The 72089-nt window shown below is 40.8% G+C and overlaps 1 protein-coding gene across 1 annotated transcript; it reads left to right on the top strand.

The window, feature by feature from the left end:
• The first annotated feature begins 25907 nt into the window (after positions 1-25907).
• LOC139749491 (uncharacterized) lies at positions 25908-68717 on the top strand. Its single transcript, XM_071663412.1, has 7 exons — positions 25908-26020; positions 30282-30463; positions 38125-38308; positions 38540-40675; positions 48620-48700; positions 54000-54192; positions 67483-68717. Exons 2-7 carry the CDS (start codon positions 30353-30355, stop codon positions 67592-67594), a joined length of 2817 nt encoding a protein of 938 aa, XP_071519513.1. The 5' UTR covers positions 25908-26020; positions 30282-30352; the 3' UTR covers positions 67595-68717.
• Positions 68718-72089: the final 3372 nt, after the last annotated feature.

The raw sequence follows: 72089 nt of genomic DNA, 5'->3' as shown, positions 1-72089 counted from the left end.
CAATGTTATTTCATTGTACAAGCTTCATTGCATACATTACATAGTTTCATGTGGTAAGTTCTACTGAATAGATGCAAAAAGTGGATACAAACTTAAACTTTCAGGTATCTTATTAACAATGTATTGTGACATTTGTTGCAGGATTTGTTTAGAACTCTATACGTTCTATTTTTCATATTCTAAAATTTAGTGTCTCAGTTTGTGCCCAGATCTTTGGTCACATACTTTATACTTCACATGATTAGCATCTCCAGATAGGCCAAAGCGCCAGTTGTACCTACAGCCTTGTCTTAGGCTGGCGAATACAGCATCGTGTAATTTGTTGATCTTGTTTGCTCCACATTTCACTGTGACGGAAAATGTTTCTACTTGTGCTTATCTGAACTCGTCTACTTGCTTCAAAGGAGGTCTCTTCGTTCCTTTCTAATTGCAGTTTTGAGGCTTCTAAATGACAACCCAACGTTGTTTTCAACCTCACCTTTATTAAGTGCAAGTTTGGTTAACGCATCAGCTTTATCGTGCTCACGAAGGCCTGTATGAGAGGGAATCCATAACAGTTTGACTTGAATCCCTTGAGCAATAATGTTTGAAGATTTGTCTTTGGCTTGAAGGACCAACATGTTTTATTGTGATCTTATGGTATTAAAGGAAAGTAGTGAAGATACAGAAGCAGAGATTTTGCCCAGTTATTTGTTCTAACATTTTTCTTTAATCTGCTACCACTGTACTGGACCACTATGGCAACACTACCTGCCCTCCCAGTGGCACAATTCGTATAGCCGTCAGTACAGATGCACTGGGCTGTTACTTTTAATCTGGAGTTTCTATATATGTTCAAGAGCACTTGTGGCTAAGTGTTGAAGGTGAAGATTATGAGTGATTAGATTCTTAGGAGGATAAGTAGGTGTAGTAATGTCGGAGGTAGTTATCTGCCAGGAAGGCAGGAAATGCTGCTGCTTCATAATATTTGTTCAAATTATGGACTCCGAACATTGTCATGTATTTGGCTGTTATTTGGATCCATCTACATAGATACATTTGTGCCATGTCATATAGGGATTAACAGTTCTTTAGAGGCAACACTGTTTGGATCACCACGTAGCAAAATGCAATGTTCCTTCCTCCTCCTTGCAATAATGCCCAAAGCTTGAGATTTAACCCGACATGCGAAAGTGTATGACGTGTTCGAACTTGTTCCTTAAGAGCCCAAGTTTATTTATTGTCCCGTTTTCCTCAAGTTCGACTTTTCAGGTCAATGTCAGTTGGTGATGTTTGATGAAAATCGTCACATTCAGTATCTATATGGATTCAGATAATGAATTGTACCGGAAATAGTCCGTGAAACGCTGCTTTTAAGTCAGTTGTGATTGTTTATATGATTCGTTCAGGTATATCAAATATAATGTGTTAGATCGTTGTATCCATTTATAGAGAAGTTCATGTATATAAGATGCCTTAATTGTAAGTCATTTATCATCAAGTCTTCCAACAATCATCCTTTTACTCTCATTTGCGAATGAAATACATATGGAAGCACTTTATCCTTGAACTGTCTTTCATGTGACAACAATCATTATGTGTCACCCGTCATTACACATGATTAATTAGTATTGTTATCAAGTGCTTGCAGCTCTTCGTGTCCATGTCTCTCCTCCAGTTTCAACACACCTTCCCTCCTCGCTCAGGTGATAACGAAAGAAGTTCTCAATGTGAATGTTGGTCTAACTGTGCCGTACTAGTTGTGTGGTTTCCAGGTGACCCGTTACAGTAATCACATCCGGATGAAGGACTTCCTTTATTGTAAGACGTTTACTCCTTCAGTGTCCCTGTTTGATGCACTCTGGCAGTGTGTCAGCATCTGTGACATACCAATGCTTCCTCAAGTATGGTCAGTGGGAAAATGTTTATGAGGTTTACAAGATGACAATCCCATCACATGCCGGGGGTCGTTACTTGTAGATAGCTCTTGAAACTGACTTCAGTCAAGCATGTAAGTCTGTGTTCCGCTCGGCAGCCATTCATGCATTGGGTTGTGTCAACATCCTCAGTACAAATGATATACTTGAAAATGAAGAATGTCATTCATCGTTATATGCAGCGTGTGCCTAACGGACTGTTCTTCATTGTGTACGTAACAAAGTATTTCGCTGTGTTGCACCAAGAACCAAGCAACACAATCCTACTGATGGGCTAATTCCTGCCTCTGTTCCTACCAACTTTAGTTTGTGTAGCACATATTTCCTCCATGATCACTCCGACTGTAGCAGGAAGCGTATTGAGTCTGTCAAAGTCTACGTCACTCGTTTCATCGGAATCAGCGCGACAGTTACCTTGCTGCTTTGTGTAATACTTGATGCTTCTCATTCCATTAAAGTTATTATTATGATGAGGGCAATGTTTCTTGAGACGCTGTTACCGGTAGCGGGAAGTTTTTGTGTACCAGTCAGCACCACGAGGAAGGTACCACACTAACAATTACGAGCAGCAAAGTTTATGGCTTGATTGGTCATCCATCCTCTGATTCCTGACCTGTATGCAAAAGCAACAGGTTGGGAGCTCTGTAGTATAGACGACTTGTCCTTTCATACGCGCGTGACAAAGGTTATTGATACTGCTTTTGTATTGCATATCCTCAGCAACGACATCCTCACTTTCGCCCTGCTAAGTCCTCTCATGTTGCTTCTACCTTTGATGTTCACCACGTTCTATCAGAGGTTTGTCACCAGGGAAATGTCAAGACTCTGTGGTGTTTGCTTGTCTCTTGTACTCGTCAGATGACCCTGGAGGACCAGCCGGTGATATCTGTGGTGTCATGCATCATGGTGATACTCCTCGTTCTTGTTCTGTCTCCTTAATATCCATCGCCTCTGAACGAGACGAGGTATAGGACGAGTTACCGCCACACTGGTACACTTCCAGGTCGCCAGGCTGTGGCTGCACCAGCTCTCACTGTATTATACCACGGATTCCCAGACTTATGAGTTTGTCGACCTCATCGCAGACTGACTGAGCCTTCATCCACTCTAGTCACACATTCAGTAAAAATGATTTTATATATATATATATATATATATATATATATATATATATATATATATATATATATATATATATATATATATATATATATTCTTTTCTTTTAAACTATTCGCCATTTTCCGCGTTAGCGAGGTAGCGTTAAGAACAGAGGACTGACCTTTTTTGGAATATCCTCACCTGGCCCCCTCTGTTCCTTCTTTTGGAAAATTAAAAAAAAAACGAGAGGGGAGGATTTCCAACCCCCCGCTCCCTCCCCTTTTAGTCGCCTTCTACGACACGCAGGGAATACGTGGGAAGTATTCTTAATCCCCTATCCCCAGGGATATATATATATATATATATATATATATATATATATATATATATATATATATATATATATATATATATATATATATATATATATATAATATAATATAAATCAACAAAGCTGAACAAGTGCAGATCAAAACTTGCTAATGGGAAATACCTTTTAATCGAAGAAGTTTACATCCTTAATGAGATGGATGGACATAGTCTTGCATCTTACTGTATGAAGAACACAAACCTGCTCTGCCTTTCCTTTATTTCATAAACGATGAACTATTGAAACCTTTTAAGTTTTTGATTCCTAGAATTTTATCCACTTCTTGCACAATTCCCTCTACAACGACCTTTTTAGGAACCACTGTATTATATCGTACCTTACCACTGGTCATGATACAGTATTATATCGTACCTTACTACTGTTCATGATACAGTATGATATCGTCCCAGTAACTATGACCTGGTACATTTCAAAAGACAGGCTTTTCACTTTCCCAAAACCTATGTAATTACCTTCCCTTGTCTTTTCTTTTTCCGTTTCACAATCCTCTCTATGTCTTAATGAAGGCCCGGGTGTGATATGGACTTTTGTCCGTGACTGCAGCCGCTAATATCGGAAAATTTCCTTTTGTAAGATGAACAGATTCAGGTTGTTTAATCTGATCTCGTAGGACTTGATACTCAGTCCGGAAATCATCTTGGTTACCTGATGTGGAAACTTAACGAAAGGTTTTTGAAAGTCAAAATAGATAACATCAACTGCTTTGCTTTTGTCACACACGTTGATTGTAGCGTAAAAAATTATCAGTCGAGTTTGCCAGACGTGGACGATTCCGTGGACAACTATCCTGAGAATTGTCTATTAAGCCGTGGTCCTCTCAATGCTTTACTGTTATATCTCGAACGATGGTTTCCATATGTCTTTCCACGACCAGACGTTAAGCTAATGGGATGATAATTCCCGGACAGAGATTTATTACCTTTTTTTGAATATCGATGTTGCATTGGTACACTTTCGTTCATGTGGAACTTTATCCATAGTGAGTGACTTACTGAAAAGGGCAGTCAAGGACTTAACTATCTGATTTTTCGCCTCTTTCATTGTTCTTGGACACAATTTATCAGGGTTTGCCGTTCTTCTACTTTCATTCCGTTCATTGCGGAAAGTTCGTTCTCGATTTTTATGTCGGGTTGTTGAAGAACGTCCTTCGCTCTTAATGATATCATTGAGGCCGTATTCTGGACATAGGATGTGTCTTCGATCGTAAATACAGATGCAAAAAACCTCATTCAATATTTTTGCCATGGCTTCGTTGCCTTAACCGAGTCAGTGTTTCCCGTAATTAATGGACCTATTGACTCGATAATGACTTTCTTGCTTCTAACATAATTGTAAAACTCCTTACGATTTCATTTGCTATTTTCAACAATATACTCTTCACACTGATGTTTGCTTAGTTGTATAACTCTCTTACTTTCTCTACACAAATTCACATAACTTACTGTATCATGTTGTCTGTTGGAATCTTTAGGTGTCTTAGGTGAAACTTTCTTAAACAACAGGAACTTTTTTATTTCACCGTTCAACCACCTTGACTTCGTTTTAGAAATGGACCGTCTGCCACGTATTGGCACAAATGTTCTGCTACTGCTTTCAAGATTTTTCTGAAGTTTTTCCAAAATACGTTCATGTCATTGAATTTGCACGTTTAGAATCAGGTATTGTTTTCGAGTTTGTCATGTTGACCAACATTAACATGCATTGTTGAAAGCGACCTTAAAGATGTACTTGGCGGATCACTTGTAGCAAACTTATCTCCAACTTCATCATTATCTCGAACTTCATCATTATCTCCATCTTCATCATTATCAATAAGCTCCTCTGTTGTTAGAACTAAATCTGGCATATTCTCGTCGCGAGTAGGTTTCTCACCTCCATGGATCAGGGCACCGTCAAGCAAAGTTCAGGAATCATTTCAGTTGGTCTTTTCTTAACCCCTCTCAGCCACATCATGATGTTTCTTTGAGTGTCGTAACCAGACTGATATCCATCATCCTCATCAACCTGCACTTACTGAAGTGAATCTCATTATCTATGCATCAGATCAGCATTGTAGTTTGTTCAGGCTCCCCTCTGAGCTAATACTATCGTTGGGATTCTTAACTATATTTAAAACATTAGCTTCATCCGTAAATACGTTTAAGAATGAGTCTAGTCCGTCAAGCAAGCTACTGATAGACGTCGAGAATGTCGCAGGGCCTAAGACCGTGACATACGGAACGCCACCTCTTTTGGCTTCCCTACCTCACTTTGCCCCGTCATATCTATCTTTCCTTCCGACCGATCTATCTCTGAGGTTGTTGGTGGATCAGCCTCTCTATTCCTCTGTCAACAGCGGTGTCCCGCAAGGTTCTGTCCTGTTCCCTGCACTTTTTCTCCTTTTATCAAATATTTCCTTTTTTCCCAAAATAAGCAAATGCACTCGTACGCTGACGACTCAACACTGCATACCTCCGCATCCTTCAGTTGTGCTCCTGCTTCTCACACTCGATCTGCATCTCGTCTTAGCACAGCTTCCTCAATAAACACAGATTTGAACAGAATGTCTCAGTGGGGTAAACGAAGTCTGATTAAGTTTAATACCTCCAGGACCCAGTTTCTGCACATATTCGGAAATTCCGCACACTTTGCTCTCTCCTTCGACGGCTCTGTAAATCCACTTTTTTTTGTCTCCATCTCCATCTTGGGAACCCCACATTATGGAAATAGCTAAGTCTACCTCTAAGAGACTAGGAATCTTGTTTAGATATCGAAATTTCTTTTTTTCCGAACAGTTACTCTGTTTATACAAAGGATTGATCCGTGTGGAGTACTGCTCTCACATCTGGGATGGTTCTGTCTCTGCAACCTCACTTGACAGAGTTGAACCGAAAGTGGTCCGACATAGCAACTCTCCCAGGCTAACATCAAAACTTGACCCACTTGCCCTACGCCTCTTGTAGGTATTACTTTGGGTTTTGCTTCAGAAAACTGGCTGCTTATGTTCCCCCACAACTAGTTACACCATGCAATACCTGGCAAGCTGCTGCATCACATAATTACTGTGTGGCCATTGTCAACTCACTGATGGACCATTTTGATAACTGTCTCTTTCCCTACAACTCGAAGCTTTGGAACTCTTTACCCTCTCGTGTCTTTTCCAGTAACTATGTCCTGGCACTATGTAAAATACAGGTTTTTCACTCCCTCGAACATTCAGAAATCATTCCTTCGTCTCTTCTTTTTCCCTTTCATTGACCTCTCAGTATGTCAGTTAAGACCTAGCCTTGATGTGGGTTTTCTCCGTGACTGGAGCTCCAACAACAAGAAAAAAAGAAAAGAAAAAAAATTGATCCAGGTGCGAGTGCACGGAGATATAAGAATGTAATCACAATGTGATGTAAAAAAAAAAAAGAAAAAAAAACTTTCTTACAAATTAACATTCACCCAAATTGTAAAGGATATAAGGAAAAGCCTGGGTTAATGCTTCGTCTTGCAGTAGGACTGAATAGTACTGTCACATAATATTTTGTTTATAACGTTTTTCTATCAGCATATCTTGGAAATTGTAAGGTTTATATTGGTGCTCCCTGAATATTCTAGCATTCCTGAAGTTCACCTGTGTCCATTACCTGTTCGGTGGACAGTTTGTATACTTATGTCATTACGAATGAATATATTATGAATTTAAATACTGCGCCATGTTGTAAGATTTATTATACAAGGTGCTTCCAAAGTGACAATGGAGTACATATATAACGTCTACGATGCAAGAACATCAGTGTTTGAGAGAAAAGTGTTTTCTTGGCAGTACAACAATGACACCAAAGGTAACAGATCGGATTGTGACAAGTCTTGAACAGCTGCCAACAATTTATAGAAGTTGCTGAAAGTGCGACCCGTTTATATGAACGTGTGATCCATATATATGAAAGTGTCCCCGTTCATATGTAGGCCAGTTTGGACGTGCCTGCTCGAAGCATTCGCTGCACCTCCTCGTCCTGGACACTATGCATAACATGTGAAATGTTAGTGTTCTGCTCTCTTATTCTGACGGATGTTGTTAGCATAGACCGCGTGCTTCTCAGCTGTCAACAGAGGTAGAGATAATGAGGGGTTAAGTCAGGAGACCAGCCCACAATCTTGACATAAAGCAGGACTTCATTATGTGCTGTCACTCAGAAGATGGGCATCCCACTGATTTCATTATGTGTTGTCACTCAGAAGATGGGCATCCCACTGACTGAATCACAGTTTTGTAAGATTAACCAACACATGAAACATCAGTGTTTCGTGCCATACACTCTTATTCTGGAAGAGTCATTGAGTATGATGGGAAGCATTCCCCATCCACAGTACTCGTATGCAGCACATTGGACTGTGAACACCAACACACTGAAGGTATGGAGTGTGAAGTCGCCATGTTTTATATAAAGCCACTTGATATGTTTATTGTCAGTTATCTTGCTCAGAGCAGGAGATGATATCTTGCATTGCAGCACCCAGAGGCATCCCCTGGAGGTGCATCCCTTCACCATGATGTGAAAAAAAATTGTTGCCGAATGTGACGTGAGGCGGCTGACCTGCCTGCCACTCGAACATGGGGACGTGTTATTCACAAGTAGCGGCCGTAACCACTACACTACGAGAACGTTCGTGTTGTAGAAAAATATAGTCAGGTAAAATGAAAGGAACTGTAGACTTTGAGTGAAGATTATTGCCCCTACCTGCAAGCCTGATTGGAAAAATACTGTAGCTAACTTCTTTGGTCATTGTAAATAGTCCTTACTGATTTTGCCCCCAAACAAGATATACCAGACGTTTTCAGTGAACAGTAACATAAGTGTTGTCTTGTCTCGTGCTTAAGATTAACCAGTGAATGTAAAGGTAAAATAGTCGAGGACACACGGGAGAACTTTGTGTCTATGCAAAACATGCTTCGAACAATGAAGCCAGCCTCCATTTTTCAATAGTCCCCCATCATTTGTATGTTTTCTGTAACGTAGAGAAAATGTTGGTCGTGTCAGTTGCTTGGTCCACTGCATAGCTTAGAGGTTACCGAGAATTATACGTTAAATTTTATCGAATCTCGCTTTCCTTACACCTCCCTCTGTGTGACGAGTGGTTCCCTGAGGGACAAGCATGTATCATAAAACGTCTGCCGGTACATCTACCTCCCACCCTCACCAGTAAATGTAGCAGGTGTGTGTATTAAGAAAGTGCTGCTTCCGCATGTGAAGGCTTGTGAATGTGTACGACCAATGCTGTGTATCGCCGTCGCTAGATTATCACCACGTCTAACACCATAGCATTTTCAGCATAGTCAAAACGGACGGGTAAGTCATTCCTTGTCACTTTGTTAGCTCTGTTAAGTAATGTGATTTATTAGTCAGCTATTTATTACCATACGGAGTTATCCGATAACCTTACTATAATCATAAGCTATGCTGTGATCCTAGCATAGAGGTTGTGAAGCTTGTGAATGAGAGAAAGAGAAAGTGGATCGTGGGAGACGTGTTGATTGGTTCATTCAGTCACGTGACTACACCATGTGACGTCATCGTTTCATGCTTCGGATGTGAATTTCTCCTCGGCGTCAGCTGGAGAATCGGAAATGATGCCATGATGATGTCATGGGTGTGTTTGAAAGCTCGGGATTAGTTGCCATCTAGTCTCTTCAGTTGTCATCCAACTTTATTCCTTTTTATCCATATCTCCCAGTCTATCTTCCTATTTCTATCTATCGTTTCTTTTCCTGAATCTTATTACCTCTCCCTCATTTCTGGAAAGGCCACGGGACCACACGGTGTGCCAGCCAAGGCACTAAAGTGCTGTGCTGAACAACTGGCATCACCCATACTTCAGCAACTACTCTAGGACTCGCTAGATCAAGGAGTAGTCCTTGACTTATGGGAATTGTCATCCAGAGGACATAATGAGAAACTGTTAGTGTAATGGCGCAAATAATTTCGGAGTTCCACTGTAGTTTGCGTATTGTAAGAATAGGAGTGTGCAGGATGCAAGTTTGACTTTTATGAATGAGATTAGCAAATATTTAGACAGACAGCTCACAAGCAACACAGAGGCTACAGTGTACTAAGATAGATAACGCTAAGTCCAACGTAATTTTTACCGATACAGGTGTACCCCAGGGATGCGTTATGCACCCCACTTTGTTCAGTTTGTATGCTGATGACTGCGGAAGTGTTTTTAGCAACTGCATTATTTTAAAAGATGCTGATGATACAGTAATCATAGGAAAAGTTGTAAATGAGAATTGTAATTATAATGTTGTCCAAGTTAGTTAATTTGTTGAGTGGTGTGAAACAAATTATCTGCACTTGAATTTAAAGAAAACTAGAGATGATAATAGATTTTAGGAGAAAAGAAAAGTTCATGTACCAGACTTAATTACAACTGAAGAAAGAAATGTAGAGAGAGTGAGTCAGTACAAGTATCTAGGCTTTATCATAGATAACCAGTTAAAAGGTGTAGCAAATACTGATATGGTGTATAAGAAATGGAATCAAAGATTGCACTTTGTACGTATATTAAATAGTTTACTTATAGACAACGCAGTAATTAATCTTTTTAAAGGTTAACTATAGAATCAATTTTATGTTTTTCAGTTACCTCGTGGCTGGTATGACAAGCTAATCAGTAAAGATAGAAATAAACTTGAGAAAGTTGTTAAGAACTCTAGGAAATTGGGTGCAAACATGATAGCATTAGATATGTTGTATCAGGAAGAATGTTCAGGGAAGCAGGTAGAGATCATGCAAGACGCAGCCCGTCATCCTCTACCCCAATACTGTGTATTAAGGTCAGGAAGAAGACGGCCTCTGCATATACAGCGCAATGATAGAATCAGGAAATCATTTGTACCACAAAGCATTCTACTGTTGAACCATCTGAAGACGCTGTATGTAACTCCTCTGTGATGTAGCTTCTGAGTGCAATAGACGATTCTTTATGTGATATTTTACATCGTACTTTTATGTAATATATCGTAATTTTTATTATATAATTCCTATACTATTTTAACCTTGAATTGAGCTTCTAACCACAAAGAATTTGATTTTGTGCCATGTATACAGTTTGACAATGACGACATCTTATGTTCTATCATCTTATCTTATCTTATCTTATCTTTATGACTTAATCACGTGTGATGATTTCTCTTAGACTTCCTCTTGGCCTCTTGACTGAGGTTCATGTCCTGGTGTATCATTCCCCACTCCACACTAACCCCACCAACCTCTTGCCTCCTGTCTGAGATTTAGGCACTGGTGTATCATACCTCCTGTTCTGTGTCCTCGCTAATCTCACAATGTACATTAGTTCCTAGACTTCAGTCAAACACACGAGGTGTGTAAGTAACTCTCTAGAACCACCCCAACCTCTGCCACCTCATCATTCTACCGTCCTTTTGAGTATCTTATCAGTTGTCCCTCTTCCATTTTTTTTTGGTGATGCATGGATGACTCACATACCTTCCTTCTATTAGGTACATTTGGCCATACAGTTAGGAGTGTGGAGAGTATTTCATGGTTATTAGTTGACTTTAGTTTGCCAGAGTTTGTTGGTAGTAAACGTTTATCTGGTCGAATTTTGATTTTATGTAGAATATATAGAAAATTGTTTGATCAATACTGAATCGTTCACGTTTGTCATTGAAAGCCATTAGTTCCGGTGACATTATCTGTGTGAACGGCGAATATCATCCCAGTGTTGATATTGGAGAGTTACCTACGTGTTCCTCACGATTTCAGTGGTCTCCGCGGAGTATGCATTCATAATGGTCTTCGTAAAAGTCTTTTGTTTTTTATTCGGTCAGTATTTTCGCTGATTCCCTTGGTGGTAGTATCAGGTAGTATGAGGTCCAATGTTATATTTCAAGTTATATATGAGGCTTAGTAAATTGCCAAGTAGGGATATGGTTACTGGTGCCTTCCTAGAGAAGCGTTCTAACCTGTTTGTTTATCGCTGCCGCCAAAACTTGTTCTCGACCGTCACTGATCCCTACACCAGAATGTTGCAGTGTGTTCAGAAGTGCTCTTCAATGCATTTTGTACTCGGCCATGTTGTTCCCATCTCCGGGATACACTGTCTTAAGTTTGTCAGTGTTACGTATCGCTTGTATTTTCTCTCACATGAACCTTCAGTTGATCAAGCTTTCCTTTCATTTCTCTAAATATAGTATCTTTATGTATCATTATCCTCCTTGATCTCGTTTCTAATTTTCCAAAAGGAGGAACAGAAAAGGGGGCCAAGTGAGGATATACCCTCAAAACCTCAGTCCTCTATTCTTAACGCTACCTCACTGATGCGGGAAATGGCGAATAGTATAATATAAATATATATTGCGGCAGGGGTGTGTGATGTCTCCATGGTTGTTTAATTTGTTTATGGATGGGGTTGTTAGGGAGGTAAATGCAAGAGTTTTGGAAAGAGGGGCAAGTATGAAGTCTGTTGGGGATGAGAGAGCTTGGGAAGTGAGTCAGTTGTTGTTCGCTGATGATACAGCGCTGGTGGCTGATTCATGTGAGAAACTGCAGAAGCTGGTGACTGAGTTTGGAAAAGTGTGTGGAAGAAGAAAGTTAAGAGTAAATGTGAATAAGAGCAAGGTTATTAGGTACAGTAGGGTTGAGGGTCAAGTCAATCGGGAGGTGACTTTGAATGGAGAAAAACTGGAGGAAGTGAAGTGTTTTAGATATCTGGGAGTGGATCTGGCAGCGGATGGAACCATGGAAGCGGAGGTGGATCATAGGGTGGGGGAGGGGGCGAAAATCCTGGGGGCCTTGAAGAATGTGTGGAAGTCGAGAACATTATCTCGGAAAGCAAAAATGGGTATGTTTGAAGGAATAGTGGTTCCAACAATGTTGTATGGTTGCGAGGCGTGGGCTATGGATAGAGTTGTGCGCAGGAGGATGGATGTGCTGGAAATGAGATGTTTGAGGACAATGTGTGGTGTGAGGTGGTTTGATCGAGTGAGCAACGTAAGTGTAAGAGAGATGTGTGGAAATAAAAAGAGCGTGGTTGAGAGAGCAGAAGAGGGTGTTTTGAAGTGGTTTGGGCATATGGAGAGGATGAGTGAGGAAAGATTGACCAAGAGGATATATGTGTCGGAGGTGGAGGGAACGAGGAGAAGAGGGAGACCAAATTGGAGGTGGAAAGATGGAGTGAAAAAGATTTTCTGTGATCGGGGCCTGAACATGCAGGAGGGTGAAAGGAGGGCAAGGAATAGAGTGAATTGGAGCGATGTGGTATACCGGGGTTGACGTGCTGTCAGTGGATTGAATCAAGGCATGCGAAGCGTCTGGGGTAAACCATGGAAAGCTGTGTAGGTATGTATATTTGCGTGTGTGGGCGTATGTATATACATGTGTATGGGGGGGGGTTGGGCCATTTCTTTCGTCTGTTTCCTTGCGCTACCTCGCAAACGCGGGAGACAGCGACAAAGTATAATAAAAATAAATAAAATATATATATATATATATATATATATATATATATATATATATATGAATGAATGAATGAATGCAAAGGTGAGTAATGTGGCAGTTGAGGGAATGATTGGTGTACATGGGGTGTTCAGTGTTGTAAATGGAAATGGTGAAGAGCTTGTAGATTTGTGTGCTGAAAGAGGACTGGTGATTGGGAATATTTGGTTTAAAAAGAAAGATATACATAAGTATACGTATGTAAGTAGGAGAGATGGCCAGAGAGCGTTATTGGATTACGTGTTAATTGATAGGTGCGTGAAAGAGACTTTTGAATGTTAATGTGCCGAGTGGTGCAACTGGAGGGATGTGTGATCATTATCTTGTGAAGGCGAAGGTGAAGATTTGTAGAAGTTTTCAGAAAAGAAGAGAGACTGTTAGGGTGAAGAGAATGGTGAGAGTAAGTGAGCTTGGGCAGGAGACTTGTGTGAGGAAGTACCAGGAGAGACTGAGTGCAGAATGGAAAAAGGTGAGAGCAAAGGACGTAAGGGGAGTGGGAGAGGAATGGGACGTATTTAGGGAAGCAGTGATGGCTTGTGCAAAAGATGCCTGTGGCATGAGAAGTGTGGGAAGTGGGCAGATTAGAAAGGGTAGTGAATGGCGGGATGAAGAATTAAGATTATCAGTCAAAGAGAAGAGAGAGGCATTTGGACGATTTTGCAAGGAAATAGTGCAAATGAGTGGGAGATGTATAAGAAAGAGGCAGGAGGTCAAGAGAAAGGTGCAAGAGGTGAAAAAGAGGGCAAATGAGAGTTGGGGTGAGAGAGTATCATTAGATTTTAGGGAGAATAAAAAGATGTTTTGGAAGGAGGTAAATAAAGTGCGTAAGACAAGAGAACAAATGGGAACATCGGTGAATGAGGCTTATGGGGAGGAAATAACAAGTAGTGGTGATGTGAGAAGAAGATGGAGTGAATATTTTGAAGGTCTGTTGAATGTGTTAGATGATAGAGTGGCAAATATAGGGTGTTTTGGTCGAGGTGGTGTGCGAAGTGAGAGGGTCAAGGAGAATGATTTGATAAACAGAGAAGAGGTAGTGAAAGCTTTGCGGAAGATGAAAGCCGGAAAGGCGGTGGGTTTGGATGGCATTGCAGTGGAATTTATTAGAAATGGGGGTGACTGTGTTGTTGACTGGTTGGTGAGGATATTCATTGTATGTATGGCTCATGGTGAAGTGCCTTAGGATTGGCGGAATGCATGCATAGTGCCAGTGTACAAATGCAAAGGGAATAAGGGTGAGTGTTCAAATGACAGAGGTATAAGTTTGTTGAGTATTCATGGGAAATTATATGGGAGGGTATTGATTGAGAGGGTGAAGGCATATACAGAGCATCAGATTGGGGAAGAGCAGTGTGGTTTCAGAAGTGGTAGAGGATGTGTGGATCAGGTGTTTGCTTTGAAGAATGTATGTGAGAATTACTTAGAAAAAGAAATGGATTTGTATGTAGCATTTATGGATCTGGAGAAGGCATATGATAGAGTTGGTAGAGATACTCTGTGGAAGGAACTAAGAGTATATGGTGTGGGAGGCAAGTTGCTGGAAGCAGTAAAAAGTTTTTATGGAGGATGTAAGGCATGTGTACGAGTAGGAAGAGAGGAAAGTGATTGGTTCTCAGTGAATGTCGGTTTGCGGCAGGGGTGTGTGATGTCTCCATGGTTGTTTAATTTGTTTATGGATGGGGTTGTTAGGGAGGTGAATGCAAGAGTTTTGCAGAGAGGGGCAACTATGCAGTCTGTTGTGGATGAGAGGGCTTGGGAAGTGAGTCATTTGTTCGCTGATGATACAGCGCTGGTGGCTGATTCGGGTGAGAAACTGCCGAAGCTGGTGACTGTGTTTGATAAATTGTGTGAAAGAAGAAATCTGAGAGTAAATGTGAATAAAAACAAAATTATTAAGTACAGTAGGATTGAGGGAAAAGTCAATTGGGAGGTAAGTTTAAAAGGAGAAAAACTGGAGGAAGTGAAGTGTTATAGATATCTGGGAGTGGATTTGGCAGCGGATGGAACCATGAAAGCGGAAATGAGTCACACGGTGGGGGAGGGGGCGAAGGCTCTGGGAGCGTTGAGAAATGTGTGGAAGGCGAGATCATTATCTCGGAAAGAAAATATGGGTATATTTGAAGGAATAGTGGCTCCAACAATGTTATATGGTTGCGAGGCGTGGGCTATAGACAGTGTTGTGCGGTAGAGGGTGGATGTGTTGAAAATGAGATGTTTGAGGACAATATGTGGTGTGAGGTGGTTTGATCGAGTAAGTAATGAAAGAGTAAAAGAGATGTGAGGTAATAAAGAGAGTGGTTAAGAGAGCAGTAGAGGGTGTATTGAAATGGTTTGGTCACATGGAGAGAATGAGAGAGGAAAGATTGACCAAGAGGATATATGTGTCAGAGGTGGAGGGAACGAGGAGAAGTGGGAGACCAAATTGGTGGTGGAAAGATGGAGTGAAAAAGATTTTGAGTGATCGGGGCCTGAACATGCAGGAGGGTGAAAGGCGTGCAAGGAATAGAATGAATGGAAACGATGTGGTATACCGGGGTCGATGTGCTGTCAGTGGATTGAAGCAGGGCATGTGAAGCGTCTGGGGTAAACCATGGAAGGTTTTGTGGGGTCTCGGGTCTCGATGTGGAAAGGGTGCTGTGGTTTCGGTGCATTACACATGACAGCTAGAGACTGAGTGTGAACGAATGTGGCCTTTTTATCTTTTCCTAGCGCTACCTCGCGCGCGTGCGGGGGGAAGGGGGTTGTCATCTCATACGCGGCGGGGTGGCGACGGGAATGAATAAAGGCATCAGGTATGAATTATGTACATGTGTGTGTGTATATATATATATATATATATATATATATATATATATATATATATATATATATATATATATATATATATATCACTTGATCGCCGTTTCCGGCATTACCGAGGTTGCACCAAGAACAGACGAAGAAATGCCACATCGCCTCACATCCAGTCTCCAATTGTCATAAACAGTGCACAGAAACCTAAGCCCTTCATTTACAACGAGGCTCCTCAGATCCCTCCATGGTTTCCCCTAACCCCCTCACATGCCCTGGTTCAATCAATTAGCAGCACATCGACCCCTGTTTGCCACATCATTCCAGTTCACTCTATCCCGCGTCTTTCACCCTCCTGCTTGTTCAGGCTGAAAATCTTTCACTCCATCCTTCCATATCCAGTTTAGTCTCCCCCTTTTCGTTGTTCCCTCCACTTCTGACACGTACATTCCCTTTGTCACTAATTCTCACGGTATTTGTCATTTTAGCAGACCCTCTTTGCCTCTTTCTCAACCACGCACTCTTCATTACCATACATATCTCTTACTTTATTATTACTTACTCGATCGTACCATTATTGGCTGAAGAGATGAAGGTGTTACACTTCCTTTGGCTGCAGGAACACTTCGCCTGACGAATGGCGTGTAACGACTTTGCGTTGCTATGAAAGCTGGCTTACATGGAGGAGGAAAAGCCGGTACGCCAGATGCCGTACTGGAATGACCTCAGAATAGGAATGGTTGATGGCGGTGACCACGGCTTCTTGTTCCTCGCCGGCAACTCCTCTTTTTAAGGCACGTTGCTGCCTTCAGTTTAATGTGAATGTATTTCAAGAGGCCCAGTCCTGTTCCCCTTGTGACTTTCATGAGTGAAATGTGTCTGCAGTTTAGAAAAGTCCTTCGATGTATTGACACGAGGGATTCTGGTTGTATTACTAAGCTTTTGGATGCGAAGTGACGTACAGTGCACACATTGGTTACCAAGCATGTCTGTTCTAACCACAAGGCTGGGTACAGTGCTATATATGCACCTCTGAAGGTCTTATCACAAACAGTTATGTTGTTATTTAGGTTTCCCAGTACAGCCATGATATCTGTAGTCTTAAGTCCCGCCGGGACTCGTCTACCACTTGTGTCATTCACGTAGCGATGCCTCCCTTCACTCGGCGGCAACATCCACCTCCCCGACATCCCCCTGGGTGATGACTGACATGAGTCCATCCGTAGCTGATAGGGGTCACCGCCGGATGATGTAGACGCCAGGGCTAGTGAGTGTTGTTGTTGTCTATTAGGCTATGTTTTCCTCTTGAGTCTAGCTACTCTCGCCTCCAGCGCACACTGGTCGCGCTAGATGAATCCGGTAAGGAGCTTGACCAGACTGGTGCGCATGTGCGTTAGGATTCAGAACAAATCCACATGAAGAATCAGGCGGCAGCGATGTCCCACGAAACGTGAACGCGGAGATCGTGCGTGTTGCATCCTGAATACACAACGAAATGAAAAGGAAAAAGAAAAAAAAAAAAGAAGTGCGTGTCTTTCGGGGAGTAGCGAGAAGCATTAACAACGCTAGTGACATCTGACAATGTCAGTCAACCAACCAGGTTACCTCTGGCAGATCCAGTCAGCCAGTTAGGTGACGGCATTCATCGAGTTATCTATGTTGACTGTGCCAGCGTAGCGAACGGTTAGCAATAGACCCGTTCAGCTGCACTTGGGCTTTACCTGTATGGAAAAATCTACAGCTGGTACATGTGTTTCGGACGTGACCGGCCGTATGACTGTCTTCACGGCCTGAGGTTCATCATTTCGTCATGAGAGCTACAGGGGTTACCATGTGACCTTCGAGAAGAGCGTGGTTCCACCCCGGGTCATGTTGCTACCCTCATAACCTCACTACACCAAGTACCTCATGCCCGTCGTGACCACCTAACTGATCACTGGAATACAGTAGCGACTCATGATGCAGGAGGTTGGTTCCAGAAATGTCTCGCTGCACACAAGACGAGCAAACTACAGCAGGAGTCAACCACAGTACATTTTTCTCTTCCTGTGGTTTCGAAAGTCCCGCGCTGCCGACTGGTGCCTCGTCGTGTAGAACAGGAAATGGTCTCTCATGGTAGACTCTACCATTAACGGAAAGTCGTCAAAGGTTACATTCTTTGGCAGAGGCGTAACACCGGATGATGCTGAGTAAAGAAGGGGACAGCATGTGCAGGCCTACGAGAGAGAGAGAGAGAGAGAGAGAGAGAGAGAGAGAGAGAGAGAGAGAGAGAGAGAGAGAGAGAGAGAGAGAGAGAGAGAGAGAGAGAGAGAGAGAGAGAGAGAGAGAGATTTGATATGTGTGTGAGGGTACTGGCGTGAGGCTGGCCATATCAAGCCCTTGTGACAATCTCATCTCTACGCACACCTTATATCCCTGATGACAGACGATACTGAAGCAATCTCTCTAAGAGACGATGCTGAAATGATCCCCGGAATGACGATATTGGAATGATCTCCCTGAGAGACGAGACTGGAACGATCTCGGTGAGACGATACTGGAATGATCTCAGTGGGAGATGATACCGGGATGGTTAGAAGATACGAACATGAAATGTCCGCTGATACGTTCCTCCAGCAGGTAGTGTGCAGGAGGACAGTATCAGGACTGGGCCATGTATGTTTGGAGGACAGTCATACGCATTGATAGGCATACCTGTGACCGTGTGATGGCAATGTGACCTCGCTGGGTCGGGTACGTTTAACGGACTGTAACCTTAAATTGTAATCTTAAGTAGTTCACCATATCACAAAAACGAGAGAGCGAGAGAGAGAAAAAAAAAGATGAAGTCTGTGGAATATGCATTTGACTGGAGTGATGAGAGGAAGTTAGGATGGTTGTTTAGGTTAGTTGCAGCAGCAGTGGTCCCGTAACTGGATGGTAGTGTTAGGCGGGCGGGCAGCAGGGCCTGGCCTCTCGTGTGACGCTCGCCCAACTCTGCTCTCGTATTCCAAGGTCTTCATCATCTTGTGCTTTCAAACGAAATGTGATGTGCTAGTGCGTTCCTTACGGCAGGGTTAAGTTTGGTTGAACGTAAGTACGTCTCTGAGTGGGTTAACCTGTTGAGATAAAGTATTAGTTCAAAACACCAGTTCATTCTTGTGATCTCCGAAACTCATGATCATCTTCGCTCTATTATGTATTTTTGCTTTTATTGCCAACGTTATAATGCTATAATTAAAGAGGCTGATCTCTATATCTTCCAGCTTTGGAATGTGTGGCATCAGTTCATAAACAACCTTTATGAAAGCATTTGGCATCTTGTTGTAGTATCTCCAGGAATTTATTAGCAAGATGTTATTACGGTGTCCGTGTGTTAATACTGACTTTGTCTTTAACTTCGCCTAATATATTGTGGTCCTTAGTCACGGATTACAGGTTCTATATTCCCACGAAATGAGAACATATGAACTGATTCCCCCCAAATAAATAAATAGATAAATATATAAATACAAATAAGGAGACAGTTTTTGGTTACTGGTTCTGGATTCTCGCAGCTTTGAGACTCAAGATCCGGGTTACTGGTTCTGGATTCCCAAATTTCACGAGGTAATTCCCCTCTTACCTACCGTGATATTTCAGACCAGTAACAGGCCAGTAACACTTCTCATGTGTTCTGTAGAGAACATTTGGGTCCACCCTTGAGCGTTTAAAACTGATCGATGAGGTGAGCGGTGAATAGTTTTTCAAGAGATATAGGAATAGAATAACCAAAAAACATAGCATGAAATCAAGCGAGAAACGTGTAAAAAATACGTAAACAAATACTTTTATAGTCTAAGAGTGGTGCATGAATGAAAGAGAATGACTGAGGACATGGTTTACGCAGACACCATATATGGATTTAAGAAGCTGTATGACAATAAAAAATGATCAAGAAATGGGGCACTACGTATGTAAAGCTCCTACCCTGTACGCCACACATTAGTAATTAGTAATAGGTAAAAAATTACGGAGCGAGATGGATGTTTTGGAAATTATAAGTTTTAGAGCAATATGTTGTGCCGGTAGGGTTGATGAAACAAAAAAATGATGACAAGAGGAAGCATGTATGAGAGCGCGGAGGAAGGTGTGCTGAAATGTTTTAGACATATGGGGAGGATGAGTGAGGAGAGGTTGACTAAAATGGTATGCATGTCGGATATTTACTAGAGGAAACACAGAAAAGGGGGAAACTGAGGATGTAGAAGGTTCGAAGCCTAAACATACAGAGAGGTATGAGGCGTGCATAGGACAGAAAGAAATGCAGCGATGTAGTGCACTGGGGGCGATGTACTGTCAGTGTGCTGAAGTAGGACACATGAAGCAGTCGGGAGGGGGGGGGGGGGACCGTGGAAAGATTTCTGGGACCTGGTTGTAGATTGGGAGCTCTGGTTTCGGGGCATAGTACATCACAGCTCGAGAATGAATGTGAAAATATTAGGCTGTTTCTTAGTCCATTCCTGGCGCTACCTAGGATAGGAGAGGGAGCTAAAGTTCCGGGAGCGCTAAAGAATGTGTGAAAAGAGAGAACGTTTTCTGGGAGGGCAAAATTAGGTATGCTTGAAGGAATAGTAGTCCCAACAATAATATGTGGATGCGAGGCATGGGCTATGGATGTGGCTGTGCGAAGGAGGGTGGATGTGTTAGAAATGAAATGTATTAAGACAAAATGTGGTGTGAGGAGGTTTGATCGAGTAAGTAATGGAAAGAGGGCTTCCTGGATAACGCGGGAATATATGTGGGTATATATATATATATATATATATATATATATATATATATATATATATATATATTGGAAAGGATCACAATTTTGCGCGTGATCAAGTATATTCCTATGAGTCCACGGGGAAAATGAAACACGATAAGGCATATCGGGTTTGGAAAAACACTCCTTCCTCTGGCTCCCATTCTGCTTTTATCACTGCTCGTAATCGTTGCAAGCACGCTATCCGTGAGGAAAGACATTCCTGTATTAACCTTTCCTCGTCATCTACTGATAGGTCTTTCTGGTCTTTACGTAAAGGCATCTCTTTTCGCTCTAACTTTCCTACTCTTTTCCGTTCTGACAGTACTATAGCAGTCTCTACCGTGGACAAAGCAAGGCTTATTTCATTCTTGTTTCTCCTCTAACTTCACGTTGGATGACTAATATTCTTTCACCCGCTGATGCTCCTCTTACTAATCCTATGGCCCTTCCCGTAATTTCTTTTTGGACTGTCAGAAAAGCGTTTTTCTCTCTAGACAGAAGCAAGGATTATGGTCCTAATGATCCATCCCCGCGTACCGAACTTCACCTATGCTTGCTCGTCTATTCCGCTTTGCTACATCCCATCCCTAAGAAGGGTGACCGTTCTAAACCCTCCAACTATCGTCCTGTTGCTTTGACATATGCTGTTTTCAAAGTCTTTGAATCCCTCCTCAACTCCCATATCCTCAGGCATATTGAGCGGTGTTCATCAAGGTTCTGTCATGTCTCCTACACATTTTCTCCTTTTCGTCGACGATATCCTGTACAAATAACTGAATGCACTCATATGATGACGATTCAACCCCGCATTCCTTCACATCCATCAGTTTTTTCATTCTTTCACTCACTCTCTAGCTGTTATGTGTAATGCATGGAGACTACAGCTCCCTATCCACATCCAGACCCCACAGACATTTCCGTGGTTTACCCCAGACGTTTCAAATGCCCTAGATCTGTCCATTGACCACGTCGACCACAGTATACCACAACGTTCCAATTCATTCTATTCCGTGCACGCTTTTCATCCTCCTGCATGTTCTGGCCCCGATCGCTCATAATCTCTTTCATTTCATCCTTTCGCATCCAATTTGGTCTCCCGGTTCTCTTTGTCTCCTCCACTTCTAACACATATCCTTGGATGAACATCCTTGGTTTTATTGGCTTACGTTTCGATAGTTCCATAGACCGTCATCACAGACTATAAAAAAAGGATGATATGCATGTAATACATACAACATGAGCTTCTGTTAAAAGCGCAAAATCTAAAATGTTCCTTTTAAAATATATATCATAAAAACCCAACGTAAAATGAATAATTGATAATAAAGAAAGATGATAATGAAAAAAAGTCCTTTATGTAAAATACATTAAAACGTGATATATATATATATATATATATATATATATATATATATATATATATATATATATATATATATATATATATATATACTCTGAGCCTTCGAGGAGGATGAGCACTCCCCGCGTGACTCCTTCTTCTGTTTCCCATTTTAGAAAGTTAATACAAGGAGGGGAGGATTTCTGGCCCCCCGCTCCCGTCCCCTCTAGTCGCTTTCTACGACACGCGAGGAATACGTGGGAAGTATTCTTTCACCCCTATCCCCAGGGATAATATACATATATATATACATATACACATACACACACACACACACACACACATACGCACATATACACACACACACACATACATATATATACATATGAAAAATGTAAGAAACAATTTAGAAAACTGAAACTTTTAGCTTGAAATGAATGAAAAAATGAATGTCACATAATGGTTCAACCTCTGGCTATGGAAAAAGGAAATGTATAATTTATTTACACAAACGTCAATAGCAGTTCTCATCAATTTAACCACTGTATCAATAAGCTTCAATGTCTAAGCTACATTTTTCTCCAATTTCACTATTTTCTTGTCAAAACACCATGTATGAAAACTATCACTCCAGTAACACAACTATAAACATTTACTTCCCCTTTAAAAAAAGTTCTGGGGAAGTCTGTCTCGATACACTGCGGGAAACTCTACCACCTGGCGAGATGAAAAATATATAATGCATTTCTGACCTCATCTGACTCATCAGGTTCAGGGGCCATATATATATCTATATATATATATATATATATATATATATATATATATATATATATATATATATATATATATATATATATATTAAATACAGACAGTATTTCCTTTGAGAATTAAGATCCTACAATTCGTAATTGAATGTCTTAAAAGTTAGAATATATATATTTCAAAACAACTGAACTCTTCTCAAAGCTAGTAAAACATCCAAAAGCAGTAACTCTGTAGATGCCTCATTGTTGCTTAGAGTGGGTTTGTTCCTAAGGACGGGAGGGGCTTCAGTATTAACATCTAAGTGTCTGATGAGCTGCTGGCCAGCACAGACAAGCTCGCTGCAGACATTAGGTGGTCATTGTCGTGCGCGTGGTTTCGTAGTGCTGAGATGAAAGCCGTTCGTTTATTTGGCAGATCGTTCATACCGAGGTGTCACTTCGTCATGTCCGTACAACAGTACAACTGTTGCACAGACGCTGGTGTACAGCTGATGAGTAATGTTAACTTGTGGGTAACAGTATCGTAACAATGCAGTCGATAACCGCACTAACCAGTGAACAAGAATGGAAAATATATTACGCCCTTACGTACGTTGATGGATTAACTGATGGAATTGATAATTTGTTTAATGTTTTACCAACTTACACATTTATGACGTTTAAAGAAAACTATTGCTATGTAAAATATTTTTCAGTGTAGAATTTAAGATGATCAGGACACATGTAAAATACTCGTTTGGTTATGTACGGTTGCCATCAAGTTGTGTTTATATTCGATTGGGATGAAGTTTGCAGGTCTCGTGCAAAGAGCCACAAGTGTTGCTTCCCTATTTACTTATATCGTGAAGGAATTCCCATATTTGCTTAATGTGAGGAAAAGAGAAGGGAATCTTTATTTTTCACTCCCGATGTACATTCATTGTTGTTATGTTGCGAGTTCAAATAAGCGACAACTAAAATAATATCGCATGAAGACTTACATACCAAAGATGTATCATTATCATCATTTTACGTCTATTACGAGACAAGAAGTGTATCATCTACATATCGTGTATCATAAAAAGATGTATCATCATCAGCTTCATACGTCTGTTGTGAAACAATTATGTATCATCATCTACATATCGTCAATTATCAAACAAACATTTGTAATGTGATGGACACTTCCAGCCAACTAACTTCAGTGTGACATAAAAACGTGTTAGCTAACGTTGGACCCACCTACATCATCCGTTCGTCTTAACGTAACAACAATGAAAAAAAAAAAGACGGTCACTGGATGACAGATAATAATTCCTTATACCACAAGGCAGTTAACCCATGAACTATGTTTTTATGTGTCGCAGTAGGTTGTCAGTACAGATAATGATGGTTGTTTCCTAGTGTGTGGGACGTCTGTAAAAAGGAGTTTACGTCCGAGCTGGCCGGGAAGGCTGCCGCCGCTCCCAGAGAGCCATTCGATATATCATAACGTTCTCATCATGAGACACCCGATGAAGGTAATGGGGTTGTTCTGTTAAATAGAGATGATTGACCACAAAACATGTTAAGAATGCTGCAGTATAGGACTAAATTCAAAAAGACAGATTATGATACATATTCCCTAATGATGAAATATAATCTATGAGGAAAAGTGTCCCCACTTATATGTATCTGGCTCCTGACCAGGCGTTGTGAACGGTCTGCGATTGGCACTTGTACTTAAAGCCTAGCTAAGTTCCCACACCCGATGATTTTAACAGTAACTAATAATGAATTTAGACTAAAGGATTCTTTCTCATATATATATATATATATATATATATATAAAAAATGTAATTTGGATCTCAGTAGTTGCATTATGGCTAAGGTATCAAAAGATGTATCTGTCGGCCACAAGTCCCCCTCACTGCCCAGGCTTACAAGTGGTGATGCAGGCAGACTTAGCACATCAGGAATGATGATGGTTTCACATGCTCAGCGTCACTGCTGGCCTGCCGGGAGTCACTGCTCAACTTCTCTTAGGTCACTGCTAATAGGTTCGGGTTTGCTGTTGACATGTGGGTCGCTGGTGGTGGTGGTTGTGGTGTGTTAGGGGGTCACCACACTAATGATGACGTGCTTACGGTATGTGATCGTATGTTCAGGGTCAGTACTGGTGATATGTTGAGTGGTAACTAGTGACAATGAGGTCATTACTGTCACTAGTGGTAACACTACATGTGTAAGTGAGGACGAGTCAGCCATGGTTGTAGGGAGGCGCGGGTTAGTTAGTACTGGGAGCTTGCAGCAGCTGGTCAGGGTCTGGGTGTTTCATCGCCAGCGTGCGAAATAGGAGCGACACAGAGTCATCCTGGGCAGGTTAGGGGGTGTGGTAAGCATGAGAGAGAGAGAGAGAGAGAGAGAGAGAGAGAGAGAGAGAGAGAGAGAGAGAGAGAGAGAGAGAGAGAGAGAGAGCAGGAAACTTCATGCTGCTGGCCTTGTATAAAGTATGCTAGACGTAAATTATGTATCGCTTTGTCTCCTCCAAGTGATGGTAACTCAGACGTTCGGTCACATGTGACACACGTCCTTATGAAGCGTCAAATCACTTCCGTCTAACGCAAACTTTGATAATAATTACCCGGTCTACCTGCAGTATATATATTGATTACACCAGTTATCATTATATCACAAGACCATCTTTTTTTTTTTACTCGCAGTTTATCAAAGATGAAAATTATCATTTATATGTAACGAGCCGGAAAGTGAACATCCCCTTCCCTCCCTCACGGTCACGTTAAATGCCAGGCCATTGTACCCATGAGTCGGTCCGTCATGGTGAGAGGCCATTCCGTCGTGCCCAAGGTCGCAGCGTCGTGCGCAAAGGTGTATGTAATCCCCGTCTGCATGTTGCGTGTGACGGACGGAGAACACGGGCTGACACGCTCTCTCTCTCTCTCTCTCTCTCTCTCTCTCTCTCTCTCTCTCTCAGTGGTGGATCAGCCTGTGACGAGACACCGTTGGAATGGGGTGGATTGTGGAGCGTCCAGGTTAGGGAGAGGGGGTTTGCCTACGTTACGGTTGGTTGTACATTGTGAGGGACGTTTGCCGGCCGCGGGCTACCCCCCCGGCGTCGCCCTCCCCGGCCATCTATGGCACCTGACAGTGTCTATGTCATCATCCGTGGCAACCAGACTCGACACTGACTGCGTGGAATCCGCTCCCGTAGGAATGTAGGAAATGTGGGGATTCCTTCCAGTACGTGTGTGTGTGTACGTGTGTGTGTGTGTGTGTGTGTGTGTGGGTGGGTGGGGGGAGGGTGGGTGGGTGAGGGGGGGGGGAGTGGTGGGGCCGGTGTAAGGCTGGCCAACTAGTTCATTTCTAGGAAAATTTTGGTAGCGTTTTGTGTGGGACGCAGTGAAGAGGATAGGCAGTCACTTGCCTCAGTGTCGCGTCAGCAGCACCGCACCGTCCTCCTCTCTCCTCGCCCAGCATCACAGCAAGGTAACTCCTCTCTTAGTTTGCCCTTGTGTGTATACTAGCGAGAGGAAGGCGTGAGTCATCACCGTGTAACCCACGCGCCCCGCCACCACTACCACCAGCGGCACGTCTCATCTCCATTGTGGGTGGTGGTGGGGGTGACCAGATCGATCTATGGTCACCAGATAGTGTTAATGTGACACTTGGATAGTGCAGGATGGTGTTATGCGTGAACCTGGCACCACATAATCTCTCTACACGTGTGTGTGTGTGTGTGTGTGTGTGTGTGTGTGTGTGTGTGTGTGTGTGTGTGTGTGGTCTGTGCTTCTCCCGTATATGTACATAAATTTTCATGAATTTGACGTGCATGTGTGTGGTGTGTGGTGTGGGTGTATTTTATCTATTTGTACTTTACGGAAGGGGTTTTTTACATTTGTACGGCCCCATCTCTTGAACATTGTGTGCTTTGCTGCAGCTTATTGATGTATACTTTCTGCATTAACCATGTGTGTGTGTGTGTGTGTGTGTGTGTGTGTGTGTGTGTGTGTGTATCATCCATATGTGATCTGTGACAGCTTCTGGACCTGTATACTTTATCCATTGTGTCATACCATCTGCATGTGCCTACGTACGTATGTGTTTGTCCGTAGCAGTGCATGACCAATACAGTTCCATGACTCAACGGCTCTGCACGTGTGTTTGTCTAGTCATACACGTTGTTGCAGGCGTGGTGGTAGACGGCGTGTCGTACTGTGGTGTATCGGCTGCTGCTGTAGTAGTTATCATGCCGGGCTGACTCTCCGCTGCAGCTGTTGATGATGGTACGAGGAAAAGTGATGCATCTTATCCTTGGTGCTGTGATTGTGACGTTCGTGGCTAGACGTCTGTGCCAGTGGTGTGGTGGTACTGACGGTAGAGCAGCTAATGGTGTATGGCATAGCGGTAGTGGTCGTAGTGGGAACGACTGAACTATTGATGAAGTAAATGATAGTAGTAGTTGTTATGGTGTAAGTCATAGTCGTAGTGCAGTGGTACTAATCATGCTGTTGATGCCATGACTAATAATGGTAGTTGCTATAGGAGTGATGATATTACTGGATGTGGTGATAATTGCACTAATGACGGAATTAAGTAGTAGTGGCTGTAGTCAATGTATTATTACTTATTATTAGTGGTAGTAGTAGAAGTAATCGTAGAGACAGCTGGAGAAGTTGAAGTAGCAGTAGTAATAATAGAAGTAGTAGCAGTAGTTATAGAAGTGGTAGTAGTAGTAGTAGTAGTTGTTGTTGTAGCAATAGAGCTGTAGTAGAAACATTGGTATTGATAGTATTAGTTAGAGCAGTAGTAGTAGTAGCAATAGTAGTAGATAGCAGTAGAAGCAGAAGTAGTTGTAGTAGTAGTAGTAGTTGTAGTACAAATAGTAATAGGAGTTGTAGTAATGATAGTTGTAGTCTAAACAGTAGTAGTAGTAGTAGTAGTAGTAGTAGTAGTAGAAGCAATAGTAGTAATAGTATTGATAGTGGTAGTAGTAGTTGTTGTTGTTATTGTTGTAGTAGTAGTTGTAAGTAGTGATAGTAGTATAAGTAGTCATAGCAGAAGTAGTAGTGATAGTTTTAGTAGTAGTAGTAGTAGTAGTAGTAGTAGTAGTAGTAGTAGTGGAAGTAGTAGTAGTAGTAGTAGTAGCAATAGTAGTAATAGAATTGATAGTAGTAGTAGTAGTTGTTGTTATTGTTGTAGCAGTAGTTGTAAGTAGTGATAGTAGTATAAGTAGTCATAGCAGTAGTAGTAGTAGTAGTAGTAGTAGTAGTAGTAGTAGTAGTAGTAGTAGCAATAGTAGTAATAGAATTGATAGTAGTAGTAGTAGTTGTTGTTATTGTTGTAGTAGTAGTTGTAAGTAGTGATAGTAGTATAAGTAGTCATAGCAGTAGTAGTGGTAGTAGTAGTAGTAGTAGTAGTAGTAGTAGTAGAAGTAGTAGTAGTAGTAGTAGTAGCAATAGTAGTAATAGTATTGATAGTAGTAGTAGTAGTTGTTGTTATTGTTGTAGTAGTAGTTGTAAGTAGTGATAGTAGTATAAGTAGTCATAGCAGTAGTAGTAGTAGTAGTAGTAGTAGTAGTAGTAGTAGTAGTAGTAGTAGTAGTAGCAGCAATAGTAGTAATAGTATTGATAGTAGTAGTAGTAGTTGTTGTTGCTATTGTTGTAGTAGTAGTTGTAAGTAGTGATAGTAGTATAAGTAGTCATAGCAGTAGTAGTAGTGATAGTTTTACTGGTAGTAGTAGTAGAAGTAGTAGTAGTAGTAGCAGTAGTAGTAGCAGTAGTAGCAGTAGTAGTAGTGGCAGTAGTGGTAAGTACTAGTAGTGGCAGTAGTGGTAAGTACTAGTAATAGTAGTTGTTGTTGTTGTTGTTGTTGTTGTTGTAGTGAATAGTAATAACAGTAGTAGTAGTCACAGAATAGTAGTGGTAGCAGTTGTTGTTGTAATAGTATCAGTTGTAATAGTAGTGATAATTTTAGTATTAGTAGTAGGAGTAGTAGTAGTAGTAGTAGTAGTATTTGTATTAACAGTAGTATATGTAGTGGTAGTATATGTAATATTAGTTGTCGTAGTAGTAGCAGTAGAAATAGTCGTAAGAATGGTATCAGTAATGATAGTTAGTGATGGGTGTAGAGCGACAGTAGTAGCGATGATAGCAGGGTAGGTCGGAAGATTACAGATGAGGAAGGCGGTAACTTTTATCTTAATATGTACGTACACCAGGTAGAGGTGCTCCAGCCCCAGTGTGCGGTACGCCCGCCACCTCTCCCGACGCCACACCTCAACCTACAAGTACAGACCTTGAACAACAAGTGGCACGAATGTACACTGGTAGACGATGGGAGCTGGAGCAACTGGAGTACAACAAGTAGCTGGCGTTACTGTGGAAATACTGTCGTTGTGATGCTTCTAGTTGTTGTTATAGTGGAAATAGTAGTAATACTAGTTGTTGTTGTTATAGTGGAAATAGTAGTAATACTAGTAGTTGTTGTTACAGTGGAAATAGTAGTAATACTAGTAGTTGTTGTTATAGTGGAAATAGTAGTAATACTAGTAGTTGTTGTTACAGTGGAAATAGTAGTAATACTAGTAGTTGTTGTTATAGTGGAAATAGTAGTAATACTAGTAGTTGTTGTTATAGTGGAAATAGTAGTAATACTAGTAGCTGTTGTTGCAGTACTTGTCGTTACAGTGGAAATAGTAGTAATACTAGTAGTTTTTACAGTGGAAATAGTAGTAATACTAGTAGATGTAGTTATAGTGGAAATAGTAGTAATACTAGTAGTTGTTGTTACAGTGGAAATAGTAGTAATACTAGTAGTTGTTGTTATAGTGGAAATAGTAGTAATACTAGTAGTTGTTGTTATAGTGGAAATAGTAGTAATACTAGTAGCTGTTGTTGCAGTACTTGTCGTTACAGTGGAAATAGTAGTAATACTAGTAGTTTTTACAGTGGAAATAGTAGTAAGTAATACTAGTAGATGTAGTTATAGTGGAAATAGTAGTAATACTAGTAGTTGTTATTACAGTGGGAATAATAGTAATACTAGTAGTTGTCGTTACAGTGAAAATAGTAGCAATACTAGTAGTTGTCGTTACAGGGAAAATAGTAGTAATGCTAGTAGTTGTAGTTACAGTGGAAATAGTAGTAATACTAGTAGTTGTAGTTAGAGTGGAAATAGTAGTGATACTAGTAGTTATTACAGTGGGAATAGTAGTAATACTGGTAGTTGTGTTGTTACAGTAGGAATAGTACTAATAATAGTAGTTGTCGTTACAGTGAAAATAGTAGTAATACTAGTAGTTGTAGTTACAGTGGAAATAGTAGTAATGCTAGTAGTTGTAGTTACAGTGAAAATAGTAGTAACACTAGTAGCTGTTATTACTGTGGGAATAGTACTAATACTAGTAGTTGTCGTTACAGTAAAAATAGTAGTAATAATAGTAGTTGCAGTTAAAGTGGGAATAGTAGTAATACTACTGTAGTTACAGTGAAAATAGTAGTAATACTAGTGGTTGCTATTAAAGTGGGAATAGTAGTAATACAAGTAGCTGTCATATAAGTAACACTTGTAGACACGAGCGTAATATCCATAGTAATTGTAGAAGTGGCTGTAACATTTGTTGCACTGAAAGGGATGACAATCGACATACTGATATGTGAACTGAGACCTTACACACACACACACACACACACACACACACACACACACACACACACACACATAACTCATGCCTGACCTTTATCTGCAGACCTGACGAGTGTCGGAGGAGGTAGCAGGCGCTATAGACACGTGGCCCCAACCGCCGCCACCAGCAGCGGCATGGATCACCAGTACGCCGCCAAGCCACGAGTACCTCACCAGGACGTCCACATGCACGACCTCACCTGCTGCTCCTCCCGCACACCCAACATCTCCGAGTGGAGTCAGGAGGTGAGTGGGAACACTGGCGGGTGGCTGGGTGCTGGAGTACCACCAGCCTCCTCCTCCTCCTCTCACACCGGTGCCGGGTATTTCTACTACCCATACATGTTACTCTTCAGCATACACAAGTTGATGGAAATTGGTGGTTCGCATTATATGTAAGTAAACAAGTTTCTTCCCGTGCAGGTGTTACTTATAACTGGTAAATAAACAAGTGTGTGGGCGCAGGTGACACTGGTGACTGGCATACAAGAGATACATGTTAGTAAGTAATTAAAGGAAACTTATGAGGCAGTTCTCACTGAATCTTATTTCTTGATGCGATGTTTCTCGATAGTGATGTGAAGTTAAGTGTTAGCCCAGCCACTAGTGGGCCTAGTCCAAGTTCCCGGTGCTGGCCAGACCACCGTGCAGCCACTGGTAATCTGCCCAGGACCGGTCCAGCTTATATAGCAGTCTTGAACTTTTGGATGCTTTTTTCATTTTCTTAAAGTTCTCCCGGGCAAGTTGGCATTCCTTCATTATTACTAAAATTGTCTCTCTTCTTTCCTACTGGAGAAGTAACGCATATATATATATATATATATATATATATATTTATATATATATATATATATATATATATATATATATATATATATATCCCTGGGGATAGGGGAGAAAGAATACTTCCCACGCATTTCCCGCGTGTCTTAGAAGGCGACTAAAGAGGACGGGAGCGGGGGCTAGAAACCCTTCCCTCCTTGTATATTAACTTTCTAAAAGGGGAAACAGAAGGAGTCACGCGGGGAGTGCTCATCCTCCTCGAAGGCTCAGACTGGGGTATCTAAATGTGTGTGGATGTAACCAAGATGAGAAAAAAGGAGAGATAGGTAGTATGTCTGAAGAAAGCTTAAGGGTAAAGGGGAAGAGTGGTTTGGGAATGTTTTGGGAGTAAAGTCAGGGGTTGGTGAGAGGAGAAGAGCAAAGGAAGGAGTAGCACTACTGAAACAGGAATTGTGGAAGTATATGATAGATTGTAAGAAAGTAAACTCTAGATTGATATGGGTAAAACTGAAAGTGGATGGAGAGAGATCAGTGATTATTGTTGCCTATGCACCTGGGCATGAGAAGAAAGATCATGATAGGCAAGTGTTTTGGGAGCAGCCGAGTGAGTGTGTTAGCAGGTTTGATGCACGAGACCGGGTTATAGTGATGGGTAATTTGAATGCAAAGGTGAGTAATGTGGTAGTTGGGGTGGTCAGTGTTGTAAATGGAAATGGTGAAGAACTTATAGATTTGTGTGGTGAAAAAGGACTGGTGATTGGGAATACTTGGTTTAGAAAGAGAGATGCACATAAGTATACGTATGTAAGTAGGAAAGATGTTCAGAGAGCGTTATTGGATTACGTGTTAATTGATAGGCGCATGAAAGAGAGACTTTTGGATGTTAATGTGCTGAGAGGTGCAACTGGAGTGATGTCTGATCATTATCTTGTGGAGGCGAAGGTGAAGATTTGTAGAGGTTTTCAGAAAAGAAGAGAAAATGTTGGGGTGAAGAGAGTGGTGAGTATATGTGAGCCTGGGAAGGAGACTTGTGTGAGGAAGTACCAGGAGAGACTAAGTGCAAACTGGAAAAAGATGAGAGCAAAGGACGTAAGGGGAGTGGGGAATGAATGGGATGTATTTAGGGAAGCAGTGATGACCTGCGCAAAACGTGCTTGTAGCATGAGAAATGTGGGAGGTGGGCGGATTAGAAAGGGTAGTGAGAGGTGGGATGAAGAAGTAAGATTATTAGTGAAAGAAAAGAGAGAGGCATTTGGACGATTTTTGGAGAGAAATAGTGCAAATGACTGAGAGATGTATAAAAGAAAGAGGCAGGAGGTCAATAGAAAGGTGCAAGAGGTGAAAAAGAGGGCAAATGAGAGTTGGAGTGAGAGAGAGTATCATTAAATCTTTTGGAGTGAGAGAATCATTAAATCTTCAGGAGAATAAAAAGAGGTAGTGATGATGTGAGAAGGAGATGGAGTGAGTGTTTTGAAGGTGTGTTGAATGTGTTAGATGATAGAGTGGGAGATATAGGGTGTTTTGGTCGAGGTGGTGTGCAAAGTGACAGGGTCAGGGAGAATGGTTTGGTAAACAGAGAAGAGGTAGTGAAAGCTTTGCGGAAGACGAAAGCCGGCAAGGCAGTGGGTGTGGATGGTATTGCAGTGGAATTGATTAGAAAAGGGGGTGACTGTGTTGTTGACTGGCTGATGAGGATATTCAGTGTATGTATTTGCTCATGGTGAAATGCCTGAGGATTGGCGGAATGCATGCATAGTGCCATTGTACAAAGGCAAAGTGGATAAAGATGAGTGTTCAAATTACAGAGGTATAAGTTTGTTGAGTATTGCTGGGAAATTATATGGGAGGGTATTGATTGAGAGGGTGAAGGCATGTGCAGAGCATCAGAATGGGGAAGAGCAGTGTGGTTTCAGAAGTGGTAGAGGATGTGTGGATCAGGTGTATGCTTTGAAGAATGCATGTGAGAAATACTTAGAAAATCAAATGGATTTGTATGCAGAAGGCATATGACAGAGTTGGTAGAGATGCTCTGTGTAAGGTGTTAAGAATATATGGTGTGGGAGGTAAGTTGTTAGAAGCAGTGAAAAGTTTTTTTTATCAAGGATGTAAGGCATGTGTACATGTAGGAAGAGAGGAAAGTGATTGTTTCCCAGTGAATGTTGGTTTGCGGCAGGGGTGCGTGATGTCTCCATGGTTGTTTAATTTGTTTATGGATGGGGTTGTTAGGGAGGTGAATGCAAGAGTTTTGGAAAGAGGGGCAAGTATGCAGTCTGTTGTGGATGAGAAAGCTTGGGACTTTAGTCAGTTGTTGTTCGCTGATGATACAGCGATGTTGGCTGACTCGGGTGAGAAACTGCTGAAGCTGGTGACAGAGTTTGGTAAAGTGTGTGAAAGAAGAAAGCTGAGAGTAAATGTGAATAAGAGCAAGGTTATTAGGTACGGTAGGGTTGAGGGACAAGTCAATTGGGAGGTAAGTTTGAATGGAGAAAAACTGGAGGAAGTGAAGTGTTTTAGATATCTGGGAGTGGATTTGGCAGCGGATGGAACCATGGAATCGGAAGTGAATCATAGGGTGGGGGAGGGGGCAAAAGCTCTGGGAGCGTTGAAAAATGTGTGGAAGTCGAGAACGTTATCTTGGAAAGCAAAAATGGGTATGTTTGAAGGAATAGTGGTTCCAACAATGTTACACGGTTGCGAGGCGTGGGCTATACATAGAGTTGTGCGGAGGAGGGTGGATGTGCTGGAAATGAGATGTTTGAGGACAATATGTGGTGTGAGGTGGTTTGATCGAGTAAGTAATGAAAGGGTAAGAGAGATGTGTGGTAATAAGAAGAGTGGTTGAGAGAGCAGAAGAGTGTGTTTTGAAATGGTTTGGTCATATGGAGAGAATGAGTGAGGAAAGATTGACCAAGAGGATATATGTGTCAGAGGTGGAGGGAACGAGGAGAAGTGGGAGACCAAATTTTAGGTGGAAAGATGGAGTGAAAAAGATTTTGAGTGATCGGGGCCTGAACATGCAGGAGGGTGAAAGGAGTGCAAGGAATTGGAACGATGTGGTATACCGGGGTCGACGTGCTGTCAATGGATTGAACCAAGGCATGTGAAGCGTCTGGGGTAAACCATGGAAAGTTGTGTGGGGCCTGGATGTGGAAAGGGAGCTGTGGTTTCGGTGCATTATTGCATGACAGCTAGAGACTGAGTGTGAACGAATGTGGCCTTTGTTGTCTTTTCCTAGCGCTACCTCGCACACATGAAGGGGGAGAGGTTTTTTATCTCATGTGTGGCGGGTTGGCGATAGGAATTAATAAAGGCAGACAGTATGAATTATGTACATATGTATATATGTATATGTTTGCGTGTGTATATACATGTTTACTTTGAGATGTATAGGCATGTATGTGTGCGTGTGTGGACGTGTATGTATATACATGTGTATATGGGTGGGTTGGGCCATTCTTTCGTCTGTTTACTTGCGCTACCTCGCTAACGCGGGAGACAGCGACAAAGCAAAATGAAAATGAATATAATATATATATATATATATATATATATATATATATATATATATATATATCAATATGCCTGTGAAATCACACTTCATTAGTTCATATAATTTTATTTAACAAGTAATTTTTCTCTACATGTGGCACATGTTTCGTAGAGACAATCCACTTCATCAGGTGCCAGGACTTCAAGTTATTTCTATGTATGTATGCACACACACACACACACACACACACACACACACACACACACACACACACACACACACACACACACACACATTCACACACGCGCGCGCGCGCGCGCTGCAGGGGAAACCAGGTACCCATTTATCAAACCAACCCCGAGGGGAGGAAGAACATCAGGGTTGGGTGCAGGCAGTCTACCACGCCCTGGATTCGAGCCCATGAAAGTCTGACCCCAAGTTGTACCGTAATGACTCGTGGTTAGTCACGCTAACCAGTACACCACGGACACCCGTGTGTGTGTGTGTGTGTGTGTGTGTGTGTGTAACCACTTATCTATACTCTGCGGGAAGGGTGTTCAGCACTCGTGGGGTCCCATCTCTTGAACTTTCCCCACTGTCACACAGCTTTTCAAATTTCATCATGCTGTCCACCTTTTGGGTCACATAACCCAGTTTCGTCTATCCACAAATCTAAAACTATCAAAGTGCTCCTTCCCTTCTTTCCTTACAAGTTCCCTGCATAACTTCAAGTTATGGCTGTGAATGTGCCATATCCCCACACCTTTCGGAGTGCTTACTGTCTGTGTCATCAAGCAGGTACTACCAGAACCATACCAGGGTTAACACAGAACCTTAACAATACTAACTTGGCACCATACCAATACGAACACGAAACCATACTAGTTTTAACACAACCATATCATTACTAACACAACCATACCAGTATTAGCATAACCATACTTGTATTGCCACAACCATATCACTACTAACACAACCATACCAGTATTAACCTAACCATACAAATACTAACCTAACCATACTAGTACTAACCCTTAACTACTCTATTACTTGGGTAGTTAATTCTGATAACGTATGATGTTACACCACATTACTGGAGGCAACGACACTCGGAAAAGACTTGCTATGTTGAGCCTTGTACGTTTTATATCGGTGCTGTTGCAGGCCACGGTATCTCCGTTGGATCTCCGTTGGCTTGAAGGACTGTTGACAATGACACTTTTTTGTTATATATATATATATATATATATATATATATATATATATATATATATATATATATATTTTTTTTTTTTTTTCAAACTATTCGCCATTTCCCGTGTTGGCGAGGTGGCGTTGGGAACGGAGAGCTGGGCCTTTGAAGGAGTGTCCTCACCTGGCCCCCTTCTCTGTTCCTTCTCTTGGAAAAGTAAAGGAAAATAATGAGAGGGGAGGATTTCCAGCCCCCCGCTCCCTCCTCTTTTAGTCGACTTCTGCGACACGCGGGGAGTGCGTGGGAGGTGTTATTTCTCCCCTGTCCCCGGGGATGATGTATATATATATATATATATATATATATATATATATATATATATATATATATATATATATATATTTATATATATATGTATTTTGTCCCTTGGGATGGGGGAGAGAGGGTGCTTCCCACGTGTTCCCTGCGTGTCGTGAAAGGCGACTGAAAGGGGAGGGAGCGGGTGGCTGGAAATCCTCCCCTCTCGTTTTTAATTTTCCAAAAGAAGGAACAGAGAAGGGGGCCAAGTGAGGATTTCCCTCAAAGGCTCAGTCCTCTGTTGTTATCGCTACCTCGCTAATGCGGGAAATGGCGTATAGTTTGAAAAAAAAAAAAGAAAAAAAAAATATATATATATATATATATATATATATATATATATATATATATATATATATATATATATATATATATTTCTTTTCTTTCAAACTATTCGCCATTTCCCGCATTAGCGAGGTAGCGCTAAGAACAGAGGACTGGGCCTTTGACGGAATATCCTCATCTGGCCCCCTTCTCTGTTCCTTCTTTTGGAAAAAAAAAAAAAAAAACGAGAGGGGAGGATTTTCAGCCTCCCGCTCCCTTCCCTATTATTATTATTATTATTATTATTATTATTATTATTATTATTATTATTAATATTCATTGCCGTCAGAGCTGCGGGACTTCCGGAGCCCACACATGGGCCCGTCGGATTCCCCGAAGTGAATGAGCGGCGGGCTGCCGGAATGCGTCTTACATTCAGTATAGTTACAAGAGAAGTAATCTGAGCGTGTAAAATAAATGACTAACAATGCAGGGTTATTATGCAATTATTATGCAATGAGGACTTAAATCGTATTATATTAGCTATTGATGGTATTTATTATCATCAGTGCCAAATATCCTTTTACTATTAACAGTGTGTGTGAGTCCATTCACGATGTCTGTATAGTTACATGGGTCATATTTACGATGCTTTTTGGATGTAGCTTCAACGACTGTATACTTTCTTAACATTTCACCTACAGATCAGTTTGATTTGCATGAGAAATGCAGTCACTCAGTATTTTCCTCCAAATTTTATGATTGCACAACATGGAAGCAAACTGAACGGAAGGAAGATTAGATTATAATGAATATCACGCAGTAGGATGACTATAACACAATAGGATAAAGATAACAGTAGGACAGATTTAACGGCGTGGTAGTGGCTGGCGTCAGCCGTAGCAGTTATTCGAAGCGAGACAAAAGCTGGTTCACAGCCCTATCCCAACGTCGGATGTCGCTCTGTAAACACACAGTGTGTGTTATGACCACAGCGGCCCACACAAGCCAACTTCGACACACAAGGAATGAACAGCTCAGCATTCAATATCGCCACTGAAAAGCTGATCTTTTGGAAAAATATGACTCAATAGACTGTACGCTCCGCTAATGCGCAGCGTGCACCCGCGCACTTGTTCTGTAGGTATGTGTGTAGCGGTGCAGGTGTACATTGTTATACACCAGAGGAGGGGAGATATACATCTAAATGTATCAACAGAGTAATTGACCAAATAAGAGGAACAAAAATTGATAAACAAATTTGATAAGAGATTGTAATTTATTGGCATATTTTCTGTTACTGTGCTTAGGGCTTTCCAGCCGCTCCCCCTGTGTGTGTGTGTGTGTGTGTGTGTGTGTGTGTGTATGGGGGGAGGGGGGAGGGGGGCAGTAGAAACCCCTTCCTCTTGAGGCTACGTCATTTCTTAGCGGCCGTGTGGACGCAACATTAATTTCAATGTTTTTAAGATGTATTATTCTTGCGTGGTTCATTACAGTCTTCTTTACAAATAAACGAAAACCGTAAACATGAATATTGTAGTGATATCATAGCTAATGAACCAAGTGTTATTGCACCTAGAGGAACAAAACGCAGATTGGCTAACTTTCTGTGTTCCCGGTTCAGAGGCTGGAGTATAGAGAAGGAAATAAAGAATGAAGGGTAACCTAATTCTTCCAGACATTTATAGTTAGCCGAGCATCATAGACATTGCATTGTTCTTATCGCCCAGTTAAACGTGATGATCAGCCGGTCTACCTCCTGAGTCACCGGAGCTTTCAGTGAGACAATAGCAGATGGGACTTACAAGGCTTTTGTTTCAGGAGTGTATGGAGTGGGCGGAGAGTGTGTGCAGGCTGAGTGGGGTAGAGCTGACCCAGGTGGACCTCTCACGTTTCAGGACCATCAATGGCGCCAGTCTCCTCCAACTTTCTTGCGAAAGTTTCTGCCGCATCCTCAGTCCCCACTATGGCCGCCTTTTCTACCACCACTTACAAGTTCTAAAAGGTAAGGTGCAGTACAGGACGACACGCTGGGACCCCCTCGTAATGGAAGGGAGATTCTGATGGGCAAAAACAATGTGGAGGTGGAAGTTTGATGAACTGGTCATTGATGTAATTAAGCTGTCCATTTTGGTTAAAGCATTTATCTGAGTGAAGTTAGTCATAGTGATTTTCAACAGTCGTCTTTTGTGTGGGAGGGAAACTGGTGAAGTTGATATACTTCCTCTGCTTGCAGGCTGCAGGAACTCGCATCGAAGAACAAGTGTCATACATTCCATGGAGTCTGGACCCCGTAGGTTTGAGGTGCGCAGACTCCCTCCTCCCGCCTCATCATACGAGGAGCAGCCATCTCCCAGGTCATCATACCAGGAGCAGCTCTCTCCCAGGTCATTATACCAGGAACAGCCATCTCCCAGGTCATCATACCAGGAGCAGCCATCTCCCAGGTCATCATACCAGGAGCAGCCATCTCCCAGGTCATCATACCAGGAGCAGCCATCTCCCAGGTCATCATACCAGGAGCAGCCATCTCCCAGGTCATCATACCAGGAGCAGCCATCTCCCAGGTCATCATACCAGGATCAGTCATCTCCCAGGTCATCATACCAGGAGCAGCCATCTCCCAGGTCATCATACCAGGATCAATCATCTCCCAGGTCATCATACCAGGAGCAGCCATCTCCCAGGTCATCATACCAGGATCAGCCATCTCCCAGGTCATCATACCAGGAGCAGCCATCTCCCAGGTCATCATACCAGGATCAGCCATCTCCCAGGTCATCATACCAGGAGCAGCCATCTCCCAGGTCATCACATCAGGAACAATCCTCACCCAAGTCATCACATCAGGAACGCTCTTCACCCAGGTCATCATACCAGGAGCAACTTTCACCCAGGTCATCATACCAGGAGCAACTTTCACCCAGGTCATCATACCAGGAGCAACTTTCACCCAGGTCATCATACCAGGAACAATATTCACCCAGGTCATCATACCAGGAACAATATTCACCATGGTTATCATACCAGCGACAACCTTCACCCAGGTCATCATACCAGGAACAACCCTCTCCCAGGTCATACCAGGAGCAACCTTCACCCAGGTCATCATACCAGGAACAGCCCTCACCCAGGTCATACCAGGAGCAACCTTCACCCAGGTCATCATACCAGGAGCAACCTTCACCCAGGTCATCATACCAGGAGCAACTTTCACCCAGGTCATCATACCAGGAACAAGCCTCACCCAGGTCATACCAGGAACAGCCTTCACTCAGGGCATCACTCCAGGAACAATCTTCACCCAGGTCATCGCACCAGGAGCAATCTTCACCCAGGTCATCACATCAGGAACAATCTTCACCCAAGTCATCGTACCAGGAGCAATCTTCACCCAGGTCAATAAACCAAGAACAGCTGTTACCCACGTCAGTCTACCATGAACATCCTTCACCCAGGTCATCAGTCTTAGATCATCCATCATACAGATCGTCTGACCAGGAACAATTATCACTCGGGTCATATCTTATAGAACAACCATTGCCCAAACTACCATACCAGGAACAGGCATCATCTAACCCACATTATCTAGAACGACCACTTCCCAGGTTGCTAGGTCGAGAACAGCCACTTCCCAGATCATCAGGTCAAGAAAGGCCCATGTCTTGTTCACCATATCCAAGACAGTCATCACCCGGGTCACAGTGCCAAGGGCAGTCATCACCCGGGTCACCATATGGAGAACAGCCATCACCTCGGTCACCACATGAAAGACAGTTGCCACCCGGATCACCATACTTAGGACAGTCATCAGTCAGGTTACCATACCAAGAACAGCCTGCATTAAACTTATCGTACCAAGAACATCGTTTCCCCAGGTCACCACACCAGGAACAGCCCTCCCCTAGGTCCTCTGAGAGTTCCTCACCCAGATCCTATGAGAACCTCTCACCAATGCTCATTCATGGCCACACACCACTTATGGCATACCGTGAACCTCCACCTCCAGAGCACTTGTCTGGAAGATCACACCAGAGACGCTTTGTTTCTAGGCCTTGTCTGATGAAGATGGAGGGCTCAGATAATGCTCCTGTCCACCCTAAGTCAGATCAATGGAGGCATCAGCCCCTATATACCTGCTATGACTCCGACCAGTGGAGGCATCATCCACCATATAACAACTGTGACTCCGACCGATGGAGGCAGCATCCCCCACCTAACCAATACGAGGATCATGTCTTCCCTGAGCCCAACCAGTGGAAGCATCATCCCCCACATAGCCACAGTGGGTGCTACAGCTCCTCCGCCTCTCCAGAACATGATCGTCTGGTGATTGATGAAGAACAGGCCATGGACCTTCGACTAGAAGCAAGTGAGTAAACTTTTTTCTTCGAATATACTTAAGTATTTTTTTTCAAATATTTCTTATATATATATATATATATATATATATATATATATATATATATATATATATATATATTATATATATATATATATATATATATATATATATATATATATATATATATATATATATATATAATCCATACTTGCTGCCCTTGTTCATTCCCGCCGCCACCCCGCCACACATGAAATGACAACCCCCTTCCCCCCGCACGCACGCGAGGTAGCTCTATGAAAAGACAACAAAGGCCACATTCGTTCACACTCAGTCTCTAGCTGTCATGTATAATGCACCGATACCACAGCTTCCTTTCCACATCCAGGCCCCACAAAACTTCCATGGTTTACCCCAGATGCTTCACATGCCCTGGTTCAGTCCATTGACAGCACGTCGACCCCGATATACCACATCGTTCCAATTCACTCTATTCCTTGCAAGCCTTTCACCCTCCTGTATTTTCAGGCCTCGATCGCTAAAAATCTTTTTCACTCCATCCTTCTACCTCCAATTTGATCTCCCACTTCTCGTTCCCTCTACCTTTGACACATACATCCTCTTTGTCAATCTTTCCTCACTCATTCTCTCCATGTGACCAAACCATCTCAAAACACCCTCTTCTGCTTTCTCTACCACACTCTTTTTATTACCATACATCTCTCTTACCCATTCATTATTTACTCGATCAAAACCACCTCAGACTACATAATGTCCTCAAACATCTCATTTCCAACACATCCACCCTCCTCCGCACCATATAACATTTTGGAACCACTATTCCTTCATACATGACTATCTTTGCTTTCCGAGATAAAGTTCTCACCTTTCACACATTTTTCAACGCTCCCAGAACCTTCGCCCCCTCCCCCACCCTGTGACTCACTTCCGCTTCCATGGTTCCATCCGCCGCCAAATCCACTCCCAGATATCTAAAACACTTCACTTCCTCCAGTTTTTCTCCATTCAAACTTACCTCCCAACTGATTTGTCCCTCAACCCTACTGTACCTAATAACCTTGCTCTTATTCACATTTACTCTCAGCTTTCTTCTTTCACACACTTTACCAAACTCAGTCACCAGCATCTGCAGTTTCTCACCCGAATCAGCCACCAGCGCTGTATCATCATCGAACAACAGCTGACGCACTTCTCAAGCCCTTTCATTCTTAACAGACTGCATACTTGCCCCTCTCTCCAAAACTCTTGCATTTTTCTCCCTAACAACCCCATCCATAAACAAATTAAACAACCATGGAGACATCACACACCCCTGCCGCAAACCGACATTCAGTGAGAACAAATTATTTTCCTCTCCTACTCGTACATATGCTTTACATCCTCGATAGAAACTTTTCACTGCTTCTAGCAACTTGCCTCCTACACCATATATTCTTAATACCTTCCACAGAGCATTTCTATCAACTCTATCATATGCCTTCTCCAGATCCATAAATGCTGCGTACAAATCCAACTGTTTTTCTAAGTATTTCTCACATACATTCTTCAGTGCAAACACCTGATCTACACATCCTCTGCCACTTCTGAAACCACACTGCTCTTCCCCAGTCTGATGCTTTGTACATGCCTTCGCCCTCTCAATCAATACCCTCCCATATAATTTCTCAGGAATACTCAACAAACTTATACCTTTGTAATTTGAACACTCAACTTTATCCCCTTTCCTTTGTACAATGGCACTATGCATGCCTTCTGCCAATCCTCAGGCACTTCATCATGAGCCATCCATACATTGAATATCCTTACCAACCAGTCAACAACACAGTAGCCCCTTTTTTAATCAAATCCACTGCAATACCATCCAAACCCGCCGCCTTGCCGGCTTTCATCTTCCGCAAAGCTTTCATTACCTCTTCTCTGTGTACCAAATCATATATACGTATATATATCTATATCTATCTATCTATCTATCTATCTATATATATATATATATATATATATATATATATATATATATATATATATATTCATACATATTTCGACATATCGACAGGACTCATTTTTTTAGAGGCAGACTTAGCTATTCCCGTAATGTGAGGTTTCCAAGAGAGAGTGGTGTTACAGTAATACCGAGTACGTTTACTGACGTGCTGTCACTGGTTTGAACCAGGGCATGTGATGTGGTTGCGGGAAACCATGGAAAGGTCTGTGGTGTTTGGTTGTGGACAGGGAGCTGTGGTTACGGTGCATTGCACATGATATCTAGAGAATGGATGTAAGCGAATGTGGCTTTTCGTCCTCTGTTCCTGGCGCTACCTCGCTAGCTTAGGAAACAACGACTCATAGGAATATATATATATATATATATATATATATATATATATATATATATATATATATATATATATATATATATATATATTATATATATATATATATATATATATATATATATATATATATATATATATATATATATATTTATTTATATTTATTTTATTATACTTTGTCGCTGTCTCCCGCGTTTGCGAGGTAGCGCAAGGAAACAGACGAAAGAAATGGCCCCCCCCCCATACACATGTATATACATACGTCCACACACGCAAATATACATACCTACACAGCTTTCCATGGTTTACCCCAGACGCTTCACATACCTTGATTCAATCCACTGACAGCACGTCAACCCCGGTATACCACATCGCTCCAATTCACTCTATTCCTTGCCCTCCTTTCACCCTCCTGCATGTCCAGGCCCCGATCACACAAAATCTTTTTCACTCCATCTTTCCACCTCCAATTTGGTCTCCCTCTTCTCCTCCTTCCCTCCACCTCCGACACATATATCCTCTTGGTCAATCTTTCCTCATTCTTTCTCTCCATGTGCCCAAACCACTTCAAAACACCCTCTTCTGCTCTCTCAACCACGCTCTTTTTATTTCCACACATCTCTCTTACCCTTACGTTACTCACTCGATCAAACCACCTCACACCACACATTGTCCTCAAACATCTCATTTCCAGCACATCCATCCTCCTGCGCACAACTCTATCCATAGCCCACGCCTCGCAACCATACAACATTGTTGGAACCACTATTCCTTCAAACATACCCATTTTTGCTTTCCGAGATAATGTTCTCGACTTCCACACATTCTTCAAGGCCCCCAGAATTTTCGCCCCCTCCCCCACCCTGTGATCCACTTCCGCTTCCATGGTTCCATCCGCTGCCAGATCCACTCCCAGATATCTAAAACACTTCACTTCCTCCAGTTTTTCTCCATTCAAACTCACCTCCCAATTGACTTGACCCTCAACCCTACTGTACCTAATAACCTTGCTCTTATTCACATTTACTCTTAACTTTCTTCTTCCACACACTTTACCAAACTCAGTCACCAGCTTCTGCAGTTTCTCACATGAATCAGCCACCAGCGCTGTATCATCAGCGAACAACAACTGACTCACTTCCCAAGCTCTCTCATCCCCAACAGACTTCATACTTGCCCCTCTTTCCAAAACTCTTGCATTTACCTCCCTAACAACCCCATCCATAAACAAATTAAACAACCATGGAGACATCACACACCCCTGCCGCAAACCTACATTCACTGAGAACCAATCACTTTCCTCTCTTCCTACACGTACACATGCCTTACATCCTCGATAAAAACTTTTCACTGCTTCTAACAACTTTCCTCCCACACCATATATTCTTAATACCTTCCACAGAGCATCTCTATCAACTCTAGCATATGCCTTCTCCAGATCCATAAATGCTACATACAAATCCATTTGCTTTTCTAAGTATTTCTCACATACATTCTTCAAAGCAAACACCTGATCCACACATCCTCTACCACTTCTGAAACCACACTGCTCTTCCCCAATCTGATGCTCTGTACATGCCTTCACCCTCTCAATCAATACCCTCCCATATAATTTACCAGGAATACTCAACAAACTTATACCTCTGTAATTTGAGCACTCACTCTTATCCCCTTTGCCTTTGTACAATGGCACTATGCACGCATTCCGCCAATCCTCAGGCACCTCACCATGAGTCATACATACATTAAATAACCTTACCAACCAGTCAACAATACAGTCACCCCCTTTTTTAATAAATTCCATTGCAATACCATCCAAACCTGCTGCCTTGCCGGTTTTCATCTTCCGCAAAGTTTTTACTACCTCTTCTCTGTTTACCAAATCATTTTCCCTAACCCTCTCACTTTGCACACCACCTCGACCAAAACACCCTATATCTGCCACTCTGTCATCAAACACATTCAACAAACCTTCAAAATACTCACTCCATCTCCTTCTCACATCACCACTACTTGTTATCACCTCCCCATTTGCGCCCTTCACTGAAGTTCCCATTTGCTCCCTTGTCTTACGCACTTTATTTACCTCCTTCCAGAACATCTTTTTATTCTCCCTAAAATTTAATGATACTCTCTCACCCCAACTCTCATTTGCCCTTTTTTTCACCTCTTGCACCTTTCTCTTGACCTCCTGTCTCTTTCTTTTATACATCTCCCACTCAGTTGCATTTTTTCCCTGCAAAAATCGTCCAAATGCCTCTCTCTTCTCTTTCACTAATATTCTTACTTCTTCATCCCACCACTCACTATCCTTTCTAATCAACCCACCTCCCACTCTTCTCATGCCACAAGCATCTTTTGCGCAATCCATCACTGATTCCCTAAATACATCCCATTCCTCCCCCACTCCCCTTACTTCCATTGTTCTCACCTTTTTCCATTCTGTACTCAGTCTCTCCTGGTACTTCCTCACACAGGTCTCCTTCCCAAGCTCACTTACTCTCACCACCCTCTTCACCCCAACATTCACTCTTCTTTTCTGAAAACCAATACACATCTTCACCTTAGCCTCCACAAGATAATGATCAGACATCCCTCCAGTTGCACCTCTCAGCACATTAACATCCAAAAGTCTCTCTTTCGCACGCCTGTCAATTAACACGTAATCCAATAACGCTCTCTGGCCATCTCTCCTACTTACATAAGTATACTTATGTATATCTCGCTTTTTAAACCAGGTATTCCCAATCATCAGTCCTTTTTCAGCACATAAATCTACAAGCTCTTCACCATTTCCATTTACATACTGAACACCCCATGTATACCAATTATTCCCTCAACTGCCACATTACTCACCTTTGCATTCAAATCACCCATCACTATAACCCGGTCTCGTGCATCAAAACCACTAACACACTCATTCAGCTGCTCCCAAAACACTTGCCTCTCATGATCTTTCTTCTCATGCCCGGGTGCATATGCACCAATAATCACCCACCTCTCTCCATCAACTTTCAGTTTTACCCATATTAATCGAGAATTTACTTTCTTACATTCTATCACATACTCCCACAACTCCTGTTTCAGGAGTATTGCTACTCCTTCCCTTGCTCTTGTCCTCTCACTAACCCCTGACTTTACTCCCCAGACATTCCCAAACCACTCTTCCCCTTTACCCTTGAGCTTCGTTTCACTCAGAGCCAAAACATCCAGGTTCCTTTCCTCAAACATACTACCTATCTCTCCTTTTTTCACATCTTGGTTACATCCACACACATTTAGGCACCCCACTCTGAGCCTTCGAGGAGGATGAGCACTCCCCGCGTGACTCCTTCTTCTGTTTCCCATTTTAGAAAGTTAATACAAGGAGGGGAGGATCTCTGGCCCCCCGCTCCCGTCCCCTCTAGTCGCTTTCTACGACACGCGAGGAATACGTGTGAAGTATTCTTTCACCCCTATCCCCAGGGATAATATACATATATATATACATATACACATACACACACATACACATACATACGCACATACACACACACACACACATACATATATATACATATGAAAAATGTAAGAAACAATTTAGAAAACTGAAACTTCTAGCTTGAAATGAATGAAAAAATGAATGTCACATAATGGTTCAACCTCTGGTTATGGAAAAAGGAAATGTATAATCTATTTACACAAACGTCAATAGCAGTTCTCATCAGTTTAACCACTGTATCAATAAGCTTCAATGTCTAAGCTACATTTTTCTCCAGTTTCACTATATATATATATATATATATATATATATATATATATATATATATATATATATTCTTTCTTTCTTTCATACTATTCGCCATTTCCCGCATTAGCGAGGTAGCGTTAAGAACAGAGGACTGGGCCTTAGAGGGAATATCCTCACCTGGCCCCCTTCTCTGTTCCTTCTTTTGGAAAATTAAGAAAAAAAAAAAAAAAAAAAACGAGAGGGGAGGATTTCCAGCCACCCGCTCCTTCCCCTTTTAGTCGCCTTCTACGACACGCAGGGAATACGTGGGAAGTATTCTTTCTCCCCTATCCCCAGGGATATATATATATATCCCTGGGGATATATATATATATATATATATATATATATATATATATATATATATATATATATATATATATATATATATATTATCCCTGGGGATAGGGGAGAAAGAATACTTCCCACGTATTCCCTGCGTGTCGTAGAAGGCGACTAAAAGGGAAGGGAGCGGGGGGCTGGAAATCCTCCCCTCTTGTTTTTTTTTTTTTTTTTTCCCAAAGAAGGAACAGAGAAGGGGGCCTGATGAGGATATTCCCTCAAAGGCCCAGTCCTCTGTTCTTAACGATACCTCGCTAGCGCGGGAAATGGCGAATAGTATGAAAGAAAGAATATATATATATATATATATATATATATATATATATATATATATATATATATATATATATATATATATATTGGAAAGGATCACAATTTTGCGCGTGATCAAGATATTCCTATGAGTCCACGGGGAAAATGAAACACGAAAAGTTCCCAAGTGCACTTTCGTGTAATAACAATCACATGTTTACCAAATGGCGTCCTAGCTTCGTCTCTTCGATGTATATCAACTGACTGTTATATTTCTCTCTTGTGTCTCCCCTGATGATGTGATTATTACACGAAAGTGCACTTGGGAACTTTTCGTGTTTCATTTTTCCCCGTGGACTCATAGGAATATATATATATATATATATATATATATATATATATATATATATATATATATATATATGCATATATACTGTTAGGTCAATAAAACAGTGTACCGTCTGGCATTTTCATGGTCATAGTTACTTTAAGTAAATATACTATTTTAAAACTATTGTTTTTCTTTTGTTTTTAGGCACACGAAACAGTTATGCTTTTATCTTGATGACACACCTCCCACTGAAAATATATATGTGGGCAACCACATCAAATACCTCTTTATCAGAGATTATCTATTTCAGTTGCACAGATACCTTTTAAATGCCAGTTTCTTGTACATTTTTTTTTCTTGAGTGTCACCAGCACAATGATTCAAGGAAGGACGTTTTTAAAATACACGTTAGAGAAAATATAAGTTAGGAATGTCAAACATAGTTGGCATCATTTAGTAACTAAACACTCACTTCCCTGACATATCTAAATGGTAACACAGTTCGAAGCAAATTCAACTGTTCACGAACACAGCTCCTCCCACTTCCACACAGAGGCTTGTCATTGGTTGCAGAGACCAGTGTTGTCGATAAGTCAAGTTACAGCTCTACATGTTTAAAGATTTATGCTATTTTTAGGTACACACTCCGTGCCAAATTATTCATCATTCCATAGGAATAATAAAACTGTGCCCTGATGACCTTCTAGATGGCATATCTATAAAAACATTTATAAAGATTGAAAAAAATAATAGTGACATCTTGCAAAAGATGTTTCACTTGTAGGAAGGTCAACAAAGTTGACCATAGTTGTGACTACCCGCGTTAGGTGCATAGGAAGATCTTGGCTGTGAATGTGGGGTCTATCTTGAAACTAATTTGGAAGCTACAGAAACAATTGGATAATCCTATTTCTCTCTCACCGTGGCAGAAATAGTAGCTGAGCAGACGCTACTGAATACTGAAACTTCCCACGATTCCCTCAGGAAGATCTCCACTAAGAGAAAAAGAGGTAAGTCCGAGGTCATTTAAAAACTAATTATGAATAACTAGTTTTGGTGATTTATTAGTTCCACAGTGAAACTAGCATAATTTGGAGCACGCAGTTTTATCGAAGGATATAAAACAAGTTTGTAAGGATTTTGTAAAACAGGGGGGAATATATGAGGGTGATTATCGTTAAAGTGCCCAAGCATCTGGCCCCCTCGTCGCCGCTTCCTAAGAAGTGGAGGACTTAAGTAAGCCAGTTAAGTAAAAGTAGGTAATATACTTCGTAAAATATCAACAGAACACTTAAAAGGCCTCACCAAGTGGCCGAAATGGAGTTAGGAATACACAAAAATTATATTAGTCTCCTGCTGGAGACTGCATTGTTGTGCTTTTATACGGTGCCAAGTTAACGGTGATTTAAATGGGCTAGACTCGTATATTTTGGCGAGTATTAACAATTAAGACATCTTGGTTGCTAGGGAAGTTACTTGAGGTTTTATAGGTTCTCATTATTTCTTAGAAGTGGACTACTTTAATTAGTCCCATAGCTTCCTGGAGATACCACTGTCACATTACGTAAATTTCATCGTCTATCACGAACTGTACATTGATTTCGGAAAATATGTTCCATTTTAAACGCTATTTCCGATGCGGAGGTGAACGAATAAATCACACGAATATTCTTTGCTTTCATCATTGTGCACAAAAGAAACAAGGGTTCAGATATTTTGCCTATCATCATACTATAACTAAAGTACTATAACTAAAGTACGTAAGGGTAGTGGGGGAGGAAGGGGATATATTTAGGGAAGCATTGATGGCTTGCACAAAAAAAAAAGCCTGTGGCATGAGAAGCGTGGGAGGTGGGCAGATTAGAAAAGGTAGTGAGTGTTGGGATGAAGAAGTAAGATTATTAGTGAAAAAGAAGAGAGAGGCATTTGGACGATTTTTGCAGGGAAATAGTGCAAGTGACTGGGAGATGTATAAAAGAAAGAGGCAGGAGGTCAAGAGAAAGGTGCAAGAGGTGAAAAAGAGGACAAATGAGAGTTGGGGTGAGAGAGTATTGTTAGATTTTAGGGAGAATAAAAAGATGTTTTGGAAGGAGGTAAATAAAGTGCGTAAGATGAGAACAAATGGGAATATCGGTGAAGGGAGCTAATGGGGAGGTAATAACAAGTAGTGGTGAAGTGAGTATTTTGAAGGTTTGTTGAATGTGTTTGATGATAGAGTTGCAGATATAGGGTGTTTTGGTCGAGGTGGTGTGCGAAGTGAAAGGGTCAGGGAGAATAGTTTGGTAAACAGAGAAGAGGTAGTGAAAGCTTTGCGGAAGATGAAACCGGCAAGGTGGCGGGCTTGGATGGTATTGCAGTGGAATTTATTGAAAAAGGGAGTGACTGTGTTGTTGACTGATCGATGAGAATATTCAATGTAGGTATGGCTCATGGTGAAGTGCCTGAGGATTGGCGGAATGCATGCATAGTGCCATTGTATAACAGCAAAGGGGATAAAGGCGAGTGTTCAAATTACAAAGGTATAAGTTTGTTGAGCATTCCTGGGAAATTATATGGAAGGGTATTGATTGAGAGGGTGAATGCATGTACAGAACATCAGATTAGGGAAGAGCAGTTTGGTTTCAGAAGTGTTAGAGAAAGTGTGGATCAGGTGTATGCTTTGAAGAATGTATGTGGGAAATACTTAGAAATACAGGTGGATTTGTATGTAGCATTTATGGATTTGGAGAAAGCTTATTATAGAGTTGATAGAGATGCTCTGTGGAAGGTATTAAGAGTATATGGTGTGGGAGGTAAGTTGCTAGAAGCAGTGAAAAGTTTTTATCGAGGATGTAAGTCATTTGTATGAGTAGGAGGAGAGGAAAGTGATTGGTTCCCTGTGAATGTTGGTTTGTGGCAGGGATGCGTGATGTCTCCCTGGTTGTTCAATTTGCTTATGGATGGGGATGTTAGGGAGGTGAATGAAAGAGTTTTGGAGAGAGGAGCAAGTATGCAGTCTGTTGTGGATGAGAGAGCTTGGGAAGTGAGTCAGTTGTTTGCTGATGATACAGCGCTGGTGGCTGATTTGGGTGAGAAACTGCAGAAGCTGGTGACTGAGTTTGGTAAAATATGTGAAAGAAGAAAACTTAGAGTAAATGTGAATAAGAGCAAGGCTATTAGGTTCAGTAGTGTTGAGGGACAAATTAATTGGAAGGTGGGGGGAGGGGTCGAAGGTTCTGGGAGCATTGAAGAATGTGTGGAAGGTGAGAACGTTATTTCGGAGAGCAAAAATGGATATGCTTGAAGGAATAGTGGTTCCAACAATGTAATATGGTTGCGAGGCATGGGCTATAGATAGATATCCTCTTTGTCAATCTTTCCTCACTCATTCTCTCCATATGTCCAAACCACTTCAACACACCCTCTTCTGCTCTCTCAACCACACTCTTTTTATTTCCACACATCTCTCTTGCTTCTTCATCACTTACTTGATCAAACCACCTCACACCACATATTGTCCTCAAGCATTTCATTTCCAACACATCTACCCTTCTCCGTACAACCCTATCTATAGCCCGTGCCTTGCAAACATATAATGTTGCTGGAACTCCCATTCCTTCAGTCATACCCATTTTTGCTCTCTGAAATAATGCTCCCTCCCTCTACACATTCTTTATTGCTCCCAGAACCATCCCCCTCTCCCCCACCTGTTACTTACTTTCTCTTCTATGGTCCCATTCACTGCTAAGTCCACTCCCAGATATCTAAAACACTTTATTTCCTTCAATTTTTCTCCAATCAAACTTACATCTCAAATAACTTGTCCCTCAACCATACTAAGCCTAATAACTTTGCTTTTATTCGCATTTACTCTAAACTTTCTCCTTTCACTTACTTTTCCAAACTCAGTCACCAGCTTCTGCAGTTTCTCACTCAAATCATCCCTCAGATCTGTATCATCAGTGAACAACAACTGACTCACTTCCAAGGCCCTTTCATTCCCAATAGATTGCATACTCGCCCCTCCCTCCAAAACACTTACAGTTACCTCCCTAACCACCCCATCCATAAACAAATTTAGCAACCATGGGGACATCACATATCCCTGCTGCAGACCAGTCTTCACATGGGAACCAATCACCCTCCTCTCTTCCTACTTGTATACATGCCTTACATCCTTGGTAAAAACTTTTCAGTGCTTCTAGCAGCTTATCTCCCACTCTGTATACTCTTAAGACCTTCCACAAAGCATGTCTGTCAATCCTATCACATGCCTGCTCCAGATTCGTAAATGCTACTTACAAATCCATCTTTTTTTGTAAGTATTTCTAAAACATTCTTCAAAGCAAACACCTAATCCACACATCCTCTACCACTTCTGACTACAGTGCTCTTCCCCAATCTGATGCTCTGTACATGCCTTCATCCTCATAATCATTACCCTCCCATACAATTTCCCAGGAATACTCAACAAACTTATGACTCTATACTTTGAACACTCACCTTTATCCCCTTAGCCTTTGTACAGTGGCACTATGCATGCATTCCACCAATCCTCAGGCACTTCACCATGATCCATACACACAGTGAATACCCTTACCAACCAATCAACAACACAGTCACCCCCTTTCTTGATAAATTCTACTGCAATACCATCCAAACTCCACTGCCTTTCCGGATTTCATTCTACTCCTTCTTTCTTAACCAAACCATTCTCCCTGACCCTCTCACTTTGCACACCGCCCCAACCAAATCACCCTACATCTGCCACTGTGTCGTCAAACACATTTAACAAGCCTTCGAAATACTCACTCCATCTCCTTCTCACTTCATCACTACATGTTATTTATATATTTTGCTTTGTTGCTGTCTCCCGCATTAGCGAGGTAGCGCAAGGAAACATGAAAGAATGGCCCAACCCACCCACATGCACATGTATATACATACACATCCACACACCCAAATATACATACCTAGTCATCTCAACGTATACATATATATACACACAGACATGTGCATATATACACATGTGCATAAATCATACTGGTTGCCTTTATTCATTCCCATCGCCACCCCGCCACACATGAAATAAAAACCCCCTCCCCCTCATGTGTGCGAGGTAGCGCTAGGAAAAGACAACAAAGGCCACACATATATCTATATATATATCTGACAGTTCAACCCTCTCAATGTGCATTTAATCTTTTCTTTGTGTCATGTCATTGTGTAGAAAAAGTGTTATTTATACACAGGTGCACAGAAAAGATAACTGTTATTTTTTTCTTATGAATTATGATGACTTTCTAGTTTGAGAACCATTATTTATCACACTGGTCAATCCAAAACATGGAAAAAATGCTTTATATTTTCATTTATTTGATTAGTTTTACAAAGAACAAACAGAACTCTAATTTTTGTTGTGAATTACATGATGAATATGCCTTCTTTAAGAAAACGGTTTTTACTGGACTGACCAAACCTGTGCATAGGAGTGTGGACATGTCAGTTGGCATAACCATCATAGTTATTAGAGAGGATGCAGAGTTGCCCATTGTGGTCACTAGCAGGTTGCTGGGGCCTTCAGGCAACTCCAGTTACTCCTTTGATTGGGTTACCCTATATAGCCAAACAATAGTGCCAACAATGCATGCAGAATTCGACTTGTTACAAGAAATTAAATCAGAAGATTGAGGTTTATTGCACCCTTCTGCTTGACAAGAGATTGTTGTGCATAACACCAAAAGGATTGATAATGGAATAAGGGTTCTGAAACAATTTCAAGGAAGTGTAAAGTATCATTAAGTAGTTTGGATGTGGAATACAGTTATGAAAAAAGGGAATAAGGTGCACTACTGTTTTTTTAATCAAACATCATTTGGCCTTTCACTTTTATTTCCCTTGTCTATATAACAAGAAACAGATGATGGAAAAATAATATTCCTAGTTATGATTTTATCCAAGAATGCCAGTAGTATATTTATACTTAAATTCATATTTCATCTTTCAGTAGATAATGTTAAGACAAAGATATTAACATTAACAGATAAATTATCCATATCAATTGTTATAAATAAGATCCAGCCATATGTGAATATGTCTCACATCTCTGATAAGAGTAGGAGTCTTAGGCATTGTTTGATTTAACTCTGCACTATTCATCTATCATTTGATAAGTGATCATTTGTGTGTCATTATATGAAAGATTTAAAGACTTCAGTGTAACATTTTTAAGTATGTTCTCTTAATTACTCCCTGATTAGATCAATTACCAGTCATGTATTAAGAAAAAGGGAGCTTGTCATAGAATTCATGAGAGTGTATGACTTGCAGACCGTGGACCCAAGTCATGGGAATTCTTGATAAGGCTTCTGGCTCATGAGAATACCAACCCCTCATTGATCCGATGGGAGAATAAGGCGGCTGCCACTTTCAGATTAGTGCAGCCACAGACCATCGCTCGCATGTGGGGTGCCCGTTCAGGCAAGCCTGAACTCTCGTACAATAACTTTGCCAGAGCCCTTAGGTAAGGTATACTTGTGTCACCACATGTTAACTGCAGATTCATGTCTTTGTCTTTTCTAGTGATTAGTAATTTTCAGCCTTTCTGTATCATAGCTACTTAAAGGTGCTGAATTTTAACACCCCTGTAAACAAAAGTTTATTGCATGTGTACATATGTATCCTTTACTATTGTACAGCATTCTTCCACAAATATTTCATGTGCAGATTATAGTTTTCATATTATTTATGTTGCTGATTATAGCTTTTATTCATTCCATTTATAGCTTCTTGCAAACCCATTTGTCTGTAAGATTAGTCCTGCTTTCAGGTAAAATGTTGAATCTTTAAGTATTTGTTACACATTTCAGAATTTCAGCCTTACTCATCTTACTGTAATGAAACTTAGATATCTCCTGATGATTATGTGTCTGAAAACTATTTTCTTGTCAATTTACTTTCTTGAAATAATATGCCAGGTTTGAGAAAAAAGACCTTTCTCTCCTTTGGAGAGAGCATAATGGACATCTGAGGGAACGCTTGCTTGCAGGATTCAAGATCTCTTAACCCACTCACTGCAACTGGGTCATATAGATATAACATTTAATTTCTGATCACAGGGGTTAGGATGAATAGGAACAAAATTCTTCCATCTTCTTTTACCCTTCCCTTCTGACACATATTCTCTTAGTCAACCTCTCCACATTCATTTATTCTGTATGTCCAAACCATTGTATCATGTCTTCTTTAGCTAACTACCATACTGTTATTGCCATACCTTTCTAGCACTGTTGTTTCATACTTGATCAACCCTTCTCGCACCACGTAATGTCCATAGTATACACTTCATTTTCAGCACATTCACCTGCTTCTTTACATTCTCATCAAGAGCACATACCTCGCATCCATATACCATGGGGAGTAGCATACCTTCAAACATGGCGATCATTAACCCCCAAGATAGTGACCTATCTTTCCTGAGTATCACTGGATCCTCCTCCACACACCCACCCACTACCACCACCACCACTGCCACCACACACACACTATGACTCCCTTTCGATCCCATAGTTTACTTCACTACCATATCCACATACAGGTATCTAAATCTCTCCACTTCCCCCAAGTTTTCTCCATTCAGACTCACACTCCAAATAATCTGTCTCTCTTCCCTTCTAAATCTAATAATCTTAGCTTTCACAATGGCAGTATGGTAACCAAGAGGATACTTTATTTTTCTGGAGTATCCAGGTCTCGGCCTGCTTTCTTGTAGTGGCCTTGTTATTACACCCTTAGGGGTAGAACATAAGGAAGAGGTGTTGCCCATCTTCGTCAGGGTGATAGTGTTTAATCTTTTTTAGATAATACAGACAGATACTTAAGATGTACTGAGATTTTTAGTTTTTGGACAATTTGGGAGCCCCACTGCCTCTGGGAAACAGTGTGCTGATGTTGCATTCTGCCAGTGACCTGTCAGGGGTGAATCACAAAAGGCTGTGGCAGCACTGGAGTCTGTCAGTTATGCCAGGTAGTAAAAGGGACAAGCGATTGAGGGTAATGATGCTGAATGTAAATGGGATGACTGGTGAGAGCAAAAGGAGGGAGCTAATGGAGAAATTTGAAAGTTATAGTATGGTGATGATGCTGAATGTAAATAGGATGACTGGTGAGAGCAAAAGGAGGGAGCTAATGGAAAAATTTGAAAGTTATAGTTTGGATATGCTGGGAATTGGGGAAACCCATATCCTTGGGCAGGGTGTATGGAGTGAAAATAGAAATGATGAATGCAAATTATGGAAGGGCATGGAAAGAGGAGTATGAATTGGAATTAATGAAAATTATTAGGGAAGAAGGAAAGAAGGATGTGCGATTATGCTATCATCAAGAGTATGGGAGCATGTTACAAAGCATGGATTGAATGGAACAAGAATTGTGTGGGTGAAAGGAATGATTGGAATTGTGAAGTATGCATGAATATGTGTATATGCACCTGTGAATATGAAGCCTGTGTGAGGTAAGGATGAAATGAAGCATTCTGGAGAAATTTGAATAACTATATAAATGGTTTTGAGATGGAGAGAAAGGGGGTTGTAAAGGATGATATGAATGCTCAGGTGGGATTTGTTGAATTGGCAAGATAATTTGTAAACGGGGAGTGCCTGGAGTAAATGAGAATGGGAGTTATCTTGCGGGTGTCTTTGTTTAGAGGGGTTTATGTCTGTTCTTTTTTCTGCACAAGATGATCCATAGGTATACATGGATGAGAAATGATGGAAGAGAAGAACAAAAGGCTCTGATTGACTGTGTGGCAGTGGATGAAAGGCTGTGCTTGATGCTAGATTTAAGAGGATTCTTTGGAAGTTCTGACCATTTTGCAGTTCTTGTGGGGGAAGAGCATCAGGTAGAAGTGGAGGTATTGTGTGAGGAAGAATGGAGAGGTAAAAGAGTTGGCAAATGAGAAGATGAATTGGAAAGAAAGCAAGGAGCAGTAGGAAAGGAGGGTGACTGAAAGCTTAGATGGAAGTGCAGCAAATGTAGGGATGCAGTAATGTGTGAATTAGGTGTTTAAAATGTTTAGAGAAGGACTGTTTGCAGTTGTAGAATTAATAGTTGGATACAAGGTCATGAGATATAGGAATGAAAGGGAAATGTACGGTGTAAGATGAGATTAGAAATAATGTGGAAGAGAAGAAAAAGGCATATGGTTGGCTGCTCTAAAAGGATGTCCCCATGAAAATTCAGCAAAGGAGATGGGATGAATATGATATGTGTAAGTGGAATATTGGATACAAGATCATGAGATATAGGAATGAAAGGGAAATGTATGGTGTAAGAGGAGATTAGAAATAATGTGGAAGAGAAGGAAAAGGCATGTGGTAGGCTGCTCTAAAAGAATGTCCCCATGAAAATTCAGCAAAGGAGATGGGACGAATATGATATGTGTAAGTGGAATATTAAAAAAACTGATAGAGGAAAGTAAAGAAAGAGTAAATAAAGATTTTGGAAGAAAGTTGAGTGAAAACTTTAGGGAAAATAAGAAATTTTGCTGGAAGGAGGTGAAAAGGAAAGGGGTGGATGCAAGAGAGGAAATGTTAATGAATGTGAATGAATCAAAAGGGGTAAGTGAAAGGAAGATAGAGTATTTCGAAGAACTGATAGATGTGGTAGATGATGAGGCAACATTTATTACATGCACAGGTATGGAAGATGGATGAGATGATACAAGTGCAAGGGCCTATAGCAGAAAGTTAGGGGAAAAGGGTGATAATGAGGCTGAAGTTAGGATAGGCACCTGGAGTGGATGAGATAATGGCTGAAAAGCTGAAGTATGGAGGAGAAAGCATAGTAGACTGTATGCATTTGATATGTAATTAGTATGGAAATGGAAAGTTGTGCCTGATGATTTTGTGAAAGCTATTATTGTTCCTTTATTCAAGGGAAAAGGTGCTAACAATTAATGTAGTAATTAGAGGGGAATAAGTCTGTTAATTATATTAGGAAAAGAGTTTTCAAGAGTGTTGATTGATAGGGTGAAGGAAGGGACTGAATGCAGAATAAGTGAGGTGCAAGGGGTTTTTAGGAAAGGTGGCAGCTGTGTGGATTAGATGTTTGTGGTGAAAGTGACTGAAAAATTATCTAGCAAAAGGTAAAAAGTTTTATGCAGCTTATATGGATCTGGAGAAAGTGCATGAGAGTTGATTGGAATGTATTATGAGATGTGGTATGGTTGTATTGGGTAAGGGAACAACTGTTCGATGGTGTGAAAGCCTTCTATAGAATAGCAAATGCATGTGTAAATGTGGATGGAGAGTTGAGCGAAAGTTTTGGTACATTTTGGTGTGAGGCAGGACTGTGTGATGTCACTGTGGCTTTTAAACACACATACAGATGTAGTGCAGAGATGGAATGTGGTGGCGAGGTATAATGGCCAGTGACAATCCTGTTTATGGATGATACTGTGTTGTTTGCCAGGAGTGAAGAGGAGTTGAAGGTTGTAAATGCCTTTTATGATTTGCAGAGTGTAGGCTATTAAAGATAAATGGGAGTTAAAGTAAATTAATTAGTTTGAAAGGAAACAGAGCAAAACTATAGATTTTGCAAAACCCTAAAAAGATGAGGTGAGAGAATTTTAGTCTTTAGGAGCTGTCTTGGGTAAGTTTGGTGATATGGAAGGTGATATAAGGGAGAGAGTTGGATAGGGTAGAAGAGTCATTGAGTCCCTCAGTAGAAAAATGAATGGTAGAGGCATAAGGATGGAAGTGAAGAAAGGATTGAGGGTCAGCATATTCCTCCCAACCCTGACCTATGCAACTGAAACATGGATGTGGAATGAGTCACAGATAAATGGGAGTTAAAGTAAATTAATTAGTTTGAAAGGAAACAGAGCAAAACTATAGATTTTGCAAAACCCTAAAAAGATGAGGTGAGAGAATTTTAGTCTTTAGGAGCTGTCTTGGGTAAGTTTGGTGATATGGAAGGTGATATAAGGGAGAGAGTTGGATAGGGTAGAAGAGTCATTGAGTCCCTCAGTAGAAAAATGAATGGTAGAGGCATAAGGATGGAAGTGAAGAAAGGATTGAGGGTCAGCATATTCCTCCCAACCCTGACCTATGCAACTGAAACATGGACGTGGAATGAGTCACAGAGGTCAAGAATCAAGGCTTTGGAAGCAAGTTATTTGAGAGGAGCATGTGGTATGACTAGATGGAATGAAGAAAGAAATGAGGGGGGGAGTAAGAGAGATGTGGTATGAAAGGGAATGCAAAGGGTATGAATTGCGTGAGCAGTAGATTGGGTGAAAAGTAATATTTTTAGATGGTTTGGGTATGTGAAAAGCATTCAACACTGGGAGTTTACAAGGAGAGTGCAAAATGGTACAATTGAATTGGTTGGTGTGAAAGGAACACCAAATGTGGCATGGGGAAATAGGGTGGAAGAGTACAGGAGGAAGAGCAGGTTAGGAAGAATGCATGGAATGGTATATGCAAAGGAGGCACGTAAGGGCAGGGATGAGTGGAGACTATTTTTTTTTGGCCATCTCCTTGATGGGAGTTCCCGGAGGGAACAGGCATTAGGGATATAGGTAGATATATAGATGGACAAATTATTTACAGTTACTCACAGCTTTCTTATTTCACACATTCCCAAACTCAGACATCAGCTTCTGCAGTTTCTCACTTGAATCTGACATCATCAAACAACTACTGACTCGCATCCCAGCACACACACACACACACACACACACACACACACACACACACACACACACACACACACACACACACACCAAAAGACTGCATACCTGCCCCTCTCTTCAAGACCCTTGTATTTACCTCTATCACCCCTCCATCCATAAACAAATTAAAGAGCCATCATGATTCACACCCCAGATACAGACCCACCTTCACTTGGAACTACTAACCCTTTTCTCTTCATACTCCTACACACACACTGTACTCTCTTGATGAAAATTCCTCTCTGCTTCTGATAGATTTCCTCTCTTTGCCTGTATTTGTAACACCTTGCACAAAATGTCTCTATAAACCATGTATTAGGCTTTCTCCAGATCCTTAGATAGCACACACAAATCCATCTATTTCTCCAAGTGTTTCTCTCACACATTCTTCAAAGCAAACACCTGATCCAGAGTGCTCTGCCACTCCTTAAAGCATGTTGTTCCTCCACAGTCTGATGCTCTGTGCATTCCACAACCCCTCTCAGTCACCTTTTTTCCATGCAACTTAACATGTACTTAACAGACTTATATCTCTGTAATTGGAACATTCACTTTTGTTCCCCTTGCCGTAACATAGTGGCGCTGTACATTTATTTTGCCAATCTGCAAGTACCTTGCCATAATCTGTAAATACATTGAAAATCATAACTGACCAATCAGTGACACAACCACCTCCATCATAAGAAATTCAACTGCAGTGTCATCCTCTCCAGCCACTTTGCCACATTTCATCTTATGCAAGGTTTTCAACACTTATTTTTTCCCCAAGCCACATGGCTCTCTTACTTTGCATACCTGGATCTTTATGTCTAGATATTTATTTTGCGTTGTTGAAGAAGTAGCAAGTGGTAGTAGAAGAAAAACAGATCAGTAGACTCTTGATTTGTAATAGAAGGGATTCAGGTGAGCAGTAATGAGATATATTGACAAGTAATCCTGTAGTAATAGATATGATGGTGGGGAGGCTGTGATGATCAGGAAAAAATGTGAGGTAATGAGTATAAAATGTGCAGAAAACAACAAGGCCTTTGAAAATTTCACCAATCTTCCTCAAGTATTTAAGGTACACATTATTTTTCGATGTTACAAATACTTTAAAGTAAAAATATATCATTTAACTGTTAAAATCTGCAGTATTCCTCCATATTATGAGCTGTGTGGGATTTAGTGCAATTATTTTTTCTAAGTTGGACTTTCCAGCCACGTACATAAGTTCACATCAAGGCCCAGCCATGATTGAAATGTAAAGAGTTAATGAGTGGGAAAAAGAAGAGAAAAGGGAAAGTATTTAGAAAATTTGGAGGAATTAAAAAACTGTCTTTTAGAATGTATCAGTTCAAAGTTCCTGGGAAAGACATGAAAGGGTAGCGAGTTTCATAGATTTAAGGGGTATGAAAAAAAAGTCATGAAAATGACCCATCCTTGAGTTGCCAGTGGCCACACAATAACGTGTGATGCAGCAGCTTGCCAAGCATTGTGTGGTCCAGTTATTGTTGGGGGAACACAAGCAGCCAGCTCTTAGTAACAAATATCAAAGTAATACCTATAGAAGAGGGAAAGTGAACAAACATTGCAGTGTAGGGTAAGCAGGTTATGCTGTGAGTTTAGCTTGGAATTGGAAGAGTTTATAAATTGGACTGCTTTCAACTCGACTCCTTCCGGTAAGGATGTAGGGCTAAGACCACCCAGATGAGAGCAGTACTTGTACATGGACAGATCAGTTATTTGTATAAAAGGAGAAACTGTCCAGAAGAAAAGAAATTTTGACTTCTAAACAGGACTCCCAGTTGCTGAGAAGCAGACTCAGCTGTTTCTGTAATGTGAGGTTTCCAAGATTGTTGAATGTTGCAGTAATAACAAGTATGTTCATTGGATCAAGAAGTGGAATTACTAATCTGTTGAAGGAAAGAGGAAAGTTGTGAAGAATTATTGATAGAGAGATGGGCAGAAACTGGGTATTGTTAACGTTAGACTTAACCTAATTTTGTATACCCATTGAAGTATCCTGTACTAGCTTGAGGTTATTGAGGAATTTGTGTCGAGATGAAATGCAGATTGAATAAGAGAAGGAACAGAATTGAAGGATGTGGGGGAATGCAGTGTTGAGTTGGTGCAGAAAGTTACAGAATGCCTATTAGTTATCAGAGGGTGAATGTACAGTGTACAGCACACAGAAGTTTAAAAAGTTGTTTGGTGATAGAGTTCAAGACATGGTCCCTTTAGATTTAGAATTCCCTCTCTGCACAGTACAACTAGGTACTTATAAGATTATACCAGCACGAACGTTTTTGTAGATAACATTGAAATTAAGCAAAATGTCAGCTGCTGGGGGAAGATGGATGGGGATTTCATAGGTTGTGCCGGTTTCTAGGTATGCTCTACCAAGATTTACATCAATCAAATATATCTTTTATGATCTTCATAGCCCTTTCCACAAGTGTATTATTCAAAATGGTAAGACTTTCTTATTAACACTTTATTACCTTTAATTTTGGGACCCTGAAGAAGTCTGTGAAACTCAGGTAGCATTTAAACATAAAAATATCTCAAGGTTTTATAAATCTTAAGTTTCAACCTACAATGAAATGTTTCTTCAGTCTCACAGAAACTGCACAGTAAAGTGTTTCTTTATCCAGGCCCTTTCAAGTCCGTGCTAAAAAGGAACTCTCTTGCTATGCTGAAAAGAAACTCTCTTGCTGAATCAAGAAGTTTGTAGTGCTTTCACAAAACAAATGCTTCTACCCGGGTTTTCTTTAGGAATCTCACTGCTGAGGATATGCTACTAAGTTTTGGTTCTTGACAACATTGTTGTTAAGTAACATCCTTACTTATATGAGGCAGATTTGGTTCACATCCTCTGTGTGGCTCTGGATATTCTACCTTTTTATCTGAATGTGATCCCAAGTTAGAGCCAAGTATTTGCAAAGGAGTGGTTCCTTCTTATGTCTTTCATAAAGTCTCTCTTGCTTATGAATATGGTCTTACATACTCGAAAGACCTTCTGTAGGAGAGAAATGTATGTTTTGAGGTATGAAAACTACTGCTGTACCATGGGCATAGCCTTCTAAGCTTCCATTTATTTTCCTCCTACTCCTTTCATTGTAAAAGATGATTTATCCTTCGCGGCAACTAGTTCAAGGCACAGACATCGGTGGGTAGTGAATTATGGGGTTTGGTGGCTGCTTGTCACTGCCTCATCACTGTATATTTGTTAGGTCTGTATGGTATTTGTTAGGTCAGGTAGTCTTATGGATATCATGATGTTTGAACAGGATGAATCTTCATGGATGCTGTATGCCATATTTTAAAGGGTAAAGCAGTGTTTGAATCCCCTTGTCTCCAATCAAGTGCCTTCAGGTGCTCATAGGATTTTATTATGGTTGAGAAATGCTTTTATGCTTCAAATTTTTTTCTTTGTTCTTAACATAAATTATCTTCAGACATGTTTGTGTAAAATGTTTATTATCATACCCGTGGGTATAAGTTGTATGTCGCAGAAGGTAACTAAGAGGGGTGGGAGCTGGGGCAGGAAATCCTTCCCTTCTTGTGTTTTAATATCTAAATGATGGAACAAATGGAGGAGCCAAGTGTGGAGTGCTTATCCTCCTCAGACTTGGGCTAGGGTTTCTGAATGTTCATAGATTTAACCAAGATAAGAAATGAGAGAGAGGTAATATGTTTGAGAAAAGGAACTTGTATGTTCTAATTCTTAATGAATGAAGTGGGAGCTGTGCATTTTGTTTAGACTCCTTAGTGAGTCTGCACATGTATTTTGGTAAAAAAAAAAAAAAAAAAAACTTGTAGAGCAGACCCATCACCCTTTGTAAATACTTTTCCAAATAGGTCTCAGTCTCTTCTAGCAATATTTCAACGTTCATTGTAAACAAATTAAAGTCTCAGAGTTAGTGATAATAGTGTTAGAGTGAAAATATGATAAGATCACCATTTCCAAATCTAGGTAAGATATCAACAATAGAGATTTTCCCACAGAATATTCACTTCCAGGGACTCTTTAAAAGGAATAGGACAAACAAAGTAGGTGTTGGTGACCTGCTCTTTATTAAAGCTCATTTAGATCTTGCAGAAAAAAACATCTGTAGCAATTGGGAATGTTGACTACATATTTGTAGAAATTAAAGATAATGTAAGAAAATAACAGTAATACTAGTTTATAACCCCCCCCCCCCCCCCCCCCCCCCCCCCCCTGCACAGACACCATAGGTAGAGAAAAGCTTTTGTGATCAGTTAGCAGATATTTGTAATGAACAAGATTCTATTATAGTAGGAGATTTTGGTTTAACAGGTTTTAAGTGGGGAGAATCCCTTTACAGTAGTTCCGGGCATGGACTCTACCTAAATTTGCTTATTAGTGTTCTAGTATGATTAGTTGAGAAACTTACATGTGAATTTTTTTTGGGGGGATTAGTTCATATATAAATGAGGATCTCTGCTACAAATGAGGATGTCATTGATAATGTTGAAATTGGAGAAAAGTTTAGTGCAAGTGATCACTGACAAATTATTTTGAGGTCACTCTCAATGCTGCATGTAATGTTGGTAAAAGTGACAGTTGCAAAAAAAATATCCAATTTCAAACATGCAAATTTTAATGATCTTTGTATTACTCTCAATAGGCCAACATGGGATGATATAGTCAATGAAAATGATATGAACGTAGTTTGGAAAAGCTTCAGAAAACCTTCAAAGCAGCAGAGGGAACATGGATACCAATGCCTAGTAGACAACGGTCTATTTCTTGAACAAAACCAAGGTGGTGGAATGGTGAAATAAAAAAGTGCCTGTTGTCAGAGAAAATAGCTCATAAAAAACTTGGAAAATCCAATAACCACCATGATAGAGTAATGCATGTAAATTTATTAAGAGAAAGTAAGAGAGTTGCATGACAAATTAAGCATTGATATGAAGCATATATTGCAGAAAATAGCAAAAGAAATCCTTTAGAATTTTACAGTTATGTTAGAAGCAAGAAAGTCATTACCCAGTCAATAGATATTGATTATGGAAAATGGTGACTTGGTTCAAGATGACCAAGCCATGGCAAAGATATTAAATGACTTTTTATATCAGTATTTATGATCGAAGACACAACCCATGTCTTGAATCCAGTTTCATTGATAAGAGGTGAACTTTCTTCAACAAATTGACATGATATCCAAGGACATACTCTCAGCAATATAAAGAATGAAAATCAATAGAATGGCAGGCCCAGAAAAATTTCATCCAAGAACATTGAAAGAGGCAAAAAATGGGACAGTTAAGCCCTTGACTGCCCTTTTCAATGAGTCTTTGTTACAAAATGTTCCAGATGAAGGAAAATTTGCCAGTGTAACACCAATTTATAAAACAGGTAACAAGTCAATGCTTGGAAATTATCATCCTATTAGCTTAATGTCTGTTGTTGGAAAACTTATAGAATCCATCATTCAATATAGACTTGTAAGCCATTTCGGGGACCACTACTTGATAAATGATTCTCAGCGTGGTTTTTGATGAAATTGCTAATGTCAAACAATTCTGCTTGATTTCTTGTATGATATAATCAGTATTTATAATGAAAGTAAAGCGGTGGATGTTATCTATCTAGACTTTCAGGAAGCTTTCATCGAGGTTCTACATCAAAGATTACTAGCAACAGTTAAGTCACATGGCATTGATGGGGTTGTACTTCAGTGGATAGGAAGTTAGTTAACTGGATGTCAACAAAGAGTAGTGATCAATGGTCAAGCCTCAGAATTGTTAGACGTAACAAGTAGAGTTCCACAAGGATCAGTCTTGGGACTGGTTCTTATCCTCATATATATTAATGATATTGATAATGGGTTGCATTGCAAGATATTTAAAGTTGCTGATGGTACAGCTTGAAACTGACATAGACACACAAATAAACTGGGCTCATAAGTGACATATGAATTTTAACATTGATAAGTGCAGTTTTTCTAAGTAAATTGAATGACTTAGTGCCTTCTATGAAATTTACTTTAGAGACTGAAGATAATGGAAAATTACTATTCTTGGATGTGGTGATTCACAGGGAAGATTATTGTTTTAACTTAAGCATTTTCAGAAAACCAACCCATACATTGTCCTATGTTCATTTTCATTCTGGTCATAGCTCTAGCATTAAAATGTCTATATTTTCTTCTATGCATTTAAGAGGTCTGCGAATTACAGGCCTGGAATTTCTGGATGAGAAATTTGAAGATATTAACAGTGAAAAGAAAATTTGTTATCCTTCTCATGTACTATATAAATGTAAGACCAAGGCAAGAAAGACTTATGATAATGTTTTCATGTGATAGAAGGTCTTTCAGTAATATTCTGTGCTTTACATAACACAAAGCTTTTGAACCAATTATTCCATTACTTAGGCTATTTGATGTAAAATTACTTTTCTCTTATGAGAGCACTGTAAGTGGCATCTACTACAGCTTCCTTGCCGCTTTTCATCTCATGCAAGGCATTCACCACCTTTTCTCGAAAACACCCTACATTTGCCACTTTGTAATCAAACACCTTTATCGGTCCTTCAAAATACTCACTCCCTCTCATCCTCAATTCATCACTAACTGTTATCACTTCCTTTTTAGCCCCCTTCACCAGTCCATTTGTGCTCTTGTCTTTCGCTCATTATTTACCTCCATCCAAAACATCTTTTTATTCTCCCTAAAATTTAATGATATCTTTCACCCCAACTCGCATTTGCCCCACTTTTCAACCCCTGCACTTTTCTCTTGACCTCCTGCTGCTTCCTTTTATACATCTCAATCATTTGCACTCCTTCCTTGTAACTTCCACTCAAACACCTCGTTTTTCTCTTTCACCACTCACTACCCTTTCTAATCTACCCACCACTGACCTTTTGCTTGCCACATGCATCTCTTACATGTGCCTTCAATCCTTCCTTAAATACCTCCCATTCCTCACCTTTTGCCATTCTACACTCAATCTCTCCTGGTATTTCTTCGCACAAGTCTTTTCTAAGCTCACTTACTCTCACCACTCCTACCAACATTGTTTCCTCTTTTCTGAAGATTTCTATGAATCTTAACCCTTGACTCCACAGGTGATCAGACATCCCACCAGCTGCCCCTCTCAGCATATTTACATCCAAAAGTCTCTCTTTTACATACAAATACTTGTGCATAAACCTCTTTTTTAAACCAGTTATTCCCAATCACCAGTCTTTTTTCAGCACACAATTCCATAAGCTCTTCACCATTTCCATTCATAAAACTGAATATCCCATGCACCCCAATTATACCCTTAACTGCCACATCACCTACCTTTGCATTTAAATCACCCATCACTAATACTTTGTCTTGTACATCAAACCTACTGACACACTTACTCAACTGCTCCTAAAACACTTCCCTCATGCTCTTCTCATGGCCAGGTGCATGAGCACCTATAATCACCTGTCTCTCACCATCCACTTTCAGTTTTATTCTCATCAATCTAGAATTTACTTCTGTACATTCAATCACACACTTCCATAAATGTTTCAGGAGTATTTTTACTCCTTCCTTAGCTCTTATCCTCTCACCAAATCCTGACTTTTTGTAAGACATTTCCAAACTATAAGACATTTCCAAACTATTTTTCCCTTTTACCTTTGGACTTTATTTCACTCAGAACTAGAACATCCAGTTTTCTTTCCTCTAACATACGACCTATCTATCCTCTCTTCTCATCTTGGTTACATCCACACGCATTCATACACCCCAGTCTGAGCCTTTGAGGAGGATGAGTACTCCTGGCCTGGCTCCTTTTTCTTTTTCCTCTTTTAGAAATTAGGACACAAGTAGGGAAGCCCCCTGCTGTCACCCCCTTAGTCAACCCCTACAACATGCTGGGAATGTGGAGGTAGAATTCTTTTTTCTCCTTCACAGATATATATTCTGTACTTATGTCTTAGTATATGCCACATTGTGCAAGTTTATACCAGAAACCCTTTTGATGTTATACACTGTCATTGTATAAGTTGTTTGTTTTACTATAGCTTTTTCAGTTTGAGTTATTGCATTAGAAAATAGGTCTAATGTCTGTTGACTTTTGCAGGTACCACTACTCGACAAAATTTCTGACAAAGGTGTCAGAACGTCAGTTGGTTTATGGCTGTGGCCCTGAAGCACTCAGGTTCTTGGACAATCTCAAGAACCAGTCATCTTAGTGTCCTTAACCTTCTTAAGGACATGTAAGTGCCTGGCTTTGGGGAAGCATCAATATTTTTCTTATTTTGTGCTCTTAGTGATTCTCAAGTACCTGGCCATGCTGAAGATACCAATTGTGTTAGTAGTACTCAGGAATTCAGCGGTGCTCCAGTGCCATCCCATGCTGAAGAACCAGTCATTTTAGTGGTCATAACATTGCTATTGTACCTGTTCATGCTAAAGAATCAGACTAGTGGTCTTTGTTGATGCTCATGAACCTAGATGTGTTAGAGAAACTAACTTTGCCTTTGCTCCTTCATTTGTCATTAGAACTGTTGATGATATGGCTATTGTTTGATAGCCATAAAGTAGTACATGAGTTCAGCATTACCTTGAACAAGTTTTAACAAGACTTTAGAAAGAACAAAATTTTCCACCCCCTGAATTGATGCTGATCTCCATTGTGGTTTGTGATATATATTGTCTTAGCCTTTTGTATAACATTAAGATTCTGTCACATTAGTTTGTTGACAGTCACCCTGAAAAAGTAGTAAGAAAGCCGCGGAGCGAAACAAATCTTCCTGTTTCTGAAACCATGCCAATCTGCACTTCATTGGTGATACTGATTCTTTTGGCCTTTTGTATATTGTGTAGATTTATGTAGATTAGGTTCTGTAGACATATTGTAGAGTACATTGATTCTAGTAGATTTTGTTGACTTAATATAGATTTTGTTGGTTGCCTGTAAGTTGAACATGTTTTTTGGTTAGTGTAAATAGCATAAATACTTTTGAGTAGCTTAGATCATGATGTGAAGTATATATTTCATGGACTTTGCCACAGTAATGTATCTTAAATTATTATGGCATAGTCTCTAGATTATTTAAAAGTAGCATTAATTTTTTTGCTTAACTTAGCATAGATTTTTCTGTTCTGTAGAATTTTTTGTTTTGTGTAAAATCTTAGATTCTTATGGATTATTGTCATGGCTATGATAAAGATCTTTGGCCAGTGTAGACACCGTAAATTGCATTTGATGAGAGTAAGTGACGTTGATGATAATAAGGTTGTATAATGCTAAACTCCAGTAATGAAATGTTCATACATTTATTTTCTATTATTTCTAAGAATATGCAACTGATATATTGGATGTTTGATTCAGTCCACTGGAGTTCACTAGTTATAGAGGCACTATTGTTGTGGCCACCTGCTTGAGGGAGTTCTGGTTGGGAACAGGCGTCAGAGATATAGATAAATGATGATTCAGTCGTGCCACATTATGTCACCTTTGATATGTGGTGGTAATAATAAAAACTTAAGGGAGTGACCAGTCATGGTTAAATTTGCCTTTGAGTCATCTAGCCAAGAGGTACTAAGGCAAGCTAAGAAACTTAAAGGTAGGATGGAATTCATTGGAATATTCATCAAATGTGAGAGCAAGAAAAACAAATAATATAACCAAAAGACAAAAAACTGAAGACCCTTCAAGAAGCAAGAGGACGGAACAGTCCTGCTAACACTGCAGAGGGGGCAGGGGTGTTAGGAGATGATAGAGTCAGACTGAAAGCAATCCATTCAAATGTTGATGGATTACTAGTTAATGGTGAAGAGCTGGAATTCAAGGATTGTGTGAGGGAAAATGATTTTGATACTATAGGAGTTGTGGAAACAAACTGACTAAAGAGGTAAGATCTCACATGTTCTGCCCATAGTAGTAAGGAAGGAAAGAGAAGGCAAAGAAAGGGGATGATTGGATTTCTTAATAAAAGATAGCCTAAAGTTTCAAGAAATGTGAGAATGATGGCCCATTCAAACAATACATAATGGGAAGAGTAACTGCAGGCAAGAAGTGCATGATGGTGTTAATATCAATAATCCTCCAAAGACTTGCAGTGATCTAGAGTAAATCTTCAATAGTAACAGTGGTGGAACAATCAGGATGGGACGTGAAGTAGTAAAGCACCCTTTCCTCAGAGATGGTAAATATTATTGAAATATTTTTTACTCTTCAGAGATGGTATAGTACTGATAGTTGGAATATTATCTATAAAGGTATATTGTTTGAAAAATATATAGTTGTGATAATACCTGTAAGGATATAGATATAACCTGTAATACTCGCCTGGGTATCGGGGATTAGTGACATCTTCTTAGTGAGCCAGCACTTTAGTGGTTGTCAAGCTGCACTACTCTGACCCAGGTAGCTGTCTTTCCTTTCTGCCTCTAACATGTGGACTACTGGCATTCTCTCCACAAACGTACAATCTCTTCTTGTCATATGTAACACTTGACAACACTTATTCGTGCAGCTCTTTCTTCTTGATTCAAGACTTTTTTTTGCGACGAGCACTATGCATAAGCCCTGCCTTTTGGCAAAATGGTGGGAGCTTTAGATAGAAGTGGTAGGTGAAAACATTTAGGCTGAAGCATTAGGTAGAAACATTAGGTAGAAGTAGTAAGAAGGAGCATTTGGTAGAAGTAGTTCTTAGGAACATTAGGTGGGAGCCTCCGCAAACATTGTGCTGGACTTGCCCTCTGCCAGTGGCCTGTTAAGAGTGAGGTACTAAAGGCTAATAAGCGGCACTGGAGTTCTTTAAGTATGGCGACTCTTTTGCCATGGCCACCTCTTTTTAGGGCGTTTCAGTTGTAACAGGCATCAGATTATATATACATATATATATATATTTATTATTTTATTTCATGCTTTGTCGCTGTCTCCCGCATTAGCGAGGTAGCACAAGTAAACAGGCGAAAGAATGGCCCAACCCACCCACATGCACATGTATATACATACATGTCCACACACGCACATATACCATACTTATACATTTCAACGTATACATATATATACACGCACAGATATATACATATATGCATATGTACATAATTCATACTGTCTGCTCTTATTCATTCCTGTTGCCACCCTGCTACACATGAAATAACAACCCCCTCCCGCCGCTTGTGTACGAGGTAGTGCTAGGAAAAGACAACAAAGGCCACATTCGTTCACACTCAGTCTCTGGCTGTCATATATGATGCACTGAAACAACAGCGCCCTTTCCACATCCGGGCCCCACAGAACTTTCCATGGTTTACCCCAGACACTTCACATGCCCTGGTTCAATCCATTGACAGCATGTCGACCCCAGTATACCACATTGTTCCAATTCACTCTATTCCTTGCATGCCTTTCACCCTCCTGCATGTTCAGGCCCCGAATGCTCAAAATCTATTTCACTCCATCCTTCCACCTCCAATTTGGTCTCCTACTTCTCGTTCCCTCCACCTCTGACATAATCCTCTTCGTCAATCTTTCCTCACTCATTCTATCCATGTGACCAAAGTATTTCAATACACCCTCTTCTACTCTCTCAACCAGACTCTTTTTATTACCACACATTTCTCTTACCCTTTCATTACTTACTCGATCAAACCACCTCACACCACATATTGTCCTCAAACATCTCATTTCCAGCACATCCACCCTCCTCTGCACAACTCTATCTATAGGCCACACCTCGCAACCATATATCATTGTTGGAACCACTATTCCTTCAAGCATACCCATTTTTGCTTTCCAAGATAACGTTCTTGACTTCCACACATTCTTCAACGCTCCCAGAACTTTTGCCCCCTCCCCCAACCTATGATTCACTTCCGCTTCCATGGTTCCATCCGCTGCCAAATCCACTCCCAGATATCTAAAACACTTCACTTCCTCCAGTTTTTCTCCATTCAAACTTATCTCCCAGTTGATTTTTCCCTCAACCGTACTGTACCTAATAACCTTGCTCTTATTCACATTTACTCTCAGCTTTCTTCTTTCACACCTTTTACCAAACTCAGTCACCAGCTTCTGCAGTTTCTCACCCGAATCAGCCACCAGTGCTGTATCATCAGCAAACAAATACTGACTCACTTCCCAAGCTCTCTCATCCACAACAGACTGCATACTTGCCCCTCTTTCCAAAACTCTTGCATTCACTTCCCTAACAGCCCTATCCATAAACAAATTAAGCAACCAGGGAGACATCACACACCCCTGCCGCTAGGCAACATTCACTGAGAACCAATCACTTTCCTCTCTTCCTACACATACACATGCCTTACATCCTCAATAAAAACTTTTCACTGCTCCTAACAACTTGCATCCCACAGCATATACTCTTAATACCTTGCACAGAGCATCTCTGTCAACTCTCTGTCAACTCTCCAGATCCATAAATGCTACATACAAATCCATTTGTTTTTCTAAGTATTTCTCGCATACATTCTTCAAAGCAAACACCTGATCCACACATCCTCTACCACTTCTGAAACCACACTGCTCTTCCCCAATCTGATGCTCTGTACATGCCTTCACCCTATCAATATATATCCTTCATACTATTCGCCATTTCCCGCACTAGCGAGGCAGCGCTAAGAACAGAGGACTGGGCCTTTGATGGAATATCCTCACCTGGCCCCCTTCTTTGTTCCTTCTTTTGGAAAATAAAAAAAAATAAAAAAAACGAG

Source organism: Panulirus ornatus, chromosome 7 (assembly GCF_036320965.1).
Source record: "Panulirus ornatus isolate Po-2019 chromosome 7, ASM3632096v1, whole genome shotgun sequence".
NCBI classification, from domain to species: domain Eukaryota; kingdom Metazoa; phylum Arthropoda; class Malacostraca; order Decapoda; family Palinuridae; genus Panulirus; species Panulirus ornatus.
Note: the sequence above shows the minus strand (reverse complement) of the source record. Positions and strands in the feature narration are given on the sequence as shown.

Coding starts and splice junctions, on each gene's coding strand:
- LOC139749491 (XM_071663412.1), top strand. CDS start 30,353: ATGGATCACCAGTACGCCGCCAAGCCACGAGTACCTCACCAGGACGTC. Junction 38,309..38,539: donor CCACTTACAAGTTCTAAAAG/GTAAGGTGCAGT, acceptor CTCTGCTTGCAG/GCTGCAGGAACTCGCATCGA. Junction 48,701..53,999: donor CTCCACTAAGAGAAAAAGAG/GTAAGTCCGAGG, acceptor TATGACTTGCAG/ACCGTGGACCCAAGTCATGG.